Raw genomic sequence first — 72,089 nt, forward strand, 5'->3', positions numbered from 1 at the left:
AGTTTTCAAGTTTTGGGTAAGGATTTGATGGACTATGGAATAAGTAGTGGCAAGAGCCTAAGCTTGGGGATGCCCAAGGGACCCCAAGGTAATATTCAAGTAGAACCAAGAGCCTAAGCTTGGGGATGCCCCGGAAGGCATCCCCTCTTTCGTCTTCGTCTATCGGTAACCATACTTCAGGCTATATTTTTATTCACCACATGATATGTGTTTTGCTTGGAGCGTCTTGCATGATTTGAGTCTTTGCTTTTTAGTTTTCCGCAATCATTCTTGCTGTACACACCTTTTGAGAGAGACACACATGAATCGTGATTTATTAGAATACTCTATGTGCTTCACTTATATCTTTTGCGCTAGGCAATATTGCTCTAGTGCTTCACTTATATCTTTTTAGAGCATGGTGGTGGTTTTATTTATAGAAATTGATGAACTCTCGTGCTTCACTTATATTATTTTGAGAGTCTCTAAACAGCATGGTAATTTGCTTTGGTTATAAATTTAGTCCATAGGCATCCAAGAGAGATATAATAAAAACAATCATATAAAGACTTCCTTCAAGATCGAAATTTGCCAACGCATATGCGGCGGCGATTGATGGCGTTGAGGATTCCTTCGACTCCATGTTCGGGTGGGTGGGTGGAGCGAAATCCGAACCCTGACCCGATTTTGGATCCGGGGTTTGAAGATCTATCGGACCTGGCAGTTCGGGCTCCGGGATATCGACTGATTTTTTAGGCTCATCATCCGACTCCATGTTCGGGGGACGGGACATGCCTTTCTGCCGGAGAATATCCGGCCCTTCAAGATCGGAGATCCAAACATAGTTCGTCTTCAATATAGTAGAAGAGTGCTCCGCTCCTTGACTACCGCTATCTGATGGGTGATCGGCGGAGTTTTGATTTCTCTCTGGTCGGGTTTAAGCCCAACCCGATCGTAGTCTGTAGCGACCCCCAAGGCGGCCATGCGATCCAGGAGTTCATTTAACGACGACAACTCCATTGGATCCATGCGGGTGGAGTAATCGGGATTGACGTGGAGGCGATTTTCGATGACTTGAGAGGTCATCGTCGGCTTAAGGGCCGACCCGGCGGTCATGACGAATCTGCCCAGTCGGAGAGTTTGGCCTGGGGCCAGGACTCCTCCGGAGATGATATTATCCTTGAAAACAAGGCGAGCCATCAATCCTCTTAGCGAGGGCACAACAGAACTCTCAATGAAAGCACCAATGTCGGTGTCAAAACCGGCGGATCTCGGGTAGGGGGTCCCGAACTGTGCGTCTAGGATCGATGGTAACAGGAGACGGGGGACACGATGTTTACCCAGGTTCGGGCCTTCTCTATGGAGGTAATACCCTACTCTTGCTTGATTGATCTTGATGAATATGAGTATTAAAAGAGTTGATCTACCACGAGATCCTAATGGCTAAACCCTAGAAGTCTAGCCTATGTGAACATATGGTAATGAATGTGTCCTATCCGGACTACGCTCTCTGGTTTATATAGACATTGGAGAGATCTAGGGTTACATGGAGTCGGTTACATAAGAAGGAATCTTCATAGTTGGTCGCCTAGCTTGCCTTCCACGCCAAGGAAAGTCCAATCCGGACACGGATATAGTCTTCGGTCTTCGTATCTTCACGGCCCATCAGTACGGCCCACAGATATCAGGCCGAACGCCCGAGGACCCCTTAATCCGGGACTCCCTCACCGGGGCTACTGTCGGCGTCCTGGGAACGGGGGTCCCCAGACTTGCCTGCCTGCGGCCCATGGCGTGGCTCCACCAGCGGCCCTATACGGCCCATCTTCACCAGCAAACACCCAAGACCCTCACGAGGCGGACGACGCAAGACCTCCTCGGGGGCGGCCTCACTAGGCTAGCTCGCGAGGGGTGGAGAGATCAAGGCAAGGGGCACCTCGCGAGGTTTCTGTGATGCAAGGCATGAATACCGGGGCCAGGCGGGCGCCGGCGCGTAGTGTCCTCATTTCCACTTTGGTGCTAAAGAGGCAAGCGCAGGCGAGGAGTCCCGAGGCATCAGGCAAAGGTTCCCATATCGATGCAACGAGACCAAGACCAGTAGGACGGCAGGACGGAGGTCACCGTGGAGCCCAAGATGGCGTCACCACCAGAGCCTTTGGCAGGCGAAGACCACCTTTAGTCAAGATAACTTGTACTAGTTGTCTCCCTTCAAATTTGGCCGTTGTGGCATCCCTTCCCGGCAGCATTTGGGAAGAGGACCAGGGCCTCTATAAATAGGGCTAGACACCACAGTAGGAGGCAACCGATCTGAGGCCATTCAGATCATCCTCATCCACACAAACTCAACAAACACAAGAGCACCTCTCCTCGGGAGGCTGTTCTTCCCTTGTAACTATTCCTCCTCAAGCCCAAGAGGCATTCCACCACACCACACTAGAGTAGGGTATTACACCACATCGGTGGCCCGAACCAGTATATATCATGTGTCCCTTTGCTCTGCCAGTTCGACGCGCCGAGCATTGAGATCGCGGTGAGGGAGAGTGCTAGGGGGAGGAGAGATCTTTCTGCGCACCCCAGTGTTCGAACCTCAAGGGTTTTGCCAGAACCCGAAATCCGACAATTTCAATTTCCATTTCCATTGCTCGGCTTAGCATCAGGACATTTATTGGCATAGTGTCCAATCTGCTTGCACCTAAAATAGGTCACGGTGCTCGGGTCCCTCATCACTGGAGGGGAATTATGCTGAGTACCATTTCCGCCATTGCCATTCTTATGGCTCTTGCTGTTGGAATGGGTATGTCCTCCGTGGGTATGGCCTCCATGGGTATGGTGGTTGTGTCCTCCTGAGTATGGGGTGTAGCGGGGCTTATGCTGAGCTCCAGAGCTGTACTTTCCATGGCCATACTTCCGCTTGCGGCTATCTATCTGCTGTTGCTTGCCTTCAAAAATGATGGCCTTGTCTACCAGCTCCTGGTAGTTATTGAAGGTAGCCACCATCAGCTGCATTCCCAACTCATCATTGAGTCCTTCGAGGAACTTCTCCTGCTTTGCGCCATCTGTGGCCACATCACCGGGGCATAGCGAGCTAACTGGCTGAACTCATCCACGTACTGCCCCACAGTTTGATTCCCCTGGCGTAAGTTGCGGAACCCATGCTTCTTCAGACTCATGGCTCCAGCTGAGACATGGGCGGTGCGGAAGGCCTGCTGGAACTGATCCCATGTGAAGGTGGCGATGGGATAGGTGGTGGTGTAGTTCTCCCACCAAGATGCTGCGGGTCCATCCAGTTGATGTGCGGCAAAATGCACCTTCTCAGAATCTGTGCATCCAGCAGTTGCTAGCTCCCTTCCGATCTTGCGGGGCCAATCAACAGCTACAATTGGCTCGGTGCTGCTAGAGAACACCGACAGATTCAGCCTTAGGAAACGGGTCAGGTTGTCGACAGGGGGTGGTGGCGGTGGATTGTTGTTGTTGCCTTGGTTCTGGATGAGCATCTGCATCAAGGCATCTGCTGTTGGATCAGCTGGGTGAGCTCCGGCGGGAAAGTGAATCCGGGGTCACGTCTCGTAGGCATCGGATGTTTTGGAGTGGATGAGAAATTAGAATAGAACAAGGGTCTAAACAGAAATAACACTACCCACATGTATGCAACAATCAATAACACACTAATCACTTCAATCAAGTTTCACACATCGATCGTAATGAACTAATCGAGGTGGTCGGAATCTAGTTCTCATCGGTGGAAGACTTCATGAGATCAACGTTGGCTCCGACTTCTTCTTCGTCATCACCGTCTTCATAGGGCAAGGTCTCATCGGATTGAGCAGACTCGGTGATGGGGTCAACATCTATTTTAGTGAATTAGAGAAGAGATAGAAACGAATAGAGAAGAGTATAGACCAAAGGATATATAGGAAAATTGTAATATAGTTTTTTTCTATGGCTTTCCGATCATAGGGGTTACGTCCTACGATCGGCGTGTGCTCTGATACCATCTCTGTAGCGACCCGACCCGAAAATGGTCAAGTCTCTGTGTATCAGTACCATCCCAAGATCATGCTGGCACACACAGTACATCAATCAATATATCAATGTGCAATCACACATGCTTTATTACATTGAATCTCATATAGAGTCTTTATTACAATAGAATAAATTTGGCCAAAGGCCAACTCATGAGATAAACTACTGCGGAAGACATAGACGACAGCGAGTCCATCCGACTCCATAGGGCAATCACCGAGCGTAGAGCGTAGCCTCACTCCTGGTCGGAATAAACCTCTGCAACATAAGACGTTGCAGCCGTGTAGGTCAGCATTTTGAATATGCTGGCAAGTCACAGAGAGAAACTGTAATAAAATGCTCTCACTATATGCAATTTTGGCTATGGGGCCCTAAGTTTAAGTTTTTGCGAAAAGCAAATTTTTCCCTACAACAAAAGGACTTGCTTGTAAATTACTACAAAATATTTGTTGTTAATGAGATAGTTCCGCCAACCAATTCTCATATCCAAAATTATTAATAAACCCACTTATTATAATTAATTGTGTTGAGGCTGGCCGATAGTATCATATCCGGTGCTCAAGTTGTCCGTAACCGGGGACACGGCTAAACGATTAGATTGTTACTCTGCAGAGTCTTGTACACTTTACCTACAAGATTCAATCCCTCCTATTATGTCCTCGCACTGCCTGGTATTTGAGAACAGGACGATCGAAACATGATCTTCCAAAGCGGTCCCCCGGCCTAAAGTCAATGCTCATCCAATCCTACCTCTCGTCTACATCTGCTAGCAATCTGACCAACCAGAGTCTCGACTAAGGTCAACCAAGCCAGAGCCCATAATGTCTTGCGGTTGCACATGTATGCTTTCCGGCCTTGAAGTATCCATCCATCTCTTTGAGCCTGGGTGGCATTCCATCGGGATGATCACAGGTAGATACCAGGATTCCCGGGCATAACCATGATAGATATCAGGCTGCCAAATGCTTTCCATTCCACCCAGGGGTATATTGAGTCATTGAAGTCTTGAATCATCATGCAGGTCTTGAATTATTTAACCTCACAACACTTCTGAATCTCACAACCAAACCCCGTCTACTCGAGTGTAGCAAATATTAAGTAACGTCCGTTCTCGGGAAATGGTAACAGGGTGTTGGGTTTCTCCTACCTCATGATACTACCTCAAGTTCGATGCTCAATATCCTACAATTCATGATAGAAAGAAACTACTAATGCAATAAAACATGGGTAATGGAAATACATGATCAAAGTAAACTTGCCTTGTCGACGATGCTGAAACTCTAATGCTTTGTAGACACAAGCCTCGCACTCCGGATAGTCTAAGGAATCAATAAATAATATACAATAAGCATTCATCAAACAAAAGTACTACAACATATAGCAATCAATAAAACCAACGAAGAAAGGCAAAGCAAAGTTTTACTACAAGTAAGGAAAACTCAAAAAAATAGTTTTTTCTACTATGAAAACTTTCTTGTATAGAACATAAATAGAAAATTTATTAACTAAAAGAAAGGAAAACAACAAACAATTTTTATGCAAAAGGAATCGCATTAAAAGCTATTATGAAACTCCTTCCATGCCTAAAACAAAACTAGTAAGAAAATAAAATAAAATATTTTATTTTTCTGTAAATAAAAGTTCACCTTCTAAAACTACAGAAACTAATCTGACTAAAGAAAACAACAGAAAAAATTTAATCTTAAAGTAACTAAAACAGTGTTTTGATGTAAAACTAATTTTATTAAAATCTAAAAATACACAAATTAATCCTACTGCTAGGCAAGGTCAAAACAAAGCAGTGGCAAAAAGAGTTACTAAAAAATTAATCCTAGCTCATTTTATAGCAGAAATACTAATCTGATTAAACTTATATAAAAAAATTAAAAACAAAAACATGGCCGAAACTATTTTATACAGAAACGTTCGGAAATTTGAAGACTAGAGCAAAAAGAATCAATCAAAAACTCTAAATAACCTAAGAGATATAATTTTTTCAAAATCAGAACTATTCTCTTTTAGAAACTGAAACGAAAACAAAAAAAACAAAAACTAACGGGCACTACTGGGCCGAAGGTGTGCGATTCTGCAACTATATTATGCTCACGCGTTATAAAACTAAACACGTACGTTTAATAAAAGAAAACCTACCAGTTCGATCTAACCTAACTAAACTGAGAATAAACCGGACTAACCCGGAAAATAAAGCGATCTAATAACAATAAACCTAACCCTTCACTTAGACTAATCTAGGCCATAGAAACAAGATCGAACGGGCGAGGGAATCCGGCAGCTTACAGCGGCGGGCGACGGTGAGTTGAGCTCGGGCGTCGGGGGCGGAGGTGCTCCGGTGGTCGGGGAAGGCGGCGCAGATGTCAGGCGGATGCGGCGAAGCGAGGGCGTCGTCGGGGTGATCTCGGTGATGGTCGAAGATGACGGAGGCGAGTGGAACGAGCTCGGCGGAGCTCTTGGTGATCTGCAACTCCACCGGCGGGCGGCGATGCTCGTGGCGGCGGCTTAGGTCGTTCCTGGGCGATGAAAAGGTGTCATACGGGTGCGGATCGATGAGAGAGTTCGGATGGCAGAGCACAGAGTCAAGTGGTGGCTCACCGGCGTCGGGCGGTGAAGATGAACGGCAGCAGCAGAACGAGATCGGGATGATGAGGGCGGCGGTTATGGAGGGTTTTCGGCGAGGGTTTTAGGGGGTGCGAGAGAGGAGGGGCTTAGCCTTTTATAGGGCAAAGTCTTGGGCGAGGGGGCGGCTCCGGAACATGCTCATGGGAAGATCAGAGTGGCCGGCACGCTCTGCATGCTCTAGCTCGGCTTCGTGCGCGAGGGGTTAGGGATAGGGGTGGGGCCGGCGGGTCAGTGAGGGAGAGAGGAAGGGCGATCGGGCGGCCGAGAGGGAGCGGCTTTGGGCGCGTGCGGTGCTGCTGGCTGGGCCGGTTGGCCTGGCCAGCTCGGGGGAATTAGACCGAGAAGAAAATAAAATATAAATAGAAAAAATATTTTATATATAGGACATATAGATATCAAAATTCTCAGCGGAATAAATCCTAAATAGTGAACTATTTTTCAGAGGAAAGAAACGAAAGTTTATAATAACATATTTCTGAAAATTCCAATTAAAATAAATTTTGAATTCCAACTTTTGGCATTATTTTCATCTCACATTTTTGGAGTGTCATGTTAGCTCCTCTCATACTTCTGAACAAAGTATTTGTTAGGGACTTTTGAAATAACTTTCAAATGCCAAGTTGAATCCAAAATCAAATAAAAACTCAGGTGCCTCTGAAATTTCCAAATGCCACTTAATTCAAACAAAATGCACAGATGCTTAGCTAATAATTGTAAAACATTCGATATTGAAAATTTGGGATGTTACAATAGATTACAATCCTACATGTCCTATTATTCTTGGTAGACCTTTCCTTAGAACGATTGGTGCAATTATTGATATGAAAGAAGGAAACATTAGATTTCAATTTCTGTTAAGGAAAGGCATGGAACCCTTTCCAAGAAAGAAAATTAAATTGCCTTATGAATCTATTATGAGAGCCACTTATGGATTGCATACCAAAGATGATAATATCTAGATCTATTCGTGTTTTATGCCTAGCTAAGGGCGTTAAAAATAGCGCTTGTTGGGAGGCAACCCAATTTTATTTTATTTTTTGCTTTTTAGGTTTTGTTTTGCAATAAATAATTCACCTAGCCTATAGTTAGATGTGGTTTTGTGTTTTAGTTAGTGTTTGTGCCAATAAGTCCTTTGGGATAGCTTACGGTCATAGTTGATTCGATCTTGCTGAAAAATAGAAACTTTTGTGCCCAGTCCTAGAATTTTAAAAAATCACAGAAGCGTGATAAAATTCTGATTTTTTTACACAAGATGGATTTACAAATTTCCCCTGTTGTCCTAATTTTTCAGAATTTTTGAAGTTACATAATTATTCGAACTATCCAGATTGCTACAGACTGTTCTGTTTTGGATAAATTCTGTTTTCTATGTGTTGTTTGCTTATTGAATCTATCGTTAGTATCGGGGGGTATGAACCATGGAAAAGTTGGAATATAGTAGATATTACACCATTATAAATAAAGAATGAGTTCACAACAATACGAAAAGTGGTGATTTATTTTCTTATACTAATGGAGCTTATGAGATTTTCTGTTGAGTTTTGTGTTGTGAAGTTTTCAAGTTTTTGGTAAGGATTTGATGGACTATGGAATAAGTAGTGGCAAGAGCCTAAGCTTGGCGATGCCCAAGGGACCCCAAGGTAATATTCAAGTAGAACCAAGAGCCTAAGCTTGGGGATGCCCCGGAAGGCATCCCCTCTTTCGTCTTCGTCTATCGGTAACCATACTTCAGGCTATATTTTTATTCACCACATGATATGTGTTTTGCTTGGAGCGTCTTGCATGATTTGAGTCTTTGCTTTTTAGTTTTCCGCAATCATTCTTGCTGTACACACCTTTTGAGAGAGACACACATGAATCGTGATTTATTAGAATACTCTATGTGCTTCACTTATATCTTTTGCGCTAGGCAATATTGCTCTAGTGCTTCACTTATATCTTTTTAGAGCATGGTGGTGGTTTTATTTATAGAAATTGATGAACTCTCGTGCTTCACTTATATTATTTTGAGAGTCTCTAAACAGCATGGTAATTTGCTTTGGTTATAAATTTAGTCCTTAGATGATAGGCATCCAAGAGAGATATAATAAAAACAATCATATAAAGTGCATTGAATACAATGAGAAGTTTGATTCTTTATGATTGTTTTGAGATATGAAGATGGTGATATTAAAGTCATGCTAGTAAGTAATTGTGAATTTCAGAAATATTTGTGTTAAAGTTTGTGATTCCCGTAGCATGCACGTATGGTGAACCATTTTGTGATGAAGTCGGGGCATGATTTATTTATTTATTTATTGTCTTCCTTATGAATGGCGGTCGGGGACGACCGATGGTCTTTCCTACCAATCTATCCCCCTAGGAGCATGCGCCGAGTACTTCGTTTCGATAACTAATAGATTCTTGCAATAAGTATATGAGTTCTTTATGACTAATGTTGAGTCCATGGATTATACGCACTCTCACCCTTCCACCATTGCTAGCTTCTCTAGTACCGCGCAACTTCCGCCGGTGCCATAAACCCACCATATACCTTCCTCAAAAGAGCCACCATACCTACCTATTGTGGCATTTCCATAGCCATTCCGAGATAAATTGCCATGCAACTTTCCACCGTTTCGTTTATTATGGCACGCTCCATCATGATCATATTGCTTTCCACGATCATGTAGTTGACATCGTATTTCTGGCAAAGCCACCGTTCATAATTCTTTCATACATGTCACTCTTGATTCATTGCACATCCCGGTACACCGCCGGAGGCATTCATATAGAGTCATATTTTGTTCTAAGTATCGAGTTGTAATTCTTGAGTTGTAAGTAAGTAAAAGTGTGATGATCTTCATTAATAGAGCATTGTCCCATGTGAGTAAAGGATGATGGAGACTATGATTCCCACACAAGTCGGGATAAGACTCTAGACGAAAAAAAAGAGGCCAAAAAAATGAGAGAAGGCCCAAATAAAAAAATGAGAGAAAAGAGAGAAGGGGCAATGCTACTATTCTTTTACCACACTTGTGCTTCAAAGTAGCACCATGATCTTCATGATAGAGAGTCTCCTATATTGTCACTTTCATTTACTAGTGGGAATTTTCATTATAGAACTTGGCTTGTATATTCCAATGATGGGCTTCCTCAAGTTGCCCTAGGACTTCGTGAGCAAGCTAGTTGGATGCACACCCACTTAGTTTCTTATCGAGATTTCATAAATTTATAGCTCTAGTGCATCCGTTGCATGGCAATCCCTACTCACTCACATTGATATCTATTTATGGGCATCTCCACGGCCCGTTGATACGCCTAGTTGAAGTGAGATTATCTCCTTCTTTTTGTCTTCTCCACAACCACCGTCTACTCCACCTATAGTGCTTTGTCCATGGCTCATGCTCATGTATTGCGTGAAAGTTGAGAAACTTTGATTACATCAAAAGTATGAAACAATTGCTTGGCTTGTTATCGGGGTTGTGCATGATTTAAATATTTTGTGTGATGAAGATGGAGTATAGCCAGACTATATGATTTTGTAGGGATAAGCTTTCTTTGGCCATGTTATTTTGAGAAGACATAATTGCCTTGTTAGTATGCTTGAAGTATTATTGTTTTTATGTCAATATTAAACTTTTGTTTTGAATCATACGAATCTGAACATTCATGCCACAATAAAATAAATTACATGGATAAATATGTTAGGTAGCATTCCACATCAAAAATTCTGTTTTTATCATTTACCTACTCGAGGACGAGTAGGAATTAAGCTTGGGGATGCTTGATATGTCTCCAACGTATCTATAATTTTTTTTATTCCATGCTATTATATTATCTGTTTTGGATGTTTTATATGCATTAATATGCTATTCTATATTATTTTGGGGACTAACCTATTAACCTAGAGCCCAGTGCCAGTTCCTATATTTTTCCTTGTTTTACAGTTTCGCAGAGAAGGAATACCAAACGGATATCAAATGGAATAAAACTTTCGCGATGATTTTTCTTGGACTGGAAGACATCCAGAGGACTTGGAGTGCAAGTCAGAGAAGCCACGAGGCGGCCACAAGGACGGAGGGCGCCCCCAGGGGGTAGGGCACGCCCCCTCCCTTGTGGGGCCCCCGTGACTCCATCGACCTAGTTTCTTCGCCTATATATTCTCATATATCCCAATACCAATAGAGAGAGCCACGAAAACACTTTTCCACCGCCGCAACCTTCTGTATCCGTGAGATCCCATCTAGGGGCCTTTTTCGGCGTCCTGCTGGAGGTGGATTCTATCACGGAGGGCTTCTACATCAACACCATTGCCCTTTCGATGAAGCGTGAGTAGTTTACCACAGACCTACGGGTCCATAGCTAGTAGCTAGATGGCTTATTTTCTCTCTTTGATTCTCAATACCATGTTCTCCTCGATGTTCTTTGAGATCTGTTCGATATAATACTTTTTGCGGTGTGTTTGCCAAGATCCGATGGATTGTGGATTTATGATCAGGTTATCTATGAATATTATTTGAATCTTTTCTGAATTCTTGTATGCATGATTTGATATCATTGCAAGTCTCTTTGAACTATCGATTTGGTTTGGCCAACTAGATTGGTTTTTCTTGCAACGGGAGAAGTGCTTAGCTTTGGTTTCAATCTTGCGGTGTCCTTTCCCAGTGACAGTAGGGGAAGCAAGGGACGTATTGTATTGTTGCCATCGAGGGTAAAAAGATGGGGTTTTCATCATATTGCTTGAGTTAATTCCTCTACATCATTTCATCTTGTTTAAAGCGTTCATTTGTTCTTTATGAACTTAATACTATAGATGCATGCTGGATAGCGGTCGATGTGTGGAGTAATAGTAGTAGATGCCGGCAGAAGTCGGTCTACTTGACACAGACGTGATGCCTATATTCATGATCATTGCCTTAGATATCGTCATAGCTTTGCGCTTTTCTATCAATTGCTCGGCAGTAATTTGTTCACCCACCATAATATTTTCAATCTTGAGAGAAGCCTATAGTGAAACCTATGGCCCCCAGGTCTATTTTCCATTACGTAAGTTTTCGATCTACAATTTTAGTTTCCGGTTTACTTCCTTTGCAATCTTTCACTTTCTGTTCTCTAAACCAAAAATACAAAAAATATTTACTTTACCGTTTATCTATCTCTATCAGATCTCACTTTGGAAGGAACCGTGAAGGGATTGATAACCCCTTTATCGCGTTGGGTGCAAATTGTTGATTGTTTGTGCAGGTATTCGGTGACTTGTTCATTGTCTCCTACTGGATTGATCCCTTGGTTCTCAAACTGAGGGAAATACTTACTCTACTTTGCTGCATCACCCTTTCCTCTTCAAGGGAAAGACCAACGCAAGCTCAAGAAGTAGCAGTATCTCCGGAAGTTCTATCCGTGATCAAGGTCTCCGCTCGTAACAATCTCACGTAATATTGAGTTGGGGCTATACACGCCCCAGAGTCTCCTGAGCGCCGTCCCTGGGCCTCACGAGGGTTCGCACCCACGTCCTAGTGGAGGCCCCATGCTCCGCGCTGGTGGGAAGACAAGAAGAATACTATAGGTGTCGGACGCGGCTGTTCTTTTGCTTGCTTTCTGTAGCTGGTTTGCAACTTCTTGAATGGAATTTGAAGTTTTTCGCATCTCCTTTTGAGGTTTGGGAAATTTCTTCTCCTTGCGTCGTTCGCTCTTCCAGGTCTTGCCTCTGGGGGAGTGGCAGTTGCCCGTCGCTCCTCCTCGCTCGTCCCGCGCTCGGCGGCTGGGCGGGTGTGTGCGCTCGGGCCCGCCCATGAACACACCCTGCCGAAGCCTCAGTACCCTGGCCTTTTGGCATTTTCGTCCTCGCGCAACGCTCTCAAACAAGCTCACGAGCATGACGCCTATGGAGGTTTCCTAATCCTATAGTTGCAGGGTGCCTCCTGAGTCTCCTCGCGGCAAGGCACCTCTCGTAGAAGGGGAGTGCACAACAAGAATATCAAGCTAAGTCACCCCAACCACAATCAGCGACAACGCGGGTATCGCAATGCAACATGAAAACGATAACATAATGGCACAAGCGCCATAGTTCATTACATGCCCCGATAGGGCCTTCTACCTTTTTCCAATACAGGTGAAAGAAAGAAAGAAAAGCAAACCACGCGACTACAATGGCTCTCAAGGCCCGGCTCCAGCAGCCCTCGAGCTCAGTCGGAGTCCTCCTCCTGCTTCACCGGGGCACGACGGCAACGCGACTCATCACCCTCTTCACTCCGAGCCCGGCGACGCGACGGCTCATCGTAGTCACTGTCGCTGATGCTCTCCCCGGAGGAGGAGCCGCCGCTGGAGGTGGCACGACCATCACCAAGGGCAAGCTCACCACCAGCGCTTGCGCCACCACTCCGGCCGTCATCGTCGTCACCATCATCATCGTCGTTGTTGCTTTTCGGGTAGCACCCTGAGCGCTGGCTGTCACTACAAAAAAAGACACATCCATGAGATTTTGGGCCGAACGAAATTTTTATCTGTCACACTTATGACACTTCTATGACAATAATTGTGACAAAACCCGGTATCATCATAGATGTGGTGGGGTCCTACTTCTATGACAAAAAATCATGACAGAAAATGGGCTTTTCGTCCTGGGCGGGCCGGAGACGCAGTTGCATCACATTCTTTGGGCCGTCCATGATGGAAAAACCGTGGTAGAAGCGAGGGCGAGGAAAATACCAGGGAGTTCCCAGTTACGGTGGCAGGTCAGGGGCCGAGCGATGCGCGTTTCTATCGTATGTGCGCGCGTGTGTGCGAGGCATTGCGCTATAACTGAACCCGAGCGAGGCGTTGGGCTCTAACTGAACCCGAGCGATTGCACTACAGGCTACGTGTTACTGAACCCGAGCGATCGATCGATGGCTGTTAACTGAACCCGATCGAGCAACTCCTTCGCTACTGCTGCTAACTGAAGCCGGTCGATGGTGCCTCTGGATGAAAAGTGAGCGTTGTTGGGGGTTTGGATGAATGGTTCCCGGTGGGGTTGGATGAACAGGAACCCATGGTAGTAGAAGCCGTTGCCGCTGGATGAACAGTACCCCGATCGAACGAGCCGGTGGATGAACAGGACCCCGTGGAGGGCTGGATGAACAGGACCCCCTGGAGGGCTGGTTGAACAGGAGCCGGTGGAGGGCTGGTTGAACAGGAGCCGGTGGAGGGCTGGTTGAACAGTAGCCGGTGGAGGGCTGGATGAACAGTAGCCCGTGGAGGGGTGGTTGAACAGGACCCCCGTGGAGAGGGCTGGTTGAACAGTAGCCGGTGGAGGAGCGCGCGGTGGAGGCTGGATGAACAGGAGCCCGTGGATGAACAGTCACAGGTGGAGGCTGGAGGAGGTCGACGGTGGATGAACAGTAGCCCGTGGAGGCTGGAGGATGTCGACGGTGGAGATGAACAGTATCCCATGGAGTCCCGTTTTGCAGTACGCCACACCCCTCCGATGAACAGCACCCCCGTTTCGACTGTAGCGCTCCAACACAAGTCCGTTTACTCCGTTTTGCGGTACGCCACACCTCTCCCGGTCAACAGGACCCTGTTTTGACTGTAGAAGGTCCAAAAAAAGTCCGTTTCCTCCGTTTTGCGGTACGCCAGACCCCTCCCAATGAACAGGATCCCATTTCTACTGTGGTCGGTCGAACACAAGGCCGTTTCCTCCATTCTGCGGTAAGCCAGGCCTCGTTTCCATCGGCTGTTCCGTCCAAGCCAGTTGGCTCCCGATGAACACGACGACGCATTCCCTTTCGAGCCAGCCGGTTGGCTCTCCATGAACACTACGACGACGCAGTTTCTCCGTTCCAACCCAGCCATGTACGCGAGCCCTGGCCGTACGTATGCGCGAGTAGGCGTATGAGATCCCGCCCGTATGTACGTACGTGGCCGTATTTACTTTCTTGCACACTGGCCGCTGTACGTACGTGTACATGCTACGTGCGCACCTCTACTACGACATGTGCGTGCCTCTACTACGACACGTGCCCTTCCTTGCACGGCCACGGTTCATCGCTACAGGCTACAGACAGACTGATCGACCAGTATGTACGTACACATTCGCGACCAGAATGACAATGCTACGTACGCTTCGACTAGGTGGGTCCCGACTGTCAGGCACTTCCTTGCGTGCGAAGATGTAGCTGGTGGGTCCCAGCAGTCAGGGGGTGAATCATTTTTTTTGCCCGTAATATGGACGCACTTCCTTGCATGCGAAGATGTAGCTGGTGGGTCCCAGTAGTCAGGGGGAACGTTTTTGTCGAGAAATACAGTGGCCCGGCCGGTGGGTCCCTGTTGTTAGGTGGAGGAATCATTATTTTCCGCGTAATAAGGAGGCACTTCCTTGCTGCGGCCATGGACCCAGCTGTCAGCCTCTCCACTTACAGTACTCTTCTGATGGAAGTCATTCCTTGACCACGTTGACCACGCTGTGCCGAGAGCACCAGGGCGATGGACGATGGCGAGGCCTAGGAAGGGGACGACGCAGAGCCGGGGAAGACGCGGCAGTGGATACCCATGCGGAGAGGAGTACGAGGGTTCACTGGTTCGGCTGCGGTGTGAGGCTGCCGTCGTCGCAGGGCCTGGCCAGCGGTGGGAGTAGTAGGGGGCAGTGAGGCTTCCACGGAAGCACAGCCGGCCACGGGAGGCAGGAGCAGGCGGTCTCGCTGGCGCTGGTTTGGGCGGCTGGTGCAAGAAGAGCAGCGATTGAAGAAGCAGCAGGACCGTTCGATTCAAATCCAACGGTCACTGCTGCTAGATCGTTTGTTGACTAAGTTGACAAGCCCTGCGTATGTGTCAACTTAGTAGGCCCACAGGTCAGCCTTCCAACTGGTGCGCCCCAGATGTTAGTGGGAGGAATCATTTTTTCGCATAATAAGGGGCAGTTGATTGCGTGCGGCCAGGCCTGTAGAGGGAGTAGGGTGGGCTGGTGAAGCCTGTGCGGCATCACAGCGGGTCACAAGAGGTGGGAGCAGGTTGTCCCGCTTGCGCTAGTTTAGGCGGCTGGAGCAGGAAGATTAGAGATTGAAGAAGCACATCGGCCGTTGGATGGACATCCAACAGTCACTGCTGCTAGAATCGTGTGTTGACTGATGAAGCCTTGCGTAAACAAGTCAGCCTCGAAATATGTGGTGTGTACAGCCCATTTGCTATTATTTTTATAATTTTTACTCATTCTCTAATTCATATGGAATTTACTGCAGTCCATTTTCCATTTTTAGAATTGCTGCCCATTTTCTTGTCAGTACCAGGGTTTAAAAATTGAACTAAATATGTGCGAAATTTTGAAAATTCACAATTTTTTCCTGGCGAACAAAATATTATTAATGCAAAAATTAGTAGACATACTAAAACAAATTTAAAAGTAAATTAGTACTATGTCATGTTAAATCCAATGAAATATAGGATATCAGTGAAGAACAAAAACCAAAAAACTAATTTCCCATTTGCTATAATTTTTTTGGAATTTTCAACCCCTTTGATATTACTTTTAACGGACACTGAACATACTCTTTGGCCAGGCCGGAATGCATCCCTCCTTGTCTTTAAAGATTTGCAGCCTAGTAAGTCGGAGAAAACAAATATGCCTAGCTTGGGTATTCTTCCAAAAGAAATATCGGGCTACCTATTTTCCCAAAGAAAAACCTGTTGGGCTGGTCATGTTGTTAAACGGGCTACAGAGACCGCACAACCCAGTTTACAGCCTGCTCCTCCGAATTACTACTCAAAAAAAGTTGTGCAATTCTGTCGTTAATTGACTATACGTTGAAAATGATGTGGGTCCCAGATATCAGCAGGGTGGATTAGAGTAAAAACTAAGGAGTGCATCTGAGTAGTAAAAGAGGTGCTTGCTTGTGTTCGGGAGTGGACCTGGTGGGTCCGTGATAACCCACAAGTATAGGGGATCGCAACAGTTTTCGAGGGTAGAGTATTCAACCCAAATTTATTGATTCGACACAAGGGGAGCCAAATAATATTCTCAAGTATTAGCAGTTGAGTTGTCAATTCAACCACACCTGGATAACTTAGAATTTGCAGCAAAGTATTTAGTAGCAAAGTAGTATGATAGTAACGGTAACGGTAGCAAAAGTAATATTTTTGGGTTTTGTAGTGATTGTAACAGTAGCAACAGAAAAGTAAATAAGTGAAGAACAATATGTGAAAAGCTCGTAGGCATTGGATCGGTGATGGAGAATTTTGCCGGATGCGGTTCATCATGTAACAGTCATAACATAGGGTGACACAGAACTAGCTCCAATTCATCAATGTAATGTAGGCATGTATTCCGAATATAGTCATACATGCTTATGGAAAAGAACTTGCATGACATCTTTTGTCCTACCCTCCCGTGGCAGTGGGGTCCTATTGGAAACTAAGCAATATTAAGGCCTCCTTTTAATAGAGCACCGGACCAAAGCATTAACACATAGTGAATACATGAACTCCTCAAACTATGGTCATCACCGGGAGTGGTCTCGATTATTGTCACTTCCGGGTTGCCGGATCATAACACATAGTAGGTGACTATAGACTTGCAAGATAGGATCAAGAACTCACATATATTCATGAAAACATAATAGGATGAGATATGAAATCATGGCACTCGGGCCCTAGTGACAAGCATTAAGCATAGCAAAGTCATAGCAACATCAGTCTCAGAACATAGTGGATACTAGGGATCAAACCCTAACAAAACTAGCTCGATTACATGATAAATCTCATCCAACCCATCACCGTCCAGCAAGCCTACGATGGAATTACTCACACACGGCGGTGAGCATCATGAAATTGGTGATGGAGGATGGTTGATGATGACGTTGGCGGCGGCTCCGTATCGTAAAACGCGATGAATCCTTATCTCTGATTTTTTTCTCCCCGAACACGAATATATGGAGTTGGAGTTGAGGTCGGTGGAGCTCCAGGGGGCCCACGAGGCAGGGGGCGTGCCCTGGGGGTGCAGGTGCGTCGCCCACCCTCGTGGAAAGGGTGTGGGCCCCCTAGCCTTGATTCTTTCGCCAGTATTTTTGATTATTTCCAAAAATAATCTCCATGAAATTTCAGGTCATTCCAAGAACTTTTGTTTCTGCACAAAAATAACACCATGGCAATTCTGCTGAAAACAGCGTCAGTCCGGGTTAGTTCCATTCAAATCATGCAAGTTATAGTCAAAACAAGGGCAAAAGTGTTTGGAAAAGTAGATACGACGGAGACGTATCAACTCCCCCAAGCTTAAACCTTTGCTTGTCCTCAAGCAATTCAGTTGATAAATTGAAAGTGATAAAGAAAAACTTTTACAAACTCTGTTTGCTCTTGTTGTTGTAAATATGTAAAGCCAGCGTTCAAGTTTTCAGCAAAGATTATGACTAACCATATTCACAATAACACTTAGGTCTCATGTTTAATCATGCCAATGGCATAATCAACTAGCGAGCAATAATAGTAAATCTCGGATGACAACACTTTCTCAAAACAATCATAATATGATATAACAAGATGATATCTCGCTAGCCCTTTCTGAGACCGAAAACATAAATGCAGAGCACCTTTAAAGATCAAGGACTGACTAGACATTGTAATTCATGGTAAAAGAGATCCAATCATAGTCATACCCAATATAAATTAATAGTAATGAATGCAAATGACAGCGGTGCTCTCTAGCTGGTGCTTTTTAACAAGATGGTGATGACTCAACATAAAAGTAAATAGATAGGCCCTTCGCAGAGGGAAGCATGGATTTGTAGAGGTGCTAGAGCTCGGTTTTGAAATAGAGATAAATAATATTTTGAGCGGCATACTTTCATTATCAACATAACAACCAAGAGATGGCGATATCTTCCATGCTACACATTATAGGTGTAACCAAACAAAATGGTAAAGTTTATACTCCCCCTCCACCAACAAGCATCAATCCATGGATTGCTCGAAACAACGAGTGCCTCCAACTAACAACAGTCCCGGGGGAGTTTTGTTTGCAATTATTTTGATTTGGTTTGCATAAAGCATGGGACTGGGCATCCCCGTGACCAGCCATTTTCTCGTGAGGGAGGAGCGGAGTCCACTCCTCTTGGGAATAACCCGCCTAACATGGAAGATACGAACAACCCTAGTTGATACATGAGCTATTTGAGCATACAAAACAGAATTTCATTTGAAGGTTTAGAGTTTGGCACATACAAATTTAATTGGAACGGCAGGTAGATACCGCATATAGGAAGGTATGGTGGACTCATATGGATTAACTTTGGGGTTTAGGGATTGGATGCGCAAGCAATATTCCCGCTTAGTACAAACGAAGGGTAGCAAAAGACTGGGAAGCGACCAACTAGAGAGCGACAACAGTCATGGACATGCATTAAAATTAATAAACATTGAGTGCAAGCATGAGTAGGATATAATTCACCATGAACATAAATATCATGAAGGCTATGTTGATTTTGTTTCAACTACATGTGTGAACATGTGCCAAGTCTAGTCACTTAAATCATTCAAAGGAGGATACCACCCCATCATACCACATCACAACCATTTTAATAGCATGTTGGCACGCAAGGTAAACCATTATAAACCCCTAGCTAATTAAGCATGGCATAAGTAACTATAATCTCTAATTGTCATTGCAAACATGTTTATTCATAATAAGCTGAATCAGGAACGATGAACTAATCATATTTACAAAAACAAGAGAGGTCGAGTTCATACCAGCTTCTCTCATCTCAATCAGTCCATCATATATCGTCATAATTGCCTTTCACTTGCACGACCGAATGATGTGAATAATAATAATAGTGCACGTGCATTGGACTAAGCTGGAATCTGCAAGCATTCAATAAATAGGAGAAGACAAGACAATATGGGCTCTTGGTTAAATCAACAATAATGCATATAAGAGCCACTTCAACAATTTCATTATGGTCTTCTCCTATCGACCCCCAAAGAAAAGAAAAGAAATAAAACTATTTACACGAGAAAGCTCCCAACAAGCAAAAGAAGAATAATAAATCTTTTTGGGTTTTCTTTTAATTATTACTACTACAAGCAAGAAAATAAACTAGCTAAAAGCTACTACTAATTTTTTGGTTTTTTCTTAAGGTTTTTCAAACACACAAGAAGAAAGCAAGAAAAATAAAATAAACTAGCATGGATAATACAATGAAAGAGTATGAGCACCGACAACTAGCATGAGTGTGCGAACATGAATGTAATGTCGGTGAGAAATACGTACTCCCCCAAGCTTAGGCTTTTGGCCTAAGTTGGTCTATTGCCACGGCTGGCCTGGCGTATATCCAAAGTTATAGTTGGGGTCATACTGAGATGCAGCGGCTATTGCATCGTGGGCTGCAGCTTGGAGGCGAGCTGCCCTTGTCCTCCTTTCGTACTCACTTGCCTCCTCCCTGGTTATAACATGTCTCCCTTTTGCCTGAAATTCAAAGAGAGTAGGAGCATGGAGGACAATATTGACGGCGTGACGCCTGTCAAAGATTAGTCGATACTGGAGAGGCGGTTCATTCCTCTCAAAAAACTGATGGTGAACCATGGCATTAAAATCTAGATGAGAAGGAGGCAATTCCATATCATAATCACGAATGGGTATATTAAGAAAATTAGCTAAACGGGTTGCATAAATTCCACTAAAGAAATCTCCATTAAATCTATTATTATGCAACCTACGTGCAACAATGGCTCCCAAATTATAATGTTTATCTCCTAATACAGCACTCCTGAGAACACTGAGATCAGGGACACACATGTGGCATGCTTCATCCTTACATTTATGCACCTACCTATGAAGAGAGCAAAATAATGTATAGCAGGAAAATGAATGCTCCCTATGGTAGCTTGTGTTATATCTCTAGACTCCCCCACAGTCATACTAGTAAGAAAATCTCTAAATTCATATTTGCGAGGCTCACTAGGACTACCCCATTATGGAAGCTTGCAAGCAGTATTAAAATCCTCTAAGTCCATGGTATAAGAATTTTCATAAAGATCAAACATGACAGTTTGAGAATTGTGTGATGATGAAAATTCAAACCTTCTCACAAAGGAATCAGTGAGATAGTGGTACTGACAGCACTTATCTGCCTCGAAGCTCACAAGATCAGCGTTACGCACATATGCGTTAAATTCTTCCTTGATTCCTGCTCGATCCATGAAGTCCTCTGAAGGCCATTCACAAGCCCGCACTTGAGCGTCCCTTGGTGGTTCATCGTCGGCATCGCGCATTGCGAGCCTGGGTCCTTCCATCCTTGAAGGGCCACCTTGGTACATTTTCCTAAACATTTTCTTCCTCTGAAAAATTTCTGAAAATTTTAGTAACTTCAAATAAAAGTGAACCAAACTCAACAAAATTGAAAGCAACTACTCCTACAAGTGCCTAGAGACTATATCATGCATTAGAATTACTTGGGACCATATAAATTTGACATGCAAGCTCAAGAACAGGGTCACCTAAGCAGCACAAATTTGCAATGAATAAAGCACTAGAACAAAAACTAATTGGACCGTTGGAGGAGTCACATACCAAGGAACAATCCCCCAAAGCAGTTTTGTGAGAGGTGCTTTGAGCAAGGAGATCGAAAATCGCAGCAAAATGAGCTAGAACTCGTGCTTGAGCCGGTTGGTGATTTTTTTGGGAGGAAGAAGGAGTGTGTGGTGGCTGGAATAAGTGGAGGGGAGCCACCATGGGCCCACGAGGCAGGGGTCGCGCCCTGTATGGGTGGGCGCGCCCTGGACCCTCGTGGCCAGGTGCTAGCTCCCCCTGATGTATTCTCAGTGCCAAATATTCTCAAATATTCCATAAATAAATCATATTTCAATTTTGGAGCATTTGGGGAATTTTTATTTTCGGGGTATTTTTTATTGCACGGATAATTCAGAAAACTGACAGAAGAAACTATTTTTACTTTATTTAATCTAGAAAACAGAAAGTAAAAGGAGGGTACAGAAGGTTGTGCTTTCTAACTTCATCCATCTCATGCTCATCAAAAGGAATCCACTAACAAGGTTGATCAGGTCTTGTTAACAAACTCATTCCGAATTGCATGAAACCGGAGAATTTTTGAATAGCACTATGTTACCACAACGGGGATATGCACATCCTCGGTAATAAGAATATCATATCTCTTTGTGACAGTAGGAAGAGGAAATTCAAAACCTCCAAAAATAATCGATGGAATTTTTCCAATAGAATTGATACTACGAACTTGAGGTTGTTTCCTCAAAAAGTGTACCGTATGCTCATTGCCATTAACATGAAAAGTGACATTGCCTTTGTTGCAATCAATAACAGCCCCTGCAGTATTCAAAAAGGGTCTTCCAAGAATAATAGACATACTATCGTCCTCGGGAATATAAAGAATAACAAAGTCTGTTAAGATAGTAACGTTTGCAACAACAACAGGCACATCCTCACAAATACCGACAAGTATAGCGGTTGATTTATCAGCCATTTGCAAGGATATTTCAGTAGGTGTCAACTTATTCAAATCAAGTCTACGATATAGAGAGAGAGGCATAACACTAACACCGGCTCCAAGATCACATAAGGCAGTTCTAACATAATTTCTTTTAATGGAGCATGGTATAGTGGGTACTCCTGGATCTCCTAACTTCTTAGGTATTCCACCCTGAAAAGTGTAATTAACAAGCACGGTGGAAATTTCAGCTTCCGGTATCTTTCTTTTATTTGTAACAATATCCTTCATATACTTAGCATAAGGATTCATTTTGAGCATATCAGTTAATCGCATATGCAAAAAGATAGGTCTAATCATTTCAGCAAAGAGCTCGAAATCCTCATCATCCTTTTCTTGGATGGTTTGGGAGGAAAAGGCATGGGTTTCTGAACCCATGGTTCTCTTTCTTTGCCGTGCTTCCTAGCAACAAAGTCTCTTTATCAGAACGTTGATTCTTTGATTGTGGGTTATCAAGATCAACAGCAGGTTCAATTTCTACATCATTATCATTGCTAGGTTGAGCATCAACATGAACATTATTATTAACATTATCACTAGGTTCATGTTCATTACCAGATTGTGTTTCAGCATCAGAAATAGAAATATCATTTGGATTCTCAGGTGTGTCAACAACAGGTTCACTAGAAGCATGCAAAGTCCTATCATTTTTCTTTTTCTTCTTATTAGGAGGACTAGGTGCGTCTATATTATTTCTCTGAAAATCCTGCTCAATTCTCTTAGGGTGGCCCTCAGGATACAAAGGTTCCTGAGTCATTTTACCCCCTCTAGTTGCAACTCTAACAGCGAAGTCATTATTCTTACTATTCAATTCATTGAGCAAATCATTCTGAGCTTTAAGTACTTGTTCTACTTGAGTGGTAACCATAGAAGCATGTTTACTAATGAGTTTAAGTTCACCTTTAACTCTAGACATATAATCACTCAAGTGTTCAATCATATAAGCGTTGTGTTTTAATTGTCTACCAAAATAAGCATTAAAATCTTCTTGCTTAACCATAAAATCATCGAACTAATCTAAGCATTGGCTAGCAAACTTAGTAGGAGGGATTTCAGCTTTATCATATCTATAAAGAGAATTTACCTTTACTACCTGTGTCGGGTTATCAAGACCATGTATTTCTTCAACAGGCGGTAGATTAAGACCATGTATTTCTTCAATAGGAGGTAAATTCTTAACATCTTCAGCTTTTATACCTTTTTCTTTCATAGATTTCTTTGCCTCTTTCATATCTTCGGGACTGAGAAATAGAACACCCCTTTTCTTTGGAGTTGGCTTAGGAGTTGGTTCAGGAAGTGTCCAATTATTTTCATTTGTCAACATATTATTCAATAGAATTTCAGCTTGATCTGGTGTTGTTTCCCTGAAAACACAACCAGCACAACTATCCACGTGGTCTCTGGAAGCATCGGTTAGTCCATTATAAAAGATATCAAGTATTTCATTTTTCTTGAGAGGATGATTAGGCAAAGCGTTAAGTAATTGGAGAAGCCGCCCCCAAGCTTGTGGGAGACACTCTTCTTCAATTTGCACAAAATTATATATATCCCTTAAAGCAGCTTGTTTCCTAGGAGCAGGGAAATATTTAGCAGAGAAGTAATAAATCATATCCTGGGGACTACGCACACAACCAGGATCAAGAGAGTTAAACCATATCTTAGCATCACCCTTTAATGAGAACGGAAATATTTTAAGGATATAATAGTAGCGAGTTTTCTCATCATTAGTGAATAGGGTGGCTATATCATTTAATTTAGTAAGATGTGCCACAACAGTTTCAGATTCATAGCCATAGAAATGATCAGATTCAACCAAAGTAATTATATCGGGGTCGACAGAGAATTCATAATCCTTATCAGTAACAAAGATAGGTGAAGTAGCATAAGCAGGATCATATTTCATTCTAGCATTCAGAGTTTTTTTCAGCTTAGCTAATAATTTCTTAAGATCACTTCTATCATTGCAAGCAAGAAAGTCTCTAGCAGTTTCTTCATCCATAACATAGTCCTCAGGCACAACAGGCAATTCATATCTAGGGGGGAATCTTCATCATCACTTTCATCAATATTATCAGTTTCAATAATTTCATTCTCTCTAGCCCTAGCAACTTGTTCATCAAGGAATTCACCAAGTGGCACAGTAGTATCAAGCATAGAAGCAGTTTCATCGTAAGTATCATGCATAGCAGAAGTGGCATCATCAATAACATGCGACATATCAGAATTAATAGCAGAAGCAGGTTTAGGTGTCGCAAGCTTACTCAAAACACAAGGTGAATCAAGTGCAGAGCTAGATGGCAGTTCCTTACCTCCCCTTGTAGTTGAGGGATAAATTTTTGTTTTTGCGTCTTTCACGTTCTTCATAGTGACCAGCAGATATAAATCCCAAGTGAAAGTGCAACTATCCCTGGGTTGTTTTGGTAATTCCTAACAACATATAGCTCATTGAGCTAATGCTATTTCAAGATAAACATTTCAGGAAAGCTCAATGATTGGCATGGCATGGATGAGAAAAGTGGACCCCTCAAAATGCAAAGGACAAAAGATTGGCTCAAGCTCAAAGCACAAGACTCTACATTTTCAGTTTAGTGATCCAAGATCACATTGAGTCCATAGGAAAAGCCAATACTATCAAGAGGGGGTGAGGTGTTGCTTAATGAGTTTCTAGCTCAAAGTGCTTAGTGATATGCTCCAAAAAAACCTCAACTACTTTCTCACATCCACATATGTCCCAAACCAAAAGTCAAACTCGGCCCCACCGAAACTTTCTATCCGGCGCCACCGAGTTCAATTGACATAGCCACTGCCAGAAACCCTAGTCTTTTCGGTCTCACCGATAGGGATCTCGGTCTCACCGAGATGGGATTGTAATCTCTCTGTTTCCCTTCGTAACGTTTCGGTCAAACCGAGGTGAGCGATCGGTCCCACCGAGATTGCAATGCAAACTCTTTGTTTCCCTTTTGTAACGTTGCGGTCCAACCAAGATGAGCGAATCGGTCCCACCGAGTTTGCCTGACCAAATGTCCGTTTGTCTATTACCAAAATCGGTCTCACCGAGTTTGTGTAATCGGTCTCACCGAGATTACGTTATGCCCTAACCCTAACGAAATCGGTCTCACCGAGTTGACATGTCGGTCCCACCGAAAACCCTAATGTTCACATTTTGAACTAAATCGGTCCGACCGAGTTTAACGATTCGGTCCCACCGAGTTTGGTGATTTGTGTGTAACAGTTAGATTTTGTGTTGAGGCTATATATACCCCTCCACCAACTCTTCATTCGTGGAGAGAGCAATCAGAACATGCCTACACTTCCAACATACATTTTCTGAGAGAGAACCACCTACACTTGTGTTGAGGTCAAGATATTCCATTCCAACCACATAAATCTTGATCTCTAGCCTTCCCCGAGTTGCTTTCCGCTCAAATCATCTTTCCACCAAATCCAATCCTATGAGAGAGAGTTGAGTGTTGGGGAGACTATCAGTTGAAGCACAAGAGCAAGGAGTTCATCATCAACACACCATTTGTTACTAGATTGGCTAGGTGTCTCCTAGATTGGCTAGGTGTCACTTGGGAGCCTCCGTCAAGATTCTAGAGTTGAACCAAGGAGTTTGTAAGGGCAAGGAGATCGCCTACTTCGTGAAGATCTACCCGAGTGAGGCAAGTCCTTCGTGGGCGACGACCATGGTGGGATAGACAAGGTTGCTTCTTCGTGGACCCTTCGTAGGTGGAGCCCTCCGTGGACTCGCACAACCATTACCCTTCATGGGTTGAAGTCTCCATCAACGTGGATGTACGATAGCACCACCTATCGGAACCACGGATAAAAAATCTCTGTGTCAACATTGCGTTTGCTCCCTCAAACTCCTCCCTTTACCTTCATGTGCAATTGTTTTACATTCCGCTGCTATACTCTTAGAATTGCATGTGTAGGTTGATTGCTTGACTTGTGCAAAGTTGCTAAAATCTGCCAAGAACTAAAATTGCGAAAAGGCTAGATTTTTAATTGGTCAAGTAGTCTAATCACCCTCCCCCCCTCTATACATACTTTCGATCCTACACCAAGTGACTCAAAGAATAGAGCTATACTCCCTGGCAACGGCGCCAGAAAATAGTCTTGATAACCCACACGTATAGGGGATCGCAACAGTTTTCGAGGGTAGAGTATTCAACCCAAATTTATTGATTCGACACAAGGGGAGCCAAAGAATATTCTCAAGTATTAGCAGTTGAGTTGTCAATTCAACCACACCTGGATAACTTAGAATTTGCAGCAAAGTATGTAGTACCAAAGTAGTATCATAGTAACGGTAACGGTAGCAAAAGTAATATTTTTGGGTTTTGTAGTTATTGTAACAGTAGCAACGGAAAAGTAAATAAGCGAAGAACAATATGTGAAAATCTCGTAGGCATTGGATCGGTGATGGAGAATTTTGCCGGATGCGGTTCATCATGTAACAGTCATAACATAGGGTGACACAGAACTAGCTCCAATTCATCAATGTAATGTAGGCATGTATCCCGAATATAGTCATACGTGCTTATGGAAAAGAACTTGCATGACATCTTTTGTCCTACCCTCCCATGGCAGCGGGGTCCTATTGGAAACTAAGGGATATTAAGGCCTCCTTTTAATAGAGCACAGGACCAAAGCATTAACACATAGTGAAGACATGAACTCCTCAAACTATGGTCATCACCGGGAGTGGTCTCGATTATTGTCACTTCCGGGTTGCCGGATCATAACACATAGTAGGTGACTATAGACTTGCAAGATAGGATCAAGAACTCACATATATTCATGAAAACATAATAGGACGAGATATGAAATCATGGCACTCGGGCCCTAGTGACAAGCATTAAGCATAGCAAAGTCATAGCAACATCAGTCTCAGAACATAGTGGATACTAGGGATCAAACCCGAACAAAACTTACTCGATTACATGATAAATCTCATCCAACCCATCACCGTCCAACAAGCCTACGATGGAATTACTCACACACGGCGGTGAGCATCATGAAATTGGTGATGGAGGATGGTTGATGATAACGATGGCGACGGATTCCCCTCTCCGGAGCCCCGAACGGACTCCAGATCAATCCTCCCGAGAGAGTTTAGGGCTTGGCGGCGGCTTCATATCGTAAAATGCAATGAATCCTTCTCTCTGATTTTTTTCTCCCCAAACACGAATATATGGAGTTGGAGTTGCGGTCGGTAGAGCTCCAGGGGGCCCACGAGGCAGGGGGCACGCCCTGGGAGGGCAGGCGCGCCTCCCACCCTCGTGGAAAGGGTGTGGCCCCCTGGCCTTGATTCTAGATACGACGGAGACATGTCAGTGCGCACTGTCATACTCACAACTACAATTCTCTCCCGATTAACTATGTTGACAGGGCCGGACGGCGGCGCCGCGGCGAGCGCACCAAGGCGGAGGATAAAGTGTTGTCGCCAATGTGCTGGGTTGGGTTGGACATTCTTATTGAAAAATAAAAATGGACCGGAACTATTTATGACGTTGACTACGATTTGCATGGGTCCGTCGGTTGCAGGAAGAAAACGGTGGGAGAAAGAAGACTGGTCGCTATCTTTGCCTAAGAATAATATCGACTGAATGTAGCAACACTATCATAGGAAATAATATCCACCTGTTAAATCGTGAATTTAAAGAACTGGTGCATGAGCATTTAGCTTTATTTATTTATTTACGTACTTATTTATGTTTAGGGGACCATGAGCATGTACCTGGGCCGGATTCATGTGAGAGCCTCCCTTCTAGATAATTATGGGCTCCTCTATTGCCTTCATTAGTGGGCTGCATGTTACCAACAAGTGGAAATGTGTTCCGTACCGAAAATAGTATGTGCAACGTACGGTATGGGGCACTAAGGATCGGACCGTGCAACGACTTCCAAAACATTGTGTTTGTCGTTCTAACAAAATATTTATTCAACCAAGAGACGAAATATACTACTGATTGTACATTGAAAACAGCAGCAGCAGCAACCAGGGCTGGGGTGCAACAGAAGCAGTAAGCAGGCCAGAAGAGTAAAGACGCAGCTCTCTCTTCCAAACCAAACATCAGCCATCATTACAAAAGGGCTACCAAAAAGAACAAGTGTATGCATCAAACTAAATAAAGATCCTACTACACCAAGTGTGCGCATCTAACTAACTGGCTCAGTGAGACGTTACTATTTATTAAGCTGTGGAGATTGGCTGACGGCTTAAACCAGATGGGTGCCTGACGGGGGAAACTCCAGCCAGCAGGTCGAAGTCTGATACTTGCGACCCACTCTCCTACTTTGGGCTGCAGAGCGTGGCGGCACATATCAGGGTATGGTGCATGCAGAGATGCATGGTATGATGTGTACACACAGTTTTGCCTGATGAACGAAACCGCGCTACCATCATGATCCTTGCCGTCGGTTATCTCCTGGTTAATCGGATAATTCAGTCCGAGAAACAGAGAGCGTGTACCAAGGCCACATACCAGCCTCCAGTCAAAAATTCCTGAAGGCCCAGAGAAGCTGGGATCCTGCTCAAAGACCTTGAAGTGACTGTGATTGTATTATGTGAAACAACACGTCCGGTACGTGCGAACGATCATCAATCGTTCGCTGTCATCTGATCGAGCTAGGAACCACCTACAACTGCCATGCCGCTTTTCTTTAAAGGTTCTGGGATTAGGAAGGGTAGGGACACCAGGCGGCCTACAACCTCATATCAAGTTCGAGTCAAATAAAAAAGGGATCTTAATGTAGTCAATCTTAAGAACAGCATGTTATGAGCATGAATATTTTTTCAGTAAATGTTGACAGTAATATAAGCAAGCCATCATGATATCATAGGAAAGTAACATACTGCTGTAACAGCCATTTGTAGCGATGACTGGAGTAGGCCAGCAATACGTCCAGCCATAGAAGGAGTCGACAGCGTAAATGAAGCCCTTGTGTTCAATGGCGTCAGAGAACCATGGAGGATGTATGATCCTGCGATGGACGTGCAGATTTATCCACTTACCGCAGTGACCTGTCAGATAGGCGAGACCGTGGTTGAAGAATGCAATTAGCCTGAAGTCTTTATAATTCACAGATCTTGTGGGCACTTGGCATATTACAACCTTGAGCAAATCAAACTTGGTATCATGTTAGCTACTGTAAGATTCTGAGTATTCTGGGCCGCGGTGCCAAAGCAGTGCAGTGTTAATCGAAGGAAAGGGGATCAATCGCCGGGTGTAGACCTCCACGAGCATCCAGCTGCCGCGACCGTCGACGAGCACCATCCAAGACGTATTCATGCCGACCCAGTACATACCGTTAATGTAGTTGAGGGTGACGGGGATCGGATCGCAGTCAAGGGGGTTGATGTTCGCCACCCTACGATCGTTATGCTGCGTGACACGCCGTTTCTGAAGATCAGGCGACATCAGCAAGCAAGGACCTGGCTTAAAAAGCTCCGGCATGAGGGCTTTCAGTAAACGGTACAACCCCGACGAGCACGCGGCGAGCGGCATGGTACTGAGATTGTCCACACGCGAAACAATGAGCTTGCTTACCTTTGTGGGGAGCGAATTCCAGCCACTCTTTCGGCGGACGCTGCTCGGTTCTGCCATTGTTAGTGCTTGGGTTTCGGACGAGGGGGGGAGGCGCCTTAGCGGGGATGGAAGATTGGACGAGATTATGTGCAGACAAAGATGGAGAAGCGAATATGTGCTGCGGGAAGTGGACAAGTGATGATAACTACAGCACGCCGCTTGACTTACAAGACACATACCAGTAGCGTAGGGTCATAAAGATGCTAGACAACTTGCTTGAGTGATCACAGTACTGGTACTCCCTACAGTACCTACTACTATGCCCTAACTTGCTTGAGTAGAGTAGTAGTGGAGTAGGACTAGAGGAGTAGTATATTCTAATCTAAAAATAGTTACAAAGTTCAATGCCCGAGCGTGGAATGACTACGAACCGCCATCGGTGCTAACTCCAATCCCCAGAAAACGTTCGCTAGGAGACATGGCAGTTGCAAATGCCCGCTACGCAGTTACAGTATGTGTGTAAGGGTGGCGGTTTTGTCAAATACTATGGCTTAAACAGACCATCGTCGGATGGAAATCTGACGATTATGTGGGATTCGCCAGGATTGAGCTCGTGGCGAACAATCGCCAGATATCATTACTAAAAAAAGGTTAAAACACGCGGGGCTATAACTTGCACCGGCTGACCACTAACAATGATACTAACATAGTTGTAAAATGGTGAAAGACCGTGTCTACGTGGTGTTTGGATTTAGATGCAAAAAAATTAGCAAGATGCCCGTGCATTGCACGGAACATCAAGATGCATTTTTTACAAAACACATGTTGTGATTGACCCATGCAGGAGTAATCCCATGTGTAAAAACTAATGATATCTTGAGAATTTTATCGGAAAATGGTATGTCGACCATTTCATCGAAAAAATGATATCTCGAGAAAGATGATAGAGGTGAGGAGGAGTGGGCGTGGTGGTGACTGGTGGTCGGACTGGGCGGAGGCATGGGGATGGAAGGCGCCGGCAGCGGCCACCATGCCAGATTGTTCCAGAGACTTCCCTTTTTAATTGCTAAGCAATGAGGTTGTGGGAGATAAGGATGAACGAGGCAAGGCCTTATCTGTAAATATGGAGAGAGGTGCGGCTATCTTTTGTAAAATTGTCATAGTTTGCTTTCTATCCGTCAGATATAGATCAGACAGTCTATATTATAAGATGGCAGGCACACCATCATCACCAACTCGGTTTTTTCTCTACTCCTACTCCTATAAAAGACTCAGTTGGTGATGATGGTGTGTCTGCCATCCGCCATTTCTGACCATTAGATCTGCATCTAACGGCTGTGATGTAAGTTGTGGCCTTTTGCAACAATTCCCACTTCTCTGCTCCAGTTTACAAAAAACCCCTTAGTATCTTGAAACCAACCACATTCCTCCCTTACTTCATCAAAACAGCAAACAGAATATATTTGGAGTGAAACATAAGATATTTTTAGTGATATGTATATCAAAAGTAAATTGTTTTCTTTCAAATTTGTGAATATGTATTATTCTACTTTGGATCCGTTGCAATGGACGGGCTCATTGTTATAAAGGTTTATCTCTTGCATTCTCTGCAACCAACACCTAGTGTACTAGTCTGAGCTGGATGCTCGCAACGCGATGACCTGAGTTCGAATTCTGTCCTAAACTTTACCTTTTTATTTTTTTAATATATACTTCTTTCGCTACTGTACTCGCAGTGGAACCCACAGATTACATAGAATACAAGATTAAGGATGGATTCGTTTCTTTTTAACTTTCTATATGAATCTGTAGCCAGCTTGCAAGTCATGTACACTGTACTGACAGTGGAACCCACAAAGTACTTAGAATACTAGATTAAGGATGCAATTAACTTTTTATAGAGGGAGAATCATACACGCAATTAAATCAAATGGATTGGACGTGACTATATTATTCTCCAACGGCAACCGGCAAATTTCCTCCCACGGGCCGGAGTAGGTTTCTCGGTTTACATGCGGGTTTAACGGAGGGGTTTGATGGAGGCGAGGAGGCGTGTTCAGCCGGGCGTGCAGCGGACGGCGCAGTACTATTCGATTTGAAAGCTACAACTAGTATATTATAAAAAACAAAGAAGAGTATTAGATATAGAGATAAGAATAGAGACTAGGGAGGAGCACCATCTACTGCTTCGTGGGCTACTCCTGCGCTCCATTCGGCGGCCACAACATCCCCTACAGCCACTCCCTCCTGTGCTCCATTCGGCGGGCGCTGTTGAAATTTGGGGAGCGCACTCTCGCGACTGCTGGAAGTGACGACTTCACCGATGACGACTTCTTCCCTAACCTCGGCAACCTCTTACTCAATGACATGGGCGACAGCCTCCACGCCAACGGTGCTGCTCCTGTTGCATAGTATGTGTTTCTATCCTTCCTGTTCGAAATCGTGGTAGAATTCATGTTTCTAGTCTGTGTCCTAGATTCGATCTGTTCATCTACTATGCTAGTCCACATGATTAGTTTAATCTCTGTTATAGCCGTCATGTTTTGTTTTGCGCTTATTCGGACTAAATCTCGTAGTAACTTGCTCATATATTCAACTGGGGGAACGTCCCCTACAGCCACTCCCATTTCATGGACGGCCTGGTCGATGCCTCCAAGGAGCCCTTCGTCTACTGCTATGAGTGCCCGATGCTGTTTTGGGGCTCGCCGGCGGACATCGTGCATCACCTCACGTAGGCGTGCGGCGATCACTACTAGCCCTTGGCGGAGAACATCAAGTACAAGACGTGCTACCCATTCACCGTGCCGGAGTCGCTGGAGGATTACCGCCACCTGCTAGTCTCGGAGGAGGATGGCAGCGTCTTCCTCTTGATCATGGGCACCGGTGAGGCCTGCGCAGGCCGCCGCCCCGTCTCTGTAGTGTGCGTCAGGGGCGACGCTGCTGACACTGACACGAGGCCAATGTACGGGTTCGTGCTCACTATTACTACCCCTCGGAGGTACGTGGGCGGCGACATTGGCTACGTCAAGCTGACTTGGACTCTGCCGAGCTGGGACCTTCCCACCGATGTGGACATGGAAGACGCATGGTATGATTTGACCCCCAACAATGTGCACGGGGACTCCAAGGAGGTTCACCTGGACATCTGCATTACCAAGTTAAATGTTGATCATTAGTCTTCGCTCAATGTAATCTGCTGTCTAAGCATGTGGAGACTTCCATGCATGATCTTGCTCTATTGGAGTATCGCGCATGAATAAAAGTGTATCCATTTACGGTTTAGTCTAGAATCTTCCATGTATGAATTTTTACTACAATATTGGTGAAAGACTTATGATGAACCATTTCTTACATCTCCTCTGCCCCCTTCCAAGTCATCCTGATTTAATCCCTCCGTCTAGGTGTATAAGGGCATGGTTAATACTTAAATAGTATAGCCAACTGTTGACTCTAAGAAAGTGCCATGTCATCTGTAGCCAACATGTATAACAATGGATACTCAAAAACTAATTCTTGAAGATCATTTCTTGCAAAGCACAATAAGTGTTATTTCTTCACAAGTTTTGGATGCAGGTTGAACAGTTGAACGCTTTTGTTTGCAGAAGATACTTTTTTTTTATCTATTTCACCCGGATGTTTGTGAGCTCTAGAGATGAAATAATATCCGAAGAAACCTATCGAGACCCGTTACACATGAGATGACCCCCACATCCTTTGTCAAAATAAACAACTCCCTGATCAATGCATTTAACTCTTCCGTGCAATGCACGGGCACCTTACTTAGATTAGTACGACCAAAAATTGAACCAACATTATATATAGTACGATAAATGCTGATGCACGTCACCTAAAATTATATCATTCAAAACTATGTTCAAATACGAATCCAACGATATTGTTTTTGTTGACATGCACTAACATTTCGTCAGTTAAATCTTCAGTCAAATTCAATGGGGGATAAACCACGACTGATGTAGTACTAGTGTAGAGGGCGGCGCTGCACGGGAGTCTCACCCCGCTTGTGGCGTGGCAGTAAAGCCGTCATATCAGAAACCCAGCCACTCCCAGTAATAAGTGGCCTGGTAAAATAAACGGACAGGCAACCATCACATCCCTCTATCTTTTTTGCATTTCATCTCTCTGCATTTACTTTCTCCGGTTCACCTCGCACACTCGATCCCTAGCTACTACTCCTAGTATCCCTAGCTACTACTCCTAGGGCCAGTTCTTTTGGCGGCTTTTCCCCAGCTTTTCCCATAAGACTAGTCACAGTGGAGAGTAACATTAAGGCGCCTCACTCATTTATTTGGGCTTCTAAACTACTACTAGTACCTCCGTCCTGGTTTATTCGTCACCATTGTAATTTGTGCTAAATTTTGACCAAACATTTAACTGATAAAATGTTAGTGCATGTGACATGCACTAACATTTCATTAGTTAAATTTATGATCAAAATTTGACACGGATTACAATGGGGACCAATAAACCAGGACAGAGGTAGTAGTTATGGGATTACTAATCTAGAAGCCTAACAGAACTGGCCCCTGGTACTCCTACTAGTAGTAGTACTCAAGTTGGAATTCCAATTGCACGGCACAACTTGTTAGGCAAAAAATTCGATACAGGGTGTAGGAAGCGGTTTGGGAATTTGCATGCCTTTCCGACTAGTGAGATACTCCGTACAAAGTATGACATAGAAATAACCACAGAGAAGGAAGCTAAAAGTAAACAATCAAACGAGCATTTTTGCATTTGTTTTGCATTGAATCGTTTCACAAGCTTGACTAGTGTTGTTTTTCTAGTTTTACGAAAACCACATAGTAATGTTAAAACATGCATTTGCACGTACATAAGTAATAGTAGTACTCCTTCCATCTAGGTGTATAAGTCTTCCCTCCTTCTTGGTCACGGTGCACAACCAAAGATGACTTATTCACCTAGACGGAGGGAGTAGCACAGTCTACAAGCATATATAGAGAGAGACTTGTAGTGCGATAGTATATAGTAAAGTTTGTGCTATATACACGTACTTACAAAATGCGTACGGATACACAAGGTTTCCAAACTTTCCCTTTTACATACTTAATTAAGGACGCTAATAATTCTTGAACGCTTGGGATTTATCATTTGCGTCCCAAAACTAATGAGATCGCCTTATGAAACTAAATTATACTCCTACTAAAAGCCACGGCGCTCGCAGGAGCATTTGCGGCGCGCCACGTGTGCCCTGGTGCGCGGGTTTCCCAGCGCGCCGACACAACACCTCTTCCTCAGCCTCGCAACTCGCCAGGTGCTGATTGGCGGCTTGCCGGCGGGCGAGCGCGATCTCACTGGTGTGGTGATCCGGTGCCAACAGGTCTCCTCCTCGCTAGAAGCGTGCACCCGATCCACGTACTGCCAAGCGTAGATGAGGCGCTTGGGCCCGACTTCACTCAGGGCTTTGGCATGGGCGTCCTCCGCCACCCTCATGGCCCTCGCACGAGCCTTCTGCCAAAGAGCCAATTGCCTGACTCTCTCGGACACGACATAGGCCTGCCAGGCAGCTTGTCCCGCGGCGCGCTTCTCTTCCTCGGCCTTCTTCTCCGCCTCTATTTTGGCGCGCTCTGCCGGAGGCAAAGCCTCCCACAAGGCGACATCCATTTCTTTCCAAAGCTCCTCAAGGCTGGGGGGCTCGGCGGGCGGCGCGACGTTCTCCTCGTAGCGGGGAGCCGACGCGTCCTCTGACACACGTGCTGGCGAGATTGGGAATGGGGACGCGTCCACCTCGACACGTCGCGGCGAGGAGCGGAACGCCGACGCGTCCTCCTCGACTAGTGGCGGCGAGGAACGGAACGACGACGCGTGACCATCCGCGCGGTGCAGCAAGGGGCACCTAGGGCTTGGGAGGGGCGATGCCATGGTGGTCGACGTGAGAGGCAGGGGGAGGAGATAGCGATGAATGTGAGCGTTCTTCCGAATGCCGTGGGAGGCGCAGTATTTATAGCGAGCAATGGCACACCTACGTAAGATATGGAATGAGCTGCACTAACTTAACTGCAGGTCCAGTTGCGTCACTGACATGCGGGCCAGACCTCTGTTGGGCCCATATGTCAGTGACCCAATGCACCTGCAGTTAAGTAACTGAAGCAGCGTCCCATAAGATATGTTGTGTGATTAACGTAACAGCTATGTGGGCATATTTGTTGGAGTAAATTACGGGGGAGGGAAGGGGTGGAAATATTGCTGGTCACAACGGATTGGACGGGCGCGGGGGGAGGAGAGTCATGCATGCAAAATTTTTCCACACGGGGTGGAGTGGTGGGACCGCCGAAGGGAGAAGGAGAGTCAAGCAGGCATATTGTTTTCACACATGGAGAGGAAAAGATTTGGAGACGAACGGGCTTCCTGCAGGTGTGGGGAACGGTGCATAATAAGTCATCTTGCATGCCGGGCTAGGTATAGTCTCAAGTCATTAAAAACATACACGCCCCACACAATTTCATATTTCAAGGTGCACTAAATTATTGCATGCGATGATTAAAGCTGGCCATAATGGTGGTATCTTAGCTGGTATCATGCACACGGGAATAGCAAACATGCTGATGTGGCAAAGAATTAAAGAAGAGAGGGGGGTTAGAGTAACTAGTCTTCATGCATGCATGCAATGTGATAATGCATTGGTAAACACATTTTTTTGTGAAGAACGATAGCATTAGCTGAGTACTTTTGCATACTACAAAAACTATTCCACCGCCTCTATCTTGGTAAGAGTAGGTGAAATTTTTGAATCGAGCCCTTTAAACTAGAAGGGAGGTAGTAGTACTCTAATAGCTAACCTTGTTGTGATGACTACATAGGACATGGCACGCACCTGGAGGGAGGAACTAGTCTGCATTGTGCATTTAAGTTTTGTCCGAAGTCAATGTACCTCTACTTTGACAAACTTATATAAAAATGTATCAACATTCACAATGTCAAATCAATATTTTTATACTCATTATGAAACGTAGTTCTTATACACGTTATAATCAGTATTGTAGATATTGATATTTTTAGTATAAATTTGGTCAAACACTTTGCAAACGGTTGACGGAAGTAAAAAGGACCAGAGGGAGTATCATGCATGCGGACTAGGAAAAAAATTGCTCATTTATAGCCGGTCGAAGTCTCAAAGGGTGCGACCGCGCGAGGGAGGCGAAGGTCGTGGGAGGCGCGACGGTTGACGGAATTAAGTGAAGTTACATCCACGCGCCGGCATGCCGTGCGAACAGGCAGAAGCTATACCGTCAGGCCTATCATATGGGTCTAGTAGACATGACATCTAGTGGGTCCCGCATAGTACTCGAGAACTCTTTGGGGGTTTGCAGCCGTTTATCGACTGGGCAAGCCAACAACCCCATGCCGTTCGCATGCCCTACTCGTCGCCGTATTCTACTACTACCTTACAACAGTTCGCTCCCAGTCGTCTCGTCCTTTCACATTACACCAGTTCAACTTCTCCTAACCCTCCTCCAAAATCCATGGCCTCCCAAATCTCCATGGTCGCCGCTGAGTACAAGGTTAGAGCCATCACCGGCAATGAGTTCATCGTCATCTACACACGTGGATCCGCGACGGTGAAAGCATGCCTTGCTCGCTTCCTACGCATGTTCAAAAGTTCAAAGGATGAGTGGGTCGCTGGGCTAGATGTTGAGTACACCACAGTCCTGGAAAGAGGGAAGATTCTCAAGGAGGCAGAGAAGAAGAAGCCCGTCGTGATCCAGGTTTGCGTACATAACGTGTGCTTGGTCTACCACATATGCCATGCCGACGTTGAGTGCTAGGATTTTAAGAACTTCCTCAAGGACGAAAGAGTGAAATTCGTTACTGTAGACATTAGGAACGACAGGGATGTCCTGGGTCGGATAGGCCTCGTTGTAGGCCAGCCCTTCGATCTCCAGAAGGCAAGCCTGGTGTCCTCCTCTCATCCTTCAATGCTGACCCTGGCAGCAGCCATGATTGATCCTTCGTACGCTAAACTGAAGAAACCTCGCCACGAGTTTCATCATGCATGGGAGTCGAAGACATTAGATGAAGATCACATCCCGTACGCAGCAATGGATGCCTACCTTTGTTTAAATATCTACAAGGGTTGGATGAAGAAGTAGAGCCCATTGTACGGTTCAAGCAAAGAAGCGTCGGCGAAGAGGAAGAGGAAGAGGGACGAGGATGAAGTCGAGGACATGGACTCAGACTCGGACTCCGAGTAAGGTGGCAGTGTCCTCGCTCATGCTGGTTCTACTGCAGTGTCAAGCGGACTAGTTGCTTAGTTTTATTTCAGGGGTGTGTTGTGCTGAGCCCCGAGCGGAACTAGTTTATGTTCTTCTTGTTATTTGAACTTTATGTTCTTTCTCGTTATTTGAACTCTTTAGTACGTACAGTAGTACTAGTACTATGTCTTAATATTGTTCTTCTTGCAGTTGGTACTATTTCTCGTATCTTCGTGTTCCTACTGTACTTAATACGTTCGTACTAGTAGTATAATTTGGGTCAGTCGATTTGTGAAAGAAGTTCGATGGAGCGAAGGAAGAAGACGGCAGAGAAGCTACCCCAGTATCTATATTAGGGTGGCAGGTTGCCCATGATCTATCTTATGAGTGTTGGGTGTGGAATACAGTTCACCGAAAAAATGGATCGTGCCCGGGGTTAAACGGACGGCGGGGGTGGGGGGAGCATGGCGGTGGCAGGCGGTTCAGGGGAGGGTGGCGCGGCGGCGGCAGGTGGTTAGGCATGTGCGGGCTGAGAAGATGAACAGTGCATCAATGCGGAGGTTGAAGAAGCCCTTCTAGCCATCCATGCTGCATCCAACGGCTCACAAGAGTCGACTGACCCAAATTGCTCCTTCAGATTGCAGGATCCACATGGCATTCAAGGTCTCGAAGGTAGATTCCGCGTCCGCACCCGGTTTGCGGGCTCGGCGCGGGCGCGACCGGCTTCCGCCGCGATAGCCACCATGCACGCCTCCTCCGCGCGAGCGGAGACGACAATGACACGCTAGTTCCTCCTCGCCAGCATGCTCGAGCACGCGCTCGTCCTCCTCTTCGTACGCTGCGTGCATCGACGCGGCTACACTAGCTGCTCGCGTGCTTGGCAGCATGGCGGCATCGTGAGGAGGGACTGCAGACGACGTGAGCGGGCAAGCCTTCGGCTTCATGGCATAGGGATGGCGGCGACACGGCGGTGATGGGCGAGAAATTGTTGGCCGGAGCAGGCGGGCGCTAGCATGCGCAACGGCGGCGGCATATTGTTGAGTGCGTGTATGGGGGCTTAGTTTAGTTTTATATAGGGTTGGTAAAACTTAAAAGAAAACCGTACTAGTACACGTAAACATTAGACTGAGGCAGCGCTTATATTAGTTACCACAGGCACGATACGGAATCATGTCCAAGCGCGTGAACTGCGGTCGTGCGGTCGATCGAACGGTGCGTCACCGTGTCACGCTCGAAGGACATCCACCGAACCTTTTTGTGTGTGTGAAAACAATCCCCGAATACTACTCAACTTTTTTTCCTGGAAAAGTTCTTGACGCTACAATATTTCCATATATTTGAATTTAGCTCCAGTTCGTGTTTATTTGGATTTGGACGCTTTAGGTGCGCCCTAGTTTTCTTTAATACTGATTCTGTGTGTGTGACTGAGAGAGAACGTGTGTATGTGTCCATATGTGTGTTGTAGCGGAAGGGCAATGTGGAGACGGTGTGCGTGTGATAGAGACATAGAGAGGTGTGAATGTGCAAATGATCATGCATGAGTGAGACATAGACAGATGCCGATACATTGTTGTCGGATGTGGGGTTCCGGCAAACCATTGAGGTTCGAACACTGGGGTGCGCGCGAAGTCTTCCCCTCCTACCGATCTACGCCCTAGCTCGCTAAGATCTCACGGACAAACTCGACCAACTCGCAACATAGAAGGACACGAGGTTTATACTAGTTCAGGCCACCGTTGTGGTGTAATACCCTACTCCAGTGTGGTGGTGGTGGATTGCCTCTTGGGCTGATGATGAACAGTACAAGGGAAGAACAACCTCCTGAGGTTGAGGTGTTCTTGTGCGTATGAACTTGTGGCGTGAGGATTCGATGCCTCTACTGTGGTGGCTAGCTCTACTTATATAGGCCCTGGTCCTCTTCCCAAATATATTGAGCGGGAAGGGAGCCAACAACGGCGGGCAAGTATGAAGGGGGCAGCTAGTACAAGCTATCCCGACAAAAGCGGTCTTCGCCTGCAAAAGCTCTGGTGGTGACGCCGTCTTGGGCTCCACGATGACCTCTGTCTCGCCATCGTCCTGGTCTTGGTCTCGTTGCACCAATATAGCAAGCTTTTCCTGATGCCTCGGTACTCTTCGCCTGCGCTGGCCTCCTTAGCACCAAAGAGGAAACAACGACGCTGCGCGCGCTGGCGCCCGCCTGGTGCGATGCGTCATGGCTCACGTCACGAGGGCCTCATGAGGTTTGCCCCGCCTTGATATCTCCGCTCCTCGTGAGCCTGCCTGGCTAGGCTACTCCAGAGGACGTCTTGCGTCATCCGCCTCGCGAGGCTTGGACCGTCGCGAGGGTCTTGGATGCCTTGTTGATGAAGATGGGCCGTACGGCCTGCTAGCTCAGCCGCGCTGTGGGCCGCAGGCAGGCAAGTCTGGGGACCCCCGTTCCCAGAACGCCGACAATTGTGTATACATGAGAGAACGGTCTTCTATTTTACTTGTGTGTGTGAGAGAGAGAGAGAGAGAGAGCGAGGAGCATCCGTAAAACAACAACCATCTCTCTCGATTCGTCCATCCCTCGCACGATCGCATGTAACACATGCATCAACGCACACATTTTGACACACTCACCCGGCCCCTGCCCACCTCAAGGCCCGCACATCGCTCTCTATCTCGCACGCACAATCTCTTCATGAAAACCCTATTTAGCATGTAGCTTTCCGTCACATGCACACACATTTCTCTCCATAGGTTTGATTTCTGTCAATATCTGACACACACACACACCGCACACACACACACCCCCTCCCCCGAGCACACAATTCATCCCCATCCAAGGTTATATGGCGACCACTCTCGCTTGTGCTTCTCTGCACCCCAGCATGCACAACACCTCAATCTTCAAAGAGGGCATCGAGGAGATCGAAGACGGTGACCACACTGCACTAGAGAATGCGGGCCATTTGGAAGCAGGATGATGTGACGACGGCTGACTGACTCCTCCCCCTCCTCTCTCTCCCGCACAAATTACCAACCCCTCTCTCCCCCGCACAAAATTATCAATCCCTCAACCCACGAAATCCTTCCCCTCTCGTCCATGTTTTTCCAGCTCTCTCATCAAACTTGTTGTCTCTTCTCCTTCCATGTGTACAGAATCCCGACGCACACGCATCTCACGGATATTACATGTCTCCATCTTTCTCACAGACCTAAACTCTTCCTCTCTCTTTCTCTCTCTATCTCTCTCTTTGTCTCGTTAGGTTTGTCTCCAACTCTCTCGTCCACATACATACAATCTTTCCCGCCCTATCTGCTCCATCTTCGCAAGCTCTCTCTACACATTTCATTCACACATTGGGATGTGTTCAAAATGTTGTTTTTATAATGGATGATGTAGAGTTATGGTTGGTTTTGTTGCATCCTACAAAGTAATAACTATGAAATGCATTTAGATTCTCATTTGACTGGGATTATGTGAGTTTGAGCATATTGTGAAGTACTATAGACCTCGTATACATCTTGCAATTCAACAATGATTGTAACTATTGAATTGTATAGACCATTACATTCGAAGTCAGTAGCCTATATATTTATTTCACAACTACAACAAATGATTAATTTAGTACAAACTAAGGAAACAAATGTGTACTCCCTCCGTTTTTATTTAAGTCTGCGTATTAGCATTGGTCAAAGTCAAGTTCTGTAAACTCTCAGAAAGTTTATAACAAAAAATATTAACATATACAATACAGTAACAAATAAATACCATTAGATTCATTATTGAATGTACTTTCACATCATACATATTTGTTATGGTAAATGTTTATATTTTTCTATAAACTTAGTCAAACTTTAGGAAGTTTGACTTCAATCAAACCTAATATGCAAAGTTAATAAAAACAGAGGGAGTACTAGTAGTTACTAGTACTACTCGCTAGTTGCTTATCCCAATCACCCAACATGCCAAACGGGGAGTTCTGTGTTACACAATTTGAGGTCGGCAGGAAAATCTCCCGCGACTCTGATTCGAGCAGTGCGAAGTTACCGTCATACCCTTCGGAACAAGCCTATGGATGCTGGTGGGTAGGGGGCTGTTTTCGTAACTTTAGGTTCACCCTACCCAGCCAACCCCACTCCGGCACCCGGAGTAGTACACCTGAATACTCCCCATTTTCTGTACCCACCGCAAAATAGACTTCTCCACGGCACCGCAGCCTTCGTGCTCCTCCCCTTCTACATCGGCGCACTCGTCCACCGCAGCGCATCTGCCTCATCGACGACCTCGTACGCCGCACTGGAGCCGGTCCACGGTCGTCGTCATACACAGAGCCTCTTCCCCGGCATCATCTTCCACGGTCTCGGATCTGCTTCCCGGAAGCCAACGCCAAGCGCAGAAGCACCACCGTCGTGGACAATGAACTGACTCCCGTTGCCGACCATGATGCACAGAGGCCGCCGCGACCATCGTTCTCCTCCTCGATTGGTAATGTGTGTATTGAATCACTTAGCAGTACATGTGCAGTTCCAATTTTGTTCATACCTACCCTTCAAATTTCCTGGTTGCTATTGTTCCCATAAAAGTAATTGGTTATAGCCTCCATTCTCCAACAGAATATCAGCTTGTAATTGTGCGTCGCTCCTGTATCGCGCTGTGCTTGGGAAGGTTCTTCATCTGCAACCAGTAGTGTGGCAAATAATGAAAAGTTTTTTAGAACTAGCAAGATGCCCATGTGTTTCACACATCAAGATGCATTTGTATGAGTAGTTTATCTTGTGGGAGAAATGGATGAACGAAGGAAGGCCTTATTTGCAAATCTGGAGAGGGGTGTGGGTATCTTTCTACAAAATTGCCATAGTTCCTTCCTATCCCTCGGATATAAATCGGACGGCCTATATTGTAGGATGGCAGGCACACCATCATCACCAACTCTGTTATTAAAAGAAAAAACGAGTACAGAGTAGAGAAGTAGAGATAAATATTAAATATAAAATAAATATAACAGTAGAGAAGAGAGTAGAGCTAGCAAGGACGTCGGGAAAGAATCGCGCGCACGCGGGAAAAATTGGTCGGGCGCGCGCTAGTTTTGGCAAGCGGCATTCGGCGCGCTTTATAAAACCCAAAGCCCTCCCACCGCTCTGTGCCTTGCCCCCGCTCTCTCCCCGCTCTCTGCCTTGCCACCGTTCTCTCCCAGCTCTGTGCCTTGCCACTGCTCTCTCCCTGCTCTTTCTCGCCTTGCCGCCGCCGCGCCACCATGCTACCACGTCGCCACGAAACTTGGGGATACCGCGGCGTCCACGCGCGCCCCTCCGGCGGCTTCTCCGCCGAGATTCAGTTCCGCGGAATGCGCCTTCGCCTTGGCAATTTCGACACCACCAACGAGGCCGCCCACGTGTACGACGCGGCGGCGTGGCGCCTCAAGTGGCCTCATAGAACATTGAACTTCCCCAACGTGCCGACGCGGGAGCGGGCGCAGGAGCTCGCGCCTCTGCCGCGGCTTATCACCGACGAGGATCGTCGCGACAACCGGAGGCGGAAGCACCATCTCGGCATCGCCGAGATGGAGGAGGAAGCCATGGCGCTATGGCGCCAACGCTTCCCGTAGGACATCATCAACGAGCGCGAGTTCTACGCGCAAAGGAGGGCAGAGAGGGAGAAGAGGAGGGCGGAGCGAGCCGCCTATCGCGAGGACAAGCGTACGCGAAAAGCGGACGCTCAGTTCAACATGAGGCTAGGAGCAGCGTCACCCTGGGAATCCGACGACGATCAGTATCTTCACGCCTACATTGAGACGTCAGAGGAGGACATCACTGAGGAAGAGTCGGACGATGAGGAGTAGTTGAACTATCTATTTTTTTATCTATCTATGCTATATCTATGCTGAGAACTATCCTCTACTCTCTAGTCTCTACTCTCTATCTCTACATCTCGATCTCAGCACTGTAAACGCTTTTTTAAAGCGCCGCGCGTTGTGCTTCTGTTGGAGATGCTCTAACATTGCAGACGAGTGCTTTAATGTTGCCCACAAGATGCATGAGTATTACTAGTAGTATATTTTTCTTGCCATGTTGAGATTTTAAAACCACGAGTGTGAACATGCAGAGGAGCAATGAAGACCAAACACGGGATATTGGGGACATCTTTAAGAGCGTGGCAAGTTAAAGAGGAGCTGCACCGAACCTGTAAAATGAGCTTTGGTAAGTAACACCCTTTCTTTCGTTTAGCCTCGTGTTCTTCGATGTGTATATGTTGTAGTTTCTGTTTCTCTTAGCCTCGTGTTCTTCGATGTGCAATAAGAAGAGTCTTAATCGTCCTAATGCTTTCGTTTTTAGCTTGATGTAGGAAGTGGGTGTTCTCACCTGTAGTCTGTTTTTATATTTTTCCTTTCGAATTCACTTCTGCGAGTCTTGTTTATCTGGCTTCTACTAAATTGATCTGGGTTGCTCTGAGTATTGATCTAAAAAAGAAGTAACTTCATGTCAGGATGCAGTTCCTGCGAGGAGGGAAGTATGGTCAACCTCAAGATCATGTTTCCAAAATGAGGCTGGATTACACACAAGGTACCAATTCCCTAATGATGGTAGATTAGACACAAGGTGCAAATTCCCAGATGATGCTGGATTACACACAAGCCAGGTGGAGTCGTGAGCTGTTCGTGTCCTCGTGGTTCTAGTAAAGGCTGAAAGAAAGCGTGCAGCAGCCCTTGAGAATGTAGCTGAGTTCCTGAAGAAGCGAAAAGAGCAATCAGATGCTCTCTTCACCCAAGCCAAAGAAGAGATGGAAGAAGCCAGAAATAAGCTAGCAGAGGCAGAGCAGGCTAGGCGTCTCCTGCTATCTAAAACTGTTGTCAATACAAAATTTCTTTCATAATAGCTAGGTTCAAATGTTTATGCAGTCAGCATGCCTGTTGTGATGTCCGTGCATCTACTGATGTGGCACAAAATAATTTTTTTGGGTCATGTAATAACAGCAATTACTTTCCAAACAATAACAGTTGAAGCATTGGACATGGTATAGTTCACGCGCAAGCCCGACATTCCAAGTTCAACTTCCACATCAAACTCATGTTCACAGATATCTGCACATTCATAGATAATGCCCACAACCATGATTCACTTCAAAGCCAAAAAAATGTGAGGAGAGTTATAAATAAAGAAAAACCTCTAGTTCCTGCTACCACTGCGAGCACAACAAGTCAAGACCATGCGTAATTAATTATATTTTGGTCATTTGTTGTATTCTAAAATGCCGGCTGGCTCGCGGAAGGACGTGTTGCCGGCACATGTGCGGATTCAATGGAGGCAGGCGGTGCAGTCTGAAGCCGGTTGCATGCGGCGAGGAGGCGTGTTTAGCCGGGCCTGCAGCGAGTGGGGCCCTCTTGGCCGGCGGGCTGGTCCAATGCCTACGCTATGAGAGGTCGCGTCCGTGTCAGAGCAATCACTCCATCCAGTCCTTTTTTATTTGGGTATAACAAAATTTTGTTTTCCATTCACATTTTACAAGTAAGATTTGTGGACAAACTTTGACCCAAACTACGATGGGTACTAGTAAACTAGAACGGAGATAGTATTTTTTTTATCAAAGAAGGGTTTCCCCCTTCTGATTTTCATTACTGAAAACCAACATCTAAACCATAGTATTTGCCCTAGAACTACCAGGTTCAACATCTCGCAACATAAACCCATACAACCATACGCCAAGGAGGTAGTAGTTATGAATTCCATTTACGCTCCATACCAATCGTTCTAAAAACTACTTAGTACTTATAACGCGCCATTGAATATTGGAACTCCTACCCCGCTAAAAATGATATTTTAAGGGACAATTGCATTTTTACCCCTAGTTGGTTCCTACCCATGGGTTTTGCCCTTACTTTTCGAGCTTGCTCAGTTTTGCCCTTAATTTTTCCATCGAGGTCCCTCGAATGCCCTTTGACCGTTTGACCAAAACTTTGAAAATTCATAACTAATTCATATGAACTCAGAAAAATGCAAATAAGATATCAAAATGTTCAGATAAACATTACCTTTATGTGCATATCATTTGCATTCAGGACAAAAGCACCCTTTAAACTACCTGAGGAAATTAATGTTATTAACGTTATTAAAAATAAAAAGTATAAACAATAATTTTTTTCATGAATAAAAATTACATGCAAATGTAGGTGATGTTTTCTGAACATCCTGATATCTTATTTGCATTTTTCTCAGTTCGTATCAACTTGTTATGAAGTTTCCAAATAATGGTCAAAGTCGTTAGAACATTCTTAACAAGATGATACGAACTCAGAAAAATGCAAATAAGATATCTGGATGTTCAGAAAACATCACGTACATTTGCATGTAATTTTTATTCATGAAAAAAAATATTTTTTATACCTTTTTATTTTTAATAATGTAATAACATTAATTACCTCGTGTAGTTTAAAGGGTGCTTTTGTATTGAATACAAATGATATGCACATAAAGGTAATGTTTATCTGAACATTTTGATATCTTATTTACATTTTTCTGAGTTCATATGAATTAGTTATGAATTTTCAAAGTTTTGGTCAAACGGTCAAAGGGCATTCGAGGGACCACGACGAAAAAAGTAAGGGCAAAACTGAGCAAGCTCAAAAAGTAAGGGCAAAACCCGTGGGTAGGAACCAACTAGGGCTAGAAATGCAATTGTCCCATATTTTAAACGTGGCTACTCAATCTGTGGCAACTGGCGAGCCACGGCCTCCAGATCGTTCACCTGTGGTCCCGACCATCAACTCCTACGGATCAAATTATCACGCGAGCTGACTATTCCTACAAAGGTGCGCTCCACCACGTAGCTGGTACCCGCGCATGCAGCAATCGTGCACTTAGGGTTTTAGGGTTTATTTGTTAATGGTGCCTTTACGTAACTCTCATGTGTGCGAGACAGTGAGAGACCGACTGCGTGTGTGCGCCTCTTCTCTTCGTATATGTACTCCACCATTTGTCTGGTACAGTGGTAATAACTACTCCCTCCGTTTCATAATGTAGTGCCCATAGATTTTTTGAAAAGTCAAACCTCACAAACTTTGACCAAGTTTGTGGAGAAAAATATTTACATTTAGAGTGCGAAACATATATCACTAGATTCATCATATGATGTAGTTTCGCATTATATATTTTTGCTATTGTAGATATAAATATATTTTTTCTACAAACTTGGTCAAAGTTTGCAAAGTTTGACTTCTTAAAAAATCTATAGGTACTACATTGTGGAACGATGCGTTGCCACACGATCAAAGTTGATTAATACATATTCACCGATTTGATAGAAAAAATAGTCTAGTTTTGAAATACGTATATCACTAAAAATATGTTATGTTTCACTCAAAATATATTCCTTTGGCGGTTTTGATGAGATAAGGGAGGAATGTTGTTGGTTTCAAGATTCGAGAAGTGGTATATGTCTAATTTCTACTCTTACTAGCAAGATGCCCGTGCGTTGCACGGAACATCAAGATCTTGTGGGAGAAAAGGATGAACTAGGGAAGGCCTTATCTGCAAATGTGGAGAGGAGTGCGGGTAAATTGCCATAGTTTCCGTCCTATCCGTCAGATACAGATTGTACGACCTATATTGCAGGATGGCAGGGACACCATCATCACCGACTATGCTTTTTATAAGAGTAGTGATAAAAAACAGAGCTGGTGATGATGGTGTGCCTGCTATCCTGCAATATAGGCCGCCCGATTTATATCTGGTGGACAGGAAGGAAACTATGGAAATTTTGCTAAAAGATACCCACACCCCTCTCCACATTTGCAAATAAGGTGTTCCCTCATCCATCCTTTTCTCCCACAAGATAAACTACTCATACAAATGCATCTTGATGTTCCGTGCAACGCATGGGCATCTTGCTAGTTGTTGCAAAAAGCCCATGTGTGTGAGAGAGAGAGGGAGAGAGGAGGAGGACGGAGTGCATGTGTGACAAAGACACAAAGAGTGTGTGTGCGAGAGGTATTAGCTTAAAATGTGGCGATAGTGTGTGTGTGCACGATCGAGAGGGCGTGTCTCAAGAAGGGAAGAAAAATCTACATGGATACAAGGAGCGCGAGAGAGACATGTATCCGATAGTGGAAGCACGATTGTGCGGGTGTATAAACCTATCTAGAGGCTAGTCGATAAATGTTTGTGAGAGAAATACGAGTCGGGGGTGCGAAAGTGAGAGCTTTGTGTGAGAGAGAGAGACGGTAGTCGGGAAGGGGAGTGGAAGCAAGAGTTGTGTGTGTGTGAGAGAGAGAGAGAGAGATGGGGGGAGTTTGTTTGATCGGTATACAAATGAATAATGTCAGTTTTATAACTGAGATGGAGATGGAAAGGAGACTGCAACAAATGTTGTGTCTACGGGAGAGAGTAATTTTAGTGGTATGAGTCATATCTAGAGACATATAGGGTGTGTGATAGAACCCCATAGGGAGAAAGACAAAGTGAAAGACGAGTGAGACTGCGTGTGTGGCGGTGAAAAAGAAAGCTTAGGTACCTAGTGATACCAGAGAACGGTAGAGATGTGAGAGATAATGAAAACCGTGTAATGTATAACGATAGGGAGAGTGTGACACTTCTCAAGGGAGACGTCGAGAGACCATGTTTGTGAAGATAGGAGAAACATGAAGTGAGCGTGCGGGTGAGCTGGAGAAAAGAGAGTGATAGCTACATGAAGGAGCATGCATGCGAGAGAGATGGGCGTGAAAGGAGTCAACATAAAACAGATTCAAATATTTGAATTCGAGATGATGATACATGTAATTCATACTCGAACTAAAATTGGTCTATCAAACATGCATACTCATATGAATTCACGTGCATCTATGTTATTTAATATGTAGATATTACTGATCCATACATTTTAGTAGAACATAATTTGGTTTACATTTTTTGAATTCAGCCTTATGATTTTGAGATCATTGTATTTGTAAATCATATTATACATATAAAGGAGCAGAATTCTTTGTTGTGCTTTTGAAAGTATATATAAAAATGATGTATATAGAATTTTATTCCAAGCGAAAATGGATCCTGCCTGAACAAAAATAGAATACAAACTGGATTCGAATTGAGTAGGCACGGTAAACGTGCACTCTTGCTCTGCAAAAATTTGAACAAAGCGGGGAAATTCGCAGTAACCGCCCGAAACCAAAATCTGCGAGATCGAAATTACTGCCTATCCCTGCCACGCAAAGCCTATCGGCCCGATTTCTATAGGTTTCGATAGGGGTAGGTTTGTAATTTCACTCAAACGTGACATAACCGCCTCTCACCCGGATTCATACACGGTGGGCGCCAAAACACAGTGTCTCCTCGGCCGAAATTGACTCCCTCCCTGATTCATACACGGTGGGCGCCAAAAACAAACTCTCGTCGGCAAGTATTCGGTGTATGCGAGATTACCGTCCTATCCCCAACCGACTAATATTGTTATGATGTAGGAAATTTTAAACGGGGGCTAAGTTTGTAAATTTCCTCGCATTTGAGACAAGCGTGCCCTGAAGACATGGTTCCCCCTTCCTCTCTCCCTCCATTTCCCCAGTCGTACTCCGTGGGCGCCAAAACACCCTCTCCACCCCAGCCTCCTCCGTCCGCCACCCCATCCACCGCCGTCCTCCTCCACCATGCCAGAGCTAATACCCCGACACCATCGGCCATTACAAGAGATCGACCTATCTCATCCACGGCTTCTGACCGGGATCCTTGCATCCCGTCCTCTCGCTTCATCCCTGCCGTCGTCCACCTTACCAGCGCCGCTCCCACGACCGTCTCGTCCACCGCGCCCCACCACCACCGTCTACCCTCCTAGATCTGCTTCCACGCCGCCGAAAGCCATCGCTATCGCAGCACCGTCCAATTCTCAGCAAATGCATACACGGCGCCGCACCAGAGGCGGTACTCTTTCGTATCTGCTCAACTTATTTATCGCAGCAAGAAAATAGATCACCACTGCTTTACTCTGATTTCTTGTCCATCACTTACTTGTTAGTTGAAAGCAATCATTGGTTGCGAAGTTTCCTTTGTCCGGTTTGCACCTTCAGATCCGCGATGGCACGCTCAACACCATACTCGCAATGCTTATGGTTTTCCCCTTTTATATTCCACACTAGTTAAATCACAGTAGACTAAATTTCAAAATTGGGTCAGTCAATTTTTGAGAGCTCGCCGGTGCGAAGGAAGGGGCTCGGTTGGGACGGTGGTTGTGGGGGCGGTGGTGGGGCCTCGCTGAACGAAGAAAACTCGACGCGGGTGGGGGCAGGGGTGGGGGGTGGGGGTGGCGGAGGAACACAGGCGGTGGGGGCCGGTGGTTCGGCCGGGGGCCCGTGCGGTGTTCTGTATGGGAAGGACCGTATGTAGGGCCGGCCCTGGGGAGGGACAGGGGTGGCCGCCCCGGGCCCCCAAAATCGAGGGGGGCCTCCACGATTGTATGCACGCAGCGTGTCACGGAGTATAAGCCATGCCAGCGATCGATTCGTTCCATTCAGTACATGCACATAGAAAAAAGAAACTAATTGATCCCTTCAGATTCTTTCCTAAGGTTAGTACATGCACATAGAAAAAGAAGGGACTGATTGATCCCTTTCCATTCCATCAGGCACGTATCCAGGCAGCGCTTTCCAGTTTCCCAGTGGCCGCTGACACTTGTCTCTTGGCTAATCGCGACTGTGCGCATGGCGCTTCTTTTCCCTTTTCCCCTAAATAGATTTTTCATCCATAATTCTGTCTGGTCATCCGCCAAGTTGAATTCCATGGCAGCCGGCGCAACCTCGCTTTGCTCTCCATCCATCAACAATTCGACCCTCTAAGGTATATCTTATATTCATATTGCGGTTCCTACTTTCTAGTCTCCTAGCTGAACAGCCAACACATTGGCACTGTACGACAATTGTCAATTGATGTATTTCTTATATTTATTTTCGACATTTTGTCTTATCATGTCATCCAGAAGAAAGTATCCATCTGGTAGCGATAAAAGGAAAAGGAAGAAAGTTGTGGATGACTTGCTACAATAACAGTGCAGAAATATTTATGACGGAGAAACCCTAGAAGCTGAGAAGGCTTTTCAACTTAAATATTTCTTTTGTTTTGGTTGATATGGCGACCACTTCTTTGAAAGGTAGATTTAAATAACTCATGGTGACTAAAGATATATATTTGGATAATTATTGAGCCCGGGCACCCTGAAGTCACTGCATGATATGAACTTGAAGAGTCTTGCACAAAATTTGCAGAAACTTTCTCTCTTAATGGTTCATGAGATGTTGAGGTATATGATCTTATTTTTGAATAAAACATTATAAGATTAACTTTGCCAGATGGTGCAATGTTTGCAATGGAGATTTTCAGGCATGTCCAAGAAGTTGATTGTTATCCTAATAGCTTCATTGCCTACCGCATCTTATTTACTATAACTGTGACTGGCTTACAAATTGAAGTTACTGAAGAACAATCTGAGGTAAACAATGGTTCAGACAGGTTAAATGATCTGGCAACATTATGCATTGAGAAGAAATTATTGGATGATATTGACATCAACCCCATCATACTTGACTTTGCATCGAGGATTGTTAGAAGAAAATATTTAAGGTAATAAGTATAAATTATTTTATATGCATACTGATTTAGATGCATTTGAGTGTTATCGATAAATATTTCATATATACGTATACTCATTTATATTGTTATGGCATCCATATTAAGGGCCCCGAGTTTTAGTCGCGCCCCGGGCCCCCAAAATCTCAGGATCGGCCCTGACAGTATGTTCCTTGTCAGGAAGGGGAGCAGGGACATCTGCAGTCAACAGTTGATAGAGCTGGCTGTACGTGATCGATAGGCTTTCAATTAGTAGCGGCAATACAACACCGTAGTTTCCAGCCAGTTCCACTTTCCCGATTTATATATCCTGGTTATGGTGTACCCCTTTGATGTACACTACGATTTCCCTAGTTGTTGTGTGCTCTTGTTATCATGGTTTGGCAATAAACTCTCTATACAGTATATTATGAACCTATCATCTGCCAACTATCCTTACTTCTGGAGCCTTTTTTGTGTACTTGTGCCAAATTATATTAATGCACGCACCATATTACACCACACATGGGCTCTCTCATCCGAATCCAGTGATAACACACAAGGGTTGACACGGGCACCCCTATATTAGAATATCCTCTGCATTACAAAGATAATCTCACTACTATTTATGTTTTCATGCTTCTCAGATATTATACGTAATCACAGTGAATATCAGAATCCGCGCATTAGAAGAATATTGTGGAACACTGCAACCACTTACAAAATTGGCACCAAGGCATTGAGTGCCATTCTAGATGCAATGAAACTCATACGCTCCCCACCTGTAGATTCTTGTTCAGAATATGATCCTAATGACTATTCTAACCTCGAGGAGTCAAAGGCAGATGGCGTGTCCTGTTCACCCATCAAGGTGCCTGTTCTAATTTGGCAAGGTTTTATTGATTGCGCGTATCTTGCATAAGTTGTCTTGCATTTCTTCTACTTTGTAGCACCGCCATTTTCTTAGTTTACTCATCATATATGTCAAGATGCCATGCCCATCCATTATCAATACATATTCCATCTGTCATCATACCATGTTTTTCCACTCAAATGTTGTTCTTGTGCATCAGACATCAGAAAGGAAGAGGGTGATTGCCGAACCTGAAGGAGCACCGGCAAAGTCCATAAAAACATGGTGGTGCCATAGAAATCAGATAGCACCCCAGTTATATTGGCTCTAAAACCAGTGACACAAAACGTAGGACCAACTCCAGCAAACTGTACCCATACTTCACTGGCCACACCACTAGCCCCACCACACAGGACCTGCACTCCAGCAAAAGGTATGCCGATTTCAGTTGCCATAGCACCAGCCATACCACAGAAAAATCCCACTCCAGCAAAAAGTACAGCAAGTCCACCGGCCGAAGACCTATCCCAACTTCAGAGACGGCCAATTCCTGCAGATTGGAACCCCATTCCAGTTATTCCCAGTTAGAAGACAATGCTTTCAATGTTGTTACGGACTACGTGCATATATTCCCATCATGGGAAGATTATAGTGAAGACAAACACCATTTTCACATCTTCCTGTCCCACTTACATGTAAGTGCTATTATTCATGGTTATTATTTTCCTGTTTTCTGCTGATTGAACACATCAATGATTTACATTACATTGTTGTAAGTAGGTGAGGGTCAATCTGGATAGTCATGACGAGCAAAGCTTGCTTGCGCTTTTCAAGGAACCATTGCAGCAGTATCGATGTTGCCTGAGGAAATCACACTTTGATGGCAAGTCTATAAACGAATTTCCGGTGAAGTCTCATGTGCTAAATTTAGAAGACATTGAATGGAAAAACCTTGTTATTCACTGGTCTCGTTCCCAGGATGAGGTACTGTCTATGATATCACATGACAATTTGAACTTCTACTTTTCCGCATGTGCCTTACGGATCTTTTTTGCAGGAAATTTGCTCGAAGAAGAATTCCGGTTTGAAAAGGAGGACAGGATATCACAAATATGCTGCCCGCTGCTTTGCTCTTGTTAGTACCTGTTGTCCTGTATCACTGTACTTGCATACATACCTGGTTCATTATGTGACAGCAGTATGCATGATAGCTTGCTTATCAATTGTTCGCTCCAAATTATCTGATCTGCATGAATGGTTACATTAGTGTAGAATATATATATCCAATGCCAATGAATTTTTTTAGCTCTGCATTGTTCTTGTAAGTACCTGATGTCCTTTATCAGTGTACTTATATTGACAGCTAGTTGTACATGTACCATCACTCTGCAGCTTAGTTCCTTTGCCATCCATTTTCTACACATCAGATCTATATTTACTCTTACCATAAGGTTGGATAACACCAATGGTACTGAAGAAGTTTAGCTCTGCATTGCTCTTGGTTGTACCTTTTGCCTGTATCGTTGTACTTACATTTATAGCTACTTGGTTATGTAGCATCACTCTTCATCTTATCTTAAATATTCTCCATTTTTTCTTATATTATCACATCTATATTTACTCTTAACAAAATGTAGAATAAAGGAAATGCTTATGAAGAAGATTTTGTGATAAACTTCTTGAATTGCCCCCCATCAGCATGGACAAGGGCTTCATAGAGCCTGTCTTCACCAATAATGTAAGTTTGTCCTTCTCAAGCCTTCAAACTTTATTGTGTATAATTGGTTAGGCATGACTGCAACAGCTGTTTATTTTTGGTGTTTGCATCAAATTGCATGTTTAAAGTTTATTGTGTAGTTCATAAACAAAAGTTTGTCCTTCTCAATTTAAGTTTTCAGTTGTACAACCAAGTTCCTTCTTCATACCATGTAAATTAGACTATGCAGAGCAAGTGATCTTCTTTTGCACTGCATGTATGCTTCTATTCTTGATCCATAATCCAGTGGTGTGGTGAACCTACCCACTACAACACAATGTCATATTCTGCAGTGTCTTAACTATGAACAATGTCATATCATTCTACTATTATTTAAACCGTCTCTTTATTTGCCAATCTGAAATGGGATAAATTGACAACGCACTAACCATTGATACTTATGAGTTCTTGATCTGTAATCCAGTGGTGTCGTGAAGCTGCCAACTCCTTCACAATGTCATTTCCTGCCATGTCTTGACCTGAACAATACCATATTGTGTTAATGCTATTTTAAACTGTGTCATTTTATTCGTCAGTAAGAAATGTGATGAATTGTCAGCACTCATACTGCTACCTCTTGAGCACTGCGTTGGTTTTCCCTTGAAGAGGAAAGGGTGATGCAGCAAAGTAGCGTAAGTATATCCCTCAGTTTTTGAGAACCAAGGTATCAATCCACTAGGACGCCACACACGAGTCCCTCGCACCTACACAAACAAATAAATCCTCGCAACCAACGCGATAAGGGGTTGTCAATCCCTACACGGTCACTTACGAGAGTGAGATCTGATAGATATGATAAGATAATATGTTTGGTATTTTTATAATAAAGATGCAAAGTAAAATAAAAGGCAATAAAAATAGAGAAGTGTTGGAAGATTAATATGATGGAAAATAGACCCGGGGGCCATAGGTTTCACTAGTGGCTTCTCTCAAGAGCATAAGTATTTACAGAGGGTGAACAAATTACTGTTGAGCAATTGACAGAATTGAGCATAGTTATGAGAATATCTAGGTATGATCATGTATATAGGCATCACGTCCGAAACAAGTAGACCGACTCCTGCCTGCATCTACTACTATTACTCCACACATCGACCGCTATCCAGCATGCATCTAGAGTATTACGTTCATAAGAACAGAGTAACGCTTTAAGCAAGATGACATGATGTAGAGGGATAAACTCATGCAATATGATATAAACATCAACTTGTTATCCTCGATGGTAACAATACTATACGTGCCTTGCTGCCCCTACTGTCACTGGGAAAGGACACCGTAAGATTGAACCCAAAGCTAAGCACTTCTCCCATTGCAAGAAAGATCAATCTAGTAGGCCAAACCAAACTGATAATTCGAAGAGACTTGCAAAGATAACCAATCACACATAAAAGAATTCAGAGAATATTCAAATATTGTTCATAGATAAACTTGATCATAAACCCACAATTCATCGGTCTCAACAAACACACCGCAAAAGAATATTACAACGAATAGATCTCCACAAGAGAGGGGGAGAACATTGTATTGAGATCCAAAAAGAGAGAAGAAGCCATCTAGCTAGTAACTATGGACCCGAAGGTCTGAGGTAAACTACTCACACATCATCGGAGAGGCTATGGTGTTGATGTAGAAGCCCTCCGTGATCGATGCCCCCTCCAGCGGAGCTCCGGAACAGGCCCCAAGATGGGATCTCACGGGTACAGAAGGTTGCGGCGGTGGAATTAGGTTTTTGGCTCCGTCTCTGGTAGTTTGGGGGTACATAGGTATATATAGGAGGAAGGAGTACGTCGATGGAGCAACAGGGGCCCCACGAGGGTGGAGGGCGCGCCCAGGGGGTAGGTGCGCCCCCTACCTTGTGCCCTCCTGGTTGATGTCTTGACGTATGGTCCAAGTCCTCTGGATCACGTTCGTTCCGAAAATCACGTTCCCGAAGGTTTCATTCCGTTTGGACTCCGTTTGATATCCTTTTCCTGTGAAACTCTGAAATATGCAAAAACATCAATTCTGGGTAGGGCCTCCGGTTAATAGGTTAGTCCCAAAAATAATATAAAAGTGTATAATAAAGCCCAATAATGTCCAAAACAGAATATAATATAGCATGGAAGAATCAAAAATTATAGATACGTTGGAGAAGTATCAAGCATCCCCAAGCTTAATTCCTGCTCGTCCTCGAGTAGGTAAATGATAAAAACAGATTTTTTGATGTGGAATGCTACTTGGCATAATTTCAATGTAATTCTTCTTAATTGTGGTATGAATATTCAGATCCGAAAGATTCAAGATAAAAGTTCAATATTGACATAAAAATAATAGTACTTCAAGCATACTAACTAAGCAATTATGTTTTCTCAAAATAACATGGCCAAAGAAAGTTCATCCCTACAAAATCATATAGTTTAGTCATGCTCCATTTTCGTCACACAAGAATGCTCTCATCATGCACAACCCCGATGAAAAGCCAAGCAATTGTTTCATACTTTAGTAATCTCAAACCTTTTAAACTTTCATGCAATACATGAACGTGAGCCATGGATATAGCACTATGGGTGGAATAGAATATAATGATGGGGGTTATGTGGAGAAGACAAAAAGGGAGAAAGTCTCACATCAACGAGGCTAATCAATGAGCTATGGAGATGCCCATCGATTGATGTTAATGCAAGGAGTAGGGATTGCGATGCAACAGATGCACGAGAGCTATAAATATATGAAACCTCAATAAAAGAAACTAAGTGGGTGTGCATCCAACTTGCTTGCTCACGAAGACCTAGGGCACTTGAGGAGGCCCATTGTTGGAATATACAAGCCAAGTTCTATAATGAAAAATTACCACTAGTATATGAAAGTGACAAAACAAGAGACTCTCTATCATGAAGATCATGTTGCTACTTTGAAGCACAAGTGTGGAATTATTTCTTTTTTTTTTTGGCCTCCTTTTTTTATTTGGCCTTTCTCTCTCTTTTTTTAGGGACAATGCTCTATGAATGATGATCATCACACTTCTATTTATTTACAACTCAATGATTACAACTCGATACTAGAACAAAGTATGACTCTATATGAATGCCTCCGGCGGTGTACCGGGATGGGCAATGAATCAAGAGTGACATGTATGAAAATTATGCATGGTGTCTTTGCCACAAATACGATGTCAACTACATGATCATGCAAGGCAATACGACAATGATGAAGCATGTCATAATAAATGGAACGGTGGAAAGTTGCATGGCAATATATCTTGGAATGGCTATGGAAATGCCATAATAGCTAGGTATGGTGGCTGTTTTGAGGAAGATATAAGGAGGTTTATGTGTGAAAGCGCGTATCATATCACAGGGTTTGGATGCACCGGCGAAGTTTGCACCAACTCTCAATGTGAGAAAGGGCAATGCACAGTACCGAAGAGGCTAGCAATGATGGAAAGGTGAGAGTGCGTATAATTCATGGACTCAACATTAGTCATAAAGAACTCACATACTTATTGCAAAAATCTACAAGTCATCAAAAACCAAGCACTACGCGCATGCTCCTAGGGGGATAGATTGGTAGGAAAAGACCATCGCTCATCCCCGACCGCCACTCATAAGGAAGACACTCAAAGAGCACCTCATGTTTCAAATTTGTTACATAACGTTTACCATACGTGCATGCTACGGGACTTGAAGCTTCAACACAAGTATTTCTCAAATTCACAACTACTCAACTAGCACAGCTTTGATAGCACTACCTCCATGTCTCAAAACAATCATCAAGCATCAAACTTCTCTTAGTATTCAATGCACTCATAAGAAAGTTTTTACTAGTCTTGAATACCTAGCATATTAGGATTATTTAAGAAAATTACCATGATGTTTAAGACTCTCAAAATAATCTAAGTGAATCATGAGAGAATAATAGTTTCTATAAAACAAATCCACCACCGTGCTCAAAAAGATATAAGTGAAGCACTAGAGCAAAAACTATATAACTCAAAAGATATAAGTGAAGCACATAGAGTATTCTAATAATTTCCGAATCATGTGTGTCTCTCTCAAAAGCTGTGTACAGAAAAGATGATTGTGTTAAACTAAAAAATAAAGACTCAAATCATAAAAGACGCTCCAAGCAAAACACATATCATGTGGTGAATAAAAATATAGCTCCAAGTAAAGTTACCGATGGAAGTAGACGAAAGAGGGGATGCCTTCCAGGGCATCCCCAAGCTTTGGCTTTTAGGTGTCCTTATATTATCTTGGGGGTGCCATGGGAATCCCCAAGATTAGGCTCTTGCCACTCCTTGTTCCATAATCCATCAAATCTTTTACCCAAAACTTGAAAACTTCACAACACAAAACTCAGCAGAAAATCTCGTGAGCTCCGTTAGCGAAAGAAAACAAAAGACCACTTCAAGGTACTGTAATGAACTCATTATTTATTTATATTGGTGTTAAACCTACTGTATTCCAACTTCTCTATGGTTTATAAACTATTTTACTAGCCATAGATTCATCAAAATAAGCAAACAACACACGAAAAACAGAATCTGTCAAAAACAGAATAGTCTGTAGTAATATGTAACTAAAGCAAACTTCTGGAACTCCAAAAATTCAGCCAAAATAGAAAGACCTAGACAATTTTTTTATTGATAAGCAGCAATTGGAATCAATATTTTATCACGTTCTGGTGATTTTTAACAATTGTTTTCGTGAACAGAAAGTTTCTCGAATTTACAGCAAGATCAAATAACTATCATCCAAGAAGATCCTATAGGTTTAACTTGGCACAAACACTAATTAAAACATAAAACACATCTAACCAGAGGCTAGATCAAATATTTATTCCTAAACAGAAGCAAAAATAAAAATACTAAAAATAACATTGGGTTGCCTCCCAACAAGCGCTATCGTTTAACGCCCCTAGCTAGGCATGGTAGCAAGGATAGATCTAGGTATTGCCATAATAATAAGATAGATCATTAAAAATCATTTCATACTCTCTACGTTCGGCAGCAAGTTTTCTTTGTGGCAAGCAAAAGTAATCAAAAGGGCTAAATTTAATGGGACAAAAATCCCCAAGATCAACTTTAGGAGGTATAGGTTCCTCCTTCGGCCCTTCATATTGCACAACCAACTCATCATTATAAGCATTCTTTTGACAAAACTTGGTGAGCCTATATTTGAGAGAATATCCTAGCTCATTATTTCGAATAGAAAAATTATCATTAAGTTCAGAAATTCTATCAATTAGAATATTGGTAGGAACCTTTTTTCTAAGGTTTTCATTAAAAGCAACATAATCTAGCGATTGAAAACGCATTATTTCCTCTTGATCAAATAAGATAGTTCCTATGGGAGGATGTCTAGCGTCCACCCTATAATGCGCAAAGATTTCTTTGGCCTCTTTCATAATATATCTAAACTCATGAGCCAAAAATATAATAGCGGCACGCTTAACAGAAGAGTGTTCAATGTTAGAAAATTCTAGGAAAATCCTTTGTATGCAAGGATGCATATGCATAAATTGTCTTTCAAGTTCAACTACAAGCATGGTGATAGCGTCCGCAAGACTACTAGTTAGATGAAGAATAGAAGGCAAAGCACCAGCACAAGTAAAGAAATCTGGGATAACTCCTTTCCCAATAATGTTACCACTACCAATTCGGAATTTTTTTGTATGTAAGGTAGGGGATTCTTTAGCAGGAGCATCAGAATTTTCCATGATATTATTATTGTCCTTATCGACAATAATTTCCCCAATTTCAGACATAACGGCAGAAAGAGCAAAAAGAGAAAAAGAAAGAGGGAGGCGAATAAAACGGCAAGGGTGAAGTGGGGGAGAGGAAAACGAGGGGCAAATGGCAAATAATGTAATGCGGGAGATAAGGGTTTGTGATGGGTACTTGGTATGTTGACTTTTGGGTAGACTCCCCGGCAACGGCGCCAGAAATGGCTCGTTGTCAGGAGTCAAATCTTGACTTGACTTCGCGTAAGCCTCCCCGGCAACGGCGCCAGAAATCCTTCTTGCTACCTCTTAAGCACTGCGTTGGTTTTCCCTTGAAGAGGAAAGGGTGATGCAGCAAAGTAGCGTAAGTATTTCCCTCAGTTTTTGAGAACCAAGGTATCAATCCAGTAGGAGGCTACGCACGAGTCCCTCGCACCTACACAAACAAATAAATCCTCGCAACCAACGCGATAAGGGGTTGTCAATCCCTACACGGTCACTTACGAGAGTGAGATCTGATAGATATGATAAGATCATATTTTTGGTATTTTTATAATAAATATGCAAAGTAAAATAGAAGGCAATAAAAATAGCTAAGTGTTGGAAGATTAATATGATGGAAAATAGACCCGGGGGCCATAGGTTTCACTAGTGGCTTCTCTCAAGAGCAAAAGTATTTATGGTGGGTGAACAAATTACTATTGAGCAATTGACAGTATTGAGCATAGTTATGAGAATATCTAGGTATGATCATGTATATAGGCATCACGTCCGAAACAAGTAGACCGACTCCTGCCTGCATCTACTACTATTACTCCACACATCGACCGCTATCCAGCATGCATCTAGAGTATTAAGTGCATAAGAACAGAGTAACGCTTTAAGTAGGATGACATGATGTAGAGGGATAAACTCATGCAATATGATATAAACCCCATCTTGTTACCCTCGATGGCAACAATACTATATGTGCCTTGCTGCCCCTACTGTCACTGGGAAATGACACCGCAAGATTGAACCCAAAGCTAAGCACTTCTCCCATTGCAAGAAAGATCAATCTAGTAGGCCAAACCAAACTGATAATTCGAAGAGACTTGCAAAGATAACCAATCATACATAAAAGAATTCAGAGAAGATTCAAATATTGTTCATAGATAAACTTGATCATAAACCCACAATTCATCGGTCTCAACAAACACACCGCAAAAGAAGATTACATCGAATAGATCTCCACAAGAGAGGGGGAGAACATTGTATTGACATCCAAAAAGAGAGAAGAAGCCATCTAGCTAGTAACTATGGACCCGAAGGTCTGAGTTAAACTACTCACACATCATCGGAGAGGCTATGGTGTTGATGTAGAAGCCCTCCGTGATCGATGCCCCCTCCGGCGGAGCTCCGGAACAGGCCCCAAGATGGGATCTCACGGGTACAGAAGGTTGCGGCGGTGGAATTAGGTTTTTGGCTCCATCTCTGGTAGTTTGGGGGTACGTAGGTATATATATAGGAGGAAGGAGTATGTCAGTGGAGCAACAAGGGGCCCACGAGGGTGGAGGGCACGCCCCCCTACCTCGTGCCCTCCTGGTTGATGTCTTGACGTAGGGTCCAAGTCCTATGGATCACGTTCGTTCCGAAAATCACGTTCCCGAAGGTTTCATTCCGTTTGGACTCCGTTTGATATTCTTTTTCTGCGAAACTCTGAAATAGGCAAAAACAGCAATTCTGGGTTGGGCCTCCGGTTAATAGGTTAGTCCCAAAAATAATATAAAAGTGTATAATAAAGCCCAATAATGTCCAAAACAGAATATAATATAGCATGGAACAATCAAAAATTATAGATACGTTGGAGACGTATCACAGACTTATATGTGCAAAACCTGTCATCTGTCTGCTTGTTTATCTTTCAGATTGAGGAGGATTTAAGTGTCAAACAAGCGCAGTCTCATCAGCTTGCTCAGTTGCTTGTGCTACAGCTCCCGAGCGGGGCTAACCTTTCTTGAACTCTATTAAAGTGCTGACAGTTTTGTATATTATTTTGTCGGCGTCTTTATTTGCACTGGTGGCGATCTTTCATGCCCAGTGTATGTAATCAGCTGTCTGCTTCTGCTTTATTATCATAGTGGCGAACTTTGATGCCAAGTGGATGTAATATGCCGTAATTTCTTTATTTTGTAGTCTAGGTTTTTTCTTATTTACGATGCTGCAGTTATTTTATTGTATATATATATCCTGTTTTCGCAGTAAACCGACCAAACCGTGAAATTACGGTACATAATCGGGTCGTCATGCAAATCACTATGTATGATCCGCATCATGGGCCCAGTCATCTTGGTCCATTAACAGGCCTAAATGTAAACTGGCCCATAAGTAGATTCAGGCCTTTAATAGGCCGAGTAAACCGCCGGCCCTATTTTTGCAAGAAAACTCAATGGGCTTTTAGGAGGCTGAAAAGTAGGTTGGGCCTGAAACGTGCCGAACAGCTCACGGGCCGGCAGAAGGCCGAAATAGACCCCGGCCCATGATTGTGCCAATCACATCACGGGCCGTTAACATGCCAAAATTGTCTCGGTCCTTGTTTGGCCCAATCAGATTATCGACTGTGAGCAGGCCAGATGCAAACCGGGCTGTAGTTAGGCCCAACTATATGACGGGCTTTTAACAGGCCGAAATAAATATAGGGCTGAAATGTTAAACAGGCCTTTAACAGGCCGAAACTAATATCAGGCCGAATTACTAAACGTTCCTTTATCAAGTGGGCCCAAAAGTATAGCGTCTAGTTGACGGACCGAATTTGATATGGGCCATAATTTGGCCCAAAGCCTCTTAAACGGTCGGATCTTATCTGGGCCGTAATTTGGCCCAGAACATGGTAGGTTTTTAACGGGCTGGATCTCATATGGGCCTTTATTAGGCCCGGAACGTGGCAGGCTGTTAATGGACCGGATCAAATATGGGCCGGCATTAGTCCCAAAAAATGGCAGCCTGTGAATGGGCCGGCCCACTAGTGTCCTCAAAATCTTGTGGGCCTTTAGCTGGGCCGGCCCATTATTGTCCGCAAAAGGGCCTTTAGCTGGGCCGGCCCATTACGGTCCACAAAAATCTTGTGGGCCTTTAGTTGGGCCGGCCCATTATGGTCCGCAAAATCTTGTGGGCCTTTAGTTGGGCCGTCCCATTTAGCCTATATGGGCCTCTGTTGGGCCCTGCCATGTGTCGACGTATCATAGGCATGTCTCCTCCAATGGACGGGCTACATCTGGCCCACCGAGGAGCAGACACGTGTTTCCTCCGGCCAATCAGAGTTTTACACGTGGAAAATCACCATTGGTCCGGACTGTTAATGGGTTATCGGATCCAAAAACCGGACCCGATAGCTTAACGGCGGCGAGCCGTTATGGTGGATGCCACGTGTCGGTCACACTTGATGAAAAGCACTTCTAGGACACTTGATTTATCGTCATGGAGGTGGACACTTCCCTGATGATAATTTTGGTAATGTCATGGAACACTTCTACGACAGCACAGGTATGACTATCTTGATTCTGTCATAAAATCGTCATGGATGTACATGCATGACAGAAAACGTGACCTACTGTGACAAACACGTATCATCACAGAAGTGTATTTTTTTGTAGTGCGTCTTCCTCGAACACCCTGACATAGAGGGTGACGACGCCATCGTACCTGAAGTGGAGGATGCACCTCCCGTGCAAGCCCAGTGCGTGGGCGAACGGCTACCACCCGCGTTTCAGGAACATGTTGCCAGCGGCGGTGACCTCGACCTCCACCCATGAGGCCTTGCTACAGTAGCCGTTGGCCTGCAGCCAGAGGCCGCCGGGCCCCGGCCGGTAGCGCTTTCGCGAATAAGCGCGGAAGCTGGAACCAGATGCCCGCGGGCCTCTCCGACCACACGACGAACTCCGCGGACACGTCGACCGAGTGGGAGCATGGCCGCGGTGGCCGGGCGATCGCCACATGCCTCCCCCCGTCGCTGTGGCTGCCCCGTCCATGGCAGCTCCCACCACGGGAGAAAGCACCGCTGCGACTGCTTGAGGCTGCGCCGGCCTTCGAAGGAGTGCGCCCGCGCCCTCGAGGGGCAACCGCAGGAGTTGCGGCATACTTGTGGGGGCATCCGCGGCCTCCTTGGGCGGCGACGAGCCTGGCCCCTCCTTGGGGGCCTTTCCCTTTTCCACGGCGGAAACTTCCTTGCTGGCACCATGGGCGCTCCGACAAGACGGCGGGGCGAAGAGGAAGAAGGAGGAGCAAGCAGCGAGAAAACGGAGATGAGCATGGGGCTCTACCCCTTTCTCCCATTTATAGCCGGAGGGAGGCCAACCGCCGGCCTCCCACGATTCCAAGTAATGATGGTTTTTCTGCATGCAACAGGTAGTCGTCAAGTCAGACAGTTGCCGGGGCAGCATGGGGAAGTGGAGACGCCCACGTCCCATCAAGCGCCACGTGTCAACTCGGTCCGGAGGTAATTCGGGCCTGCGGCTCTTCAACCTTGCCTCTTGGCTTCGCCTCGAAGCCAAGCCTGAGCGTGCCTTGGGCCCGGGGCTACTGTTGGCATTCTGGGAACCAGGGTACCCAGACTTGCCTGCCTTCGGCCCACGGCCTGGTATGGCCCATCTTTAGCACCGACATGACAAGACCCTCTCGATGGGCCAAGTCTCGCGAGGCGGACGACACCAAGACCTCCGGAGGAAGCAGCCTCCCTCGGATGGGTCTCGAGGAGCGGTGATTCCTACGCAGGCGCTCACCTCATGAGGTTGAGGTGACACAAGCCATGACGACCAAGGCCAGGTGGGCGCCAGCGGGCGCAGAGCGGTAGGTTTCCTCTTTGGTGCTAAGGAGGCAAGCGCAGGCGCGGGGTCCCGAGGAATCAGCCAAAGGTTTCCATTCCCGTGCAACGAGACCAAGACCGCCAGGATGGCAGGACGGATGTCATCTCCGACCCCACCATGGCGTCACGAGTAGAAGCTTTGCAGGCGAAGACCACCTTTCGTCAAGATAAGATGTACTATTTGTCCCCCTTCAAATTGGCCACTGTGGGATCCCTACCCGCCTTCGTTTTGCAGGAAGAGGACCAAGGCCACTATAGATATAGCTTAGCCACCACCGTAGGAGGGGATCCGGGATCCAACCCAAATCCTCACTAGCTCACATCCAAAAGAACAGGCCTCCTGAGGTTGTTCTTCCCATGTACTAGTTCATCATCAGCCCCTCATGAGGCTAATCCACCACAAAGAAGGAGTAGGGTCTTACACCGCAAGGTGGCCCGAACCTTGGTAATCTGCCGTGTCTCTTTCCTTTCCTGTTCATCGAGTTAGGCCGTGAGAATGACGAATTGGTTGGATGAAGATGTTGAGTTCTTCGCACATGCCCCAGCATTTGAAGCTTTCTTGGGTCAGCGGAGCCGTGAATCTGACAGCAATGTGGAGACGGTGTGCGTGTGATAGAGACATAGAGAGCTGTGAATGTGCAAATGATCATGCATGAGTGAGACATAGAGAGATGCCAATATGTTGTGTATACATGAGAGAACGGTCTTCTGTTTGTACTTGTGTGTGCGCGCGCGAGAGAGAGAGAGGAGCATCCGTAACACAACAATCATCTCTCTCGATTCATCCGTCCCTCGCACAATCGCATGCAACACATGCATCAACGCACACTTTTTGACACCCTCACCCGGCCCCTGCCCACCTCAAGGCCCGCCCATCGCTCTATATCTTGCATGCACAATCTCTTCATGAAAACCCTATTTAGCATGTAGCTTTCTATCACATACACACACATTCTCTCCATAGGTTTGATTTCTCTCAATATCTGACACACCCATCCACACACACCCACACACACACACACACACACACACACACTGCACACACACTCCCCCTCCCCAGACCACACAATTCATCCCCATCCAAGGTCATATGGCGACCACTCTCGCTTGTGCTTCTCTGCACCCCAGCGTGCACACCACCTCAATCTTCAAAGAGGGCATCGAGGAGATCGAAGACGACGACCACACTGCACTAGAGAACGGGGCCATTTGGAAGCAGGATGATGTGACGACGACTGACTGACTCCTCCCCCCTCTCTCTCCCGCACAAAATTATCAATCCCTCAGCCCATGAGATCCTTCCCCTCTCGACCACGTTTTTCCAGCTCTCTCATCAATCTCCATCTTTCTGACAGACCTAACTTCTTCCTCTCTCTCTCTCTCTCTCTCATTAGGTCCATCTCCTACTCTCTCGCCCACATACATACAATCTTTCCCGCCCTATTTGCTCCATCTTCGCAAGCTCTCTCTACATGTTTCATTCACACATTGGGATGTGTTCAAAATGTGCTTTATAATGGATCATGTAGACTTATGGTTGGTTTTGTCGCATCCTACAAAGTAATAACTATGAAATGCATTTAGATTTTCATTTGACTGGGATTACGTGAGTTTGAGCATATTGTGAAGTACTATAGACCTCGTATACATCTTGGAATTCAACAATGATTCTAACTATTGAATTGTATAAACCATTACATTCGAAGCCAATAGCCTAATATGTTTATCGCACGTTTACAACAAATGATTAATTCCACTACAAACTAAGAAAACAAATGTGTACTCCCTCCATTTTTATTTAAGTCTGTGTATTAGCATTGGTTAAAGTCAAGTTTTGTAAACTCTCATAAGGTTTATAACAAAAAATATTAACATATACAATAACAAATAAATACCATTAGATTCATTATTGAATGTACTTTCACATCATACATATTTGTTATGGTAAATGTTTATATTTTTCTATAAACTTGGTCAAACTTTAGGAAGTTTGACTTTGGTCAAACCTAATATGCAGAGTTAATAAAAATAGAGGGAGTACTAGTAGTTACTAGTACTACTCGCTAGTTGCTTAGCCCAATCACCCAACATGCCAAACTGGGAGTTCTGTGTTACACAATTTGAGGTCGGCAGGAAAATCTCCCGTGACTCTGATTTGAGCAGTGCGAAGTTACCATCATACCCTTCGGAACAAGCCTATGGATGCTGGTGGGTACGGGGCTATTTTGGTAACTTCAGGTTCACCCTAACCAGTCAACCCCACCCCGGCACCTAGAATAGTACACCTGAATACTCCCCATTTTCTATCCCCACTGCAAAATAGACTTCTCCACGGGACCGCAGCCTTTGTGCTCCTCCCCTTCTACATCAGCGCACTCGTCCACCGCAGTGCATCTGCCTCATCGACGACATCGTACGCCGCACTGGAGCCGGTCCACCATCGTCGTCGTACACGGAGCCTCTTCCCTGACACCATCTTCGACGGTCTCGGTTCTGCTTCCAGGAAGCCGATGCCAAGCACAGAAGCACCACCGTCGTGGACAATGAACTGACTCCCGGTGCCGACCATGATGCACAGAGGCCACCGCGACCATCGTACTCCTCCTTGATTGGTAATGTGTATATTGAATCTCATAGGAGTACATGTGAAGTTCCAATTTTGTTCATACCTACCCTTCAAATTTCCTGGTTGCTATTGTTCCCATAAAAGTAATTGGTTATAACTTGCATTGTCCAACAGAATATCACCTTGAAATTGTGTGTCACTCCTGTATTGCGTTGTGCTTGGGTAGGTTCTTCATCTGCAACCAGTAGTGTGGCAAATGATGGAAAGTTTTTTAGAACTATCAAGATGCCCACGTTGCAAGGAACATCAAGATGCATTTGTATGAGTAGTTTATCTTGTGGGAGAAAAGGATGAACAAGGGAAGGCCTTATCTGCAAACATGGAGAGATGTGCGGGTAACTTTTAGCAAAATTGCCATAGTTTCCTTCCTATCCGTCAGATATACATCGGACGGCCTATATTGCAGGATGGCAGGCACGCCATCATCACCAACTATGTTTTTATAAGAGTAGTGATAAATATAAATATATAATATAATATATATAGTATATATATAAGAGTAGAGAAGAGAGTAGAGATAGCAGGGGCGTCGGGAAAGGATCGCGCGCGCGGGACAAAGCGGCCGGGCGCGCGCTAGTTTTTGCGCGCAGCGTCCGATGCGCTTTATAAAATCCAACGCCCTCCCACCGCTCTGTGCCTCGCCACCACTCTCTCCCCGCTCTTTCTCACCTCGGCGCCGCCGCGCTGCCGGGAAACTTAGGGCTATCGCGGCGTCCGCGCGTGCCTGATACGTCTCCAACGTATCTATAATTTTTGATTGTTCCATGCTATTATATTATTAGTTTTGGATGTTTTATATGCATTACTATGCTATTTTATATTATTTTTGGGATTAACCTATTAACCTAGAGCCTAGTGCCAGTTCCTGTTTTTTCCTTATTTTTGAGTTTCGCAGAAAAGGTATACCAAACGGAGTCCAAACGGAATAAAACTTTCGTGATGATTTTTCTTGGACCCGAAGACATCCAGAAGACTTGGAGATGAAGTCAGAAGAGCCACGAGGCGGCCACAAGGACGGAGGGCGCGCCCAGGGGGGTAAGGCGCACCCCCCACCCTTGTGGGTCCCTCGTGACTCCGTTGACCTATTTCTTTCGCCTATATATTCCCATATATCCCCAAACTAATAGGTGGAGCCACGAAAACACTTTTCCACCATCGCAACCTTCTGTACCTGTGAGATCCCATCAGGGGCCTTTTCCGGCACCCTGCCAGAGGGGGATTCGATCACGGAGGGTTTCTACATCAACACCATTGCCCTTCCAATGAAGCGTGAGTAGTTGTCGATAGCTAGTAGGTAGATGGCTTCTTCTCTCTCTTTGATTCTCAATACCATGTTCTCCTCGATGTTCTTGGAGATCTATTTGATGTAATACTCTTTTGCGTTGTGTTTGCCGAGATCCGATGAATATTGAATTTATGATCAACTTATCTATGAATATTATTTGAATCTTCTCTGCATTCTTATATGCATGATTTGATATCTTTGTCATTCTCTTCGAACTATCGATTTGGTTTGGCCAACTAGATTGGTTTTTCTTGCAATGGGAGAAGTGCTTAGCTTTGGGTTCAATCTTGTGGTGTCCTTTCCCAGTGACAGTAGGGGCAGCAAGGCACGTATTGTATTGTTGCCATCGAGGATAAAAGATGGGGTTTTCATCATATTGCTTGCTTTAATTTCTTTACATCATGTCATCTTGCTTAATGCGTTACTCCATTCTTTATGAACCTATTACTCTAGAATCATGATGGATAGCGGTCGATGTGTGGAGTAATTCTAGTAGATGCAGAATCGTTTCGGTCTACTTGACACGAACGTGATGCCTATATTCATGATCATTGCCTTAGACATCGTCATAACGTTGCACTTTTCTATCAATTGCTCGGCAGTAATTTGTTCGCCCATCGTAATATTTTCTATCTTGAGAGAAGCCTCTAGTGAAACCTATGGCCCCCGGGTCTATTTTCCATCATATAAGTTTACGATCTACTATTTTTCTATCTTTTACTTTCTTTTCTATAAACCAAAAATACCAAATATATTTACTTTACCATTTATCTATCTCTATCAGATCTCACCTTTGCAAGTAACCGTGAAGGGATTGACAACCCCTTTATCGCGTTGGGTGCTAGTTGTTGATTGTTTGTGTAGGTATTCGGTGACTTGTCCGTTGTCTCCAACTGGATTGATACCTTTGTTCTCAAACTGAGGGAAATAGTTACTCTACTTTGCTTCATCACCCTTTCCTCTTCAAGGGAAAAACAAACGCAAGGTCAAGAAGTAGCAGGAAGAATTTTGGTGCCGTTGCCGGGGAGATCTATGACAAGTCAATACATACCAATTACCCATCATAAACTCTCTTCTCTTGCATTACATTATTCGCCATTCGCCTCTCATTTTCCTCTTCCCCACTTCTAAAACGATTTTCGAAAAGATTTGCCTTTTCTTCGCCCCTCTTCCGTTCGTCTTCTCCGCTTGCTTTTCTGTGCTCGTGTGTTGGATTGCTTGCTTTCTCATGATGGCTCAAGAGAATACCAAATTGTGTGACTTTTCCAACACCAATAATAATTATTTTATCAGTACTTCGATTACTCCCGCTACTAATGCGGAATCTTGTGAAATTAGGGCCGCTTTGCTGAATCTTGTTATGAAAGATCAATTTTCTGGCCTTCCTAGTGATGATGCCGCATCCCATCTAAACAACTGCGTTAAATTTAAGCAATTTCCGTTCTCGCTTCGAGATCGTGCTAAAGTTATTGATCTGAATTTTGTTGGTAGGAACAATTTTGGTAATAACACGTATAGAGGTAATTTTAATCCTAGGCCGTTTCCTAGTAATTCCTCTAATAATTATGGTAATTCCTACAACAATTCTTATGGAAATTATAATAATATGCCATCTGATTTTGAGAATCGTGTTAAAGAATTTATGAGTTTGCGAAAGAATTTCAGTGCTTTGATTGAAGAAAAATTGCTTAAGATTGATGATTGGGCTAGGAACGTGGATAGAATTTCTCTTGATGTTGATTCTATGAAACTTTGATCTATTCCACCCAAGCATGATATTAATGAGTCTCTCAAAGTTATGAGAATTTCCATTGATGAGTGCAAAGAAAGAACCACTAAGATGCGTCCTAAAAAAGATTGGTTTGTAAAAGCGTGTTCTTCTAGTTTCCATGAAAATAAAGATGAAGATCTTAAAGTGATTGATGTGACTCCTATTGAATCTTTGTTTTCCAATATAAATCTTGATAAAGATGGGACTGGAGATGAGTCAACTTTAGTTAAAAGGCATCCCAATGATTCAGAGTTTTTAGATCTTGATGCAAAAATAGATAAAAGTGGGATTGGAGAGGTCAAAACTTTAAGTAGCGATGAACCCACTGATACGTCTCCAACGTATCTATAATTTATGAAGTATTCTGCTGTTATTTTATCATTATTGGATGTTTTACAATCATTTTATAGCAACTTTATATCATTTTTGGGACTAACCTATTGACCCAGTGCCTAGTGCCAGTTGCTGTTTTTTGCTTGTTTTTTACATCGCATGAAATCAATACAAAACGGAGTCCAAATGCAACAAAACTTCACGGAGATTTTTTATGGACCAGAAGACCAATAGTGGGCCAAAGAAGCACCTGGGGGTGCCCCGAGGGGGCACAACCCACCAGGGCGTACCAGGGCCCCCTAGCGCGCCCAGGTGGGTTGTGCCCACCTTGGTGGCTTCCCGCACCCCCACTTTGCACTATAAATTCCCAAATATTCTGAAACCCTTCGGGGTTAACCTAGATCAGAAGTTCTGCCACCGCAAGGCTCTGTAGCCACCAAAAACCAATCTAGACCCTTTTCGGCACCCTGCCGGAGGGGGGAATCATCTCCGGTGGCCATCTTCATCATCCCAGCGGCCACCACGATGAGGAGGGAGTAGTCCACCCTCGGGGTTGAGGGTTTGTACCAGTAGCTATGTGTTTAATCTCTCTCTCTCTCTCTCTCTCTCTCTCGTGATCTATATCATGGGCTTTGTTAATATAGATGGATCATATGATGTTTCTCCCCTCTATACTCTTATTGTGATGAATTGAATATTTACCCTTTGAACTTTTGTCTTGTCAGATTGAATATTCAGATATGAGAACACATGATATATGTCATGCGGTACGAATACATGAGGTGACAATGGGGTATCGTATTGATTCACTTGATATATGTTTTGGCACTCAACTCGCGGATTCCCGATGTGACATTGGGGTAATCTATGCATAGGGGTTGATGCACTTTTTTATTATCTTTACTCCGATAGAAACTTTGCGGTCTCTCTGTAGTTCTTTGTGTGGATTGAGTATTATGAATATGAATTTGCTTTGGTGTTATTTTAGTATGAACTCTTGATTAGATCGATCGGAAAGAATAGCTTGCATTATTTTAGTACAAACTCTAGGATAGATCGATCAGAAAGAATAGCTTTGAGGTGGTTTCGTACCCTACAAACAATTTCTATCTTTTGCTCGCCGCTAATAGGAACTCGGGAGTGATTCTTTATTGCACTTTGAGGTATAATCATATTATCCAACTATGTTAGCATTGTTGAGAGGTTGCACTAGCAAAAGTACGGACCTAGGCCTTGTTCTCAAGCATTGCAATACCGTTTTTGTGCCGGTTATTATTTGCTACCTTGCTGTTTTTATTTATGCAGATTATAAAAATATATTTCTACCATCCATATTACACTTTTATCACCATGTCTTCGCCGAATTAGTTGTATTAGGTGTGTTGGGTACACAAGAGATTTCTTGTATTTGGTTGCAGGGTCGTTTGAGAGAGACCATCTTCATCCTACACCTCCCACGGATTGATAAACCTTAGGTCATCCACTTGAGG

Source organism: Aegilops tauschii, chromosome 7, assembly GCF_002575655.3.
Source record: "Aegilops tauschii subsp. strangulata cultivar AL8/78 chromosome 7, Aet v6.0, whole genome shotgun sequence".
In the NCBI taxonomy this organism is placed as follows: domain Eukaryota; kingdom Viridiplantae; phylum Streptophyta; class Magnoliopsida; order Poales; family Poaceae; genus Aegilops; species Aegilops tauschii.